The 72,089-nt window shown below is 38.6% G+C and overlaps 3 protein-coding genes across 4 annotated transcripts; 1 reads left to right on the plus strand and 2 right to left on the minus strand.

Annotated features, from left to right (window-relative positions):
- Positions 1-468: 468 nt before the first annotated feature.
- LOC114257245 (putative disease resistance RPP13-like protein 3) lies at positions 469-1,734 on the minus strand. Its single transcript, XM_028197009.2, has one exon. The coding sequence runs from the start codon at positions 1,732-1,734 to the stop codon at positions 469-471; it is 1,266 nt and encodes a 421-aa protein (XP_028052810.2).
- An 18,580-nt stretch (positions 1,735-20,314) lies between these two features.
- LOC145790985 (uncharacterized) lies at positions 20,315-24,839 on the plus strand. Its single transcript, XM_082870436.1, has 8 exons — positions 20,315-21,605; positions 21,695-21,835; positions 22,474-23,323; positions 23,537-23,623; positions 23,722-24,025; positions 24,121-24,205; positions 24,294-24,383; positions 24,507-24,839. Exons 1-8 carry the CDS (start codon positions 20,613-20,615, stop codon positions 24,837-24,839), a joined length of 2,883 nt encoding a protein of 960 aa, XP_082726562.1. The 5' UTR covers positions 20,315-20,612.
- A 1,269-nt stretch (positions 24,840-26,108) lies between these two features.
- LOC145790986 (uncharacterized) lies at positions 26,109-30,005 on the minus strand. 2 transcript variants are annotated; one of them, XR_014330498.1, is made up of 2 exons: positions 29,716-30,005; positions 26,109-27,200 (listed from the first exon to the last, which is right to left on the minus strand). XR_014330498.1 is itself a non-coding variant. In XM_082870437.1 (2 exons), the coding sequence occupies exons 1-2, from the start codon at positions 28,529-28,531 to the stop codon at positions 26,617-26,619; spliced, it is 1,368 nt and encodes a 455-aa protein (XP_082726563.1). In that variant the 5' UTR covers positions 28,532-29,128; the 3' UTR covers positions 26,109-26,616. The 2 variants fall into 2 exon arrangements, 1 of the variants encoding a protein (XP_082726563.1); XM_082870437.1 differs by lacking the exon at positions 29,716-30,005 and adding an exon at positions 27,748-29,128.
- Between the last annotated feature and the right edge of the window lie 42,084 nt (positions 30,006-72,089).

Genomic DNA, 72,089 nt, shown 5'->3' on the forward strand with positions numbered 1-72,089 from the left:
TGCTCTTACCTTGGCTCTTTTTAATGCTAACCACGGTATGTCTGGACCGGAATAACCAATACTCCGGTCCAAATCGGGATAACTTTGTGAGTGACGACCAAACTTACCATAAGCTCTTTGGGACCGGAGTAACTTTACACCTCTCTTGAGCCGGAGTAACTTTACACCTCTCTTGAGCCGGAGTAACTTTACACCTCTCTTGGGCCGGAGTAACTTTAAACCTCTCTTGGGCCGGAGTAACTTCATGGCCTTTTTACTCAGCCCTTCGCAATGTGGCCCATAACTGCCCATTACCCAGCTTGGCCTAATTTATAAGTATAAATTACCCTCTCAGTTGCGAAGATTGATTAAATCCCTTAATGGATTGAATTCCATCCGGTCATCAACCACAATGGAGTCTAGAGTTTGAAGGTTTATTAGGTTTTCCACTCGGAAAGGCCACTTGAAGCGTCCAATTAAATGTCTCAACTATTTTGCATTGCATATCTCATCTGGTAACATAATAATTGGCCTATCACATCCGGAAAATTCCAGGGTTTGTAGGGTTTGCGAGTTACCTACGGATGGTGGAATCTTATTTATTTTGGAGCCACTTATCCTCAAGTACCTCAAGTGAATGAACTTCTCTATTGCATCAAGTAACCTTATATGCTCTGTTTCTTGGGAAAGATTGAATATCTCAAGATCTAACACTCTCAACAATCTCAACTTTTTGTACAGAAATTGTAACTCTCCTATTTCGGTGAATTCAAATCCCGAGTTGAAGAACAAAAGGGTTCGTAAATGCAAATTTGATGACTGATCAAAGGAATCAAACCTTCTTAATCCACAACTATGAAAAGCTAGTCTTCGATGTTTGCAGGGAGATGGTGCGGAATAAGCATTTCCATCATAGATATGAAAGAAATTTAACTCCTTCGACTTTTCAATTGCAAAATCTCGAAGAAGATCATGCATTCGGCATCTTACAATTCTCATCCAGTTTCTTTTAGCTACTTGAATCAAATTTCTGTCAATCAGCTCATTTAGATATTCTGCACCTGTCTCCTCTAACGTTTCTCTTTCTGCTTCTTGTATGAAACCTTCTGCCACCCATAACCGTATAAGTCTCACTGCATCAATTTTAAAATCTTCAGGAAACAACCCCAAATAAAGAAAGCACGACTTCAAGTGATGAGGCAAATCGTTGAAACTTAAAGCCAATATTTGTATGACATGAGTCAAGTCATGGCTTTCAAAGTCGTCACTGCTTACATGTCGCCAAAAGCGGCCCTGCAATTGGGGCCACTCATCAGGATGTTTTCTTGACAATAGCCCACCCAAAACGGCTATGGCTAGCGGTAAGCCACGGCATTTTCTGACCATATCTCTTGCCAATTTTTCCATGCTTGGAGGGCAATGACTTGTTTTATCGTTGACCCCATCATAGTCCGGAAACACTTTCTTACAAAACAATTCCCAACTTTCTTCTTCTTGTAGAAATGGAAGCTCATGGACAAATTTTCTCTCACCAGAACTCTCGGCAACAACTTTCTTATGAGTGGTGATAATTACTCTACTTCTTTTCTTGTTGTCTGGGAGGGCTCTCCTCAAGCTTGCCCAAGCATCTGTATCCCATACATCGTCAATCACCACCAGGTGTCGACTTTCTTTCAGCAACTCACGTAAATGCCACTCCAAATCTGCTGGTTCCATCTTTTCCAATATCTCCAATTCATCTTTGGTGGTTGGCATCTTGAAAGATTTTATTGTTCTTCGAAGAAGATTCTGGATGTTGTAATCCTTGGATACAGAAACCCAACCATTACACTTAAATTCATCTCCAACACTGCCAGAGTTGTAAGTTTTCGAGCTAAGGACGTCTTACCCAAACCGCCCATGCCCACAATCGAAATCACACATTGATGGGGCCTTTCTTGGAGAAGTTTAGATGTCAGTAATTCAACATCCTTCGTGAAGCCCACAACATGTTGGTCGTCTTCATAAGGTGTTGTCCTTCGTAGTTGCTTGAATATCTCATTCATGCTACTTGATCCCTCCCCAGCAGCTTAGATATTTCTGATCTTGAAAATTTCATGATTTCGATCGATTTCATCGAGTCTATTCTTCCATTCTTGAATCTCCTTACCTGTCCCATACTTGTTTGCTTGTTTGTAGATGCAAAAGTACTTTCTGAGGCAAGCTTTGAACCCTGTCCTTTTGGGAATCCCTCATTCTTCAACTTTGAGAATAAACTTGTCAATAATATCCTCGGCTTGGTAAGTAGCATCTCTAATATCGGATACCCATTTGCGTATCCTACTGTCTTGATCTTGTTTTTCTTCTGCATCTTTCAAGAAACACAACATGTATTCCAATTTGGTTCTCAGATAGTTGACTTCATCTCTCACTCCTTGCAAAAAAATTACTTGATCAATGAGAAGACCACCAAGTCTCCACACTACGGAAGAGACAACAACATCAACCATCCTTGGCGGTTATGTTCTTTTGTACACTCTGTATACATATTGAATTTGGGTGGTTTGATCTCAAGAAGGTGGAAAATGTAAGGGCTTAATTACTTCGAACAACAAAGAACTTTGATTGAAAAAGAAAAGTGAATTAGGGGATGTTTGGGATGTCCTAAATAAGTGTATTTTTTTGTCTTTTTAGACTAAAAAATTGAGGTTAAAAATATGAATATTTCGTTTAACTTTTTGACTTTTTATGAAAAAATGTGTATTAAAAAATTGTATAAATTAATGGCTTCGTTTGGGAAGTTTTTATTTTAGTAGGCTATTTTAGTTTTTGGCTATTTTAGTAGGCTAAAATTTTTGTGTTTGGGAAGATGATTGGATTTTTTCATAGTTGGATGTGATGTTTGTGAGAGAAAAAGTGAAATGATTATGGGTTTGATGTGATATTTTATCTTATTAGCTATTTTAGCCTATTTTGTTTTTTTTGTGAATTTTAGCCTAAATTAGGCCTTCAATGTGTAAGAGAAAATTAGTATTGTGAATTGTGCAGCCGTAATTATTGACTTTTAATGAATAGTGATAACTTTTTAATTTTTTGAATAACTTTTTGACTTTTTTAAAACTTTTCAAACTTGACCTTAATTTAAGTTTTAAGCCAATATGGATGGTTTCTTCGAAACAATGGCAAGGGACTTTCCAGGGACTTGTTGAAGGGCATCTTTGCCATTGCCTATGAGATCCAATCCCAGCGTCGGTATCCTTGTTGAAGGGCATCTTTGCCACTGTTATTTTGTTGTACACGGAGGACGCATGTGCGTATGAAACCAAGAAAAGAAAAATAAATATGCAAGGGACGCTTGCGCCTATGAAACCAAGAAAAGAAACAAAAATGCTAGAGATCTCAAAAATTTTACCAAAAGTTTTATTAAATGTCTTGTATGGGTCACACCCATGTGAGACATTTGGTAAAATTTTTGGTGAAATATTTGGGGTGTCTAGCATTACTCATAAAGAAAAATGGCTCACTTTCGTGATGATAAGGTTTTTTTTTTTTTTTTTTTTTTTGTCACTCTAAGTGGGCCATGAAAAAGAAAAAGAACAAATGTGATATAAATTATTAAAATTTAGGATAAATTACAAATATACTTTTTGAAATTTGATTAAAATATAAATCGTTCCTCATATTTTAAAAATTACATTTCACCCTTTAAGGTTTCTAATTTCATAACAAATCGCTCATTCTATTAACAAATTATTAATTTAATTAATAATTTTTAATGATATTAAAAATACGTTTCAATTAATAATTTAAGTAATTTTATTATTGTATAAGTGATTAATTATGAATTTTATTTTTTTAATTAATTTTGTTATATAAAAAATTCTAATAAGGAATATTTGTAATTTTTTAAATTATAAAAATAATCTATGCTTTAAATAAATTTTAAGAATATATTTATAATTTATCTTAAAATTTATATTTATATATATATATATATATATAATACTTTCAAGTTGAAGGGCATCTTTTCCATTGCCGGTAATTAAGATCCAATCCCAATGTTGGTATCCTTGACTGCATAATTCTCCTCGAATTGACAGGATATGTGTTGGGTTTGAAAAAAGAGAAAATATCGGTTGTGGGGATTTACAAGTGTGTATTGTGTGACTAGTGTAAACCCATTCTATGCACAAGATTGATTTAATGATGTATAAATTTTTTAATAATGTATTAAATTTTAATTTAAATCATAAAATTATAATCATAATACATACGGATCATCTTTTCAAATTTCATAAGTAAAGACAATAATACTTCAAAATAAATATTTACAAAATATTATAATCATCCAACTGATATATTTTTCTTGAAATAATAAATTTGATTTCTAATTGATGAAATTAACAATAAATAAGATGTTTCTCAATGAACCGAATATTTAAAACATATATATCCTAAAAAAACTAATAATAAACTGAATGTCATAAATTAAATCTATCTATATTTGATAAATTAAAACTCAATAAATATTGCGCATCATGTCCAAATGCCCTAGAAAGTGCCTGCTAAAAAAAATAAGAAGAAGAAAAAAAAAATGTTATCATTTTTTTACATACAAATGAACTTAAAAAAAAAAAAAAAAAACAAAAAAAAGAGAAGAAAATATATTACCTTATGAGAAGTGTTTATATAAATTTTTCAAAATTTGTTCCCTTTTCTTTATTCTAGCTCAATGGTAATATTGTTTCTATCAAATATTTTTCACTTATTTTTTTCCCTAATTTTTGCATTGCCCAACATATTTTGATTTTCCAATCATCAATATTTTCTACTGGTAAATTCTCTTTATGTAGTACAGTTTGAAATTTATTTATGGCATTTTACATGGCCAAATGATATCTATGACGCAAATTTAGAGGAGGCTGTATATTTATCTGCATAATGAATTCAACACATTTGACATACAATTACATAAAGAATAAGATAAGCAAGTTCAATGGTACCTGAAATACAAAAGATAATGAGTAAAAAAATCTCAATAAGTATCATTGTTTATTGTAGATATATTAAAAAAAAAATTTAAAAATCTACTATACAACATCCATCTATTGAGGAGCTAATGTAACTTTTTGTAAAAAAATTATAACACAATGATTTTAAAATAAGAAAAAGATAACATAACCAAATTATTGTTGTACATGGGAGGGGGGGCACAAAGGAAAAAGAGAATTCTATTTAGATTTACTTTAAGATTTTTTTTTTTAAATTACAAAATAAACACAAAGCAGTATTTTTTGTGGATTTGTATTGAATTTTACGTGATAGATATCTGATTGAGTGAATTGTGGGTGATGGATATCCATGCGTAAATTGTATGAATAAGACTCGTGGATTTTTTTTTTTTTTTAAATAACATGATAGACATTAGATATTTATAATTTGTATATATGTTTTTAATTTACAAATATTCGTGAGTTTTTTTTTTTAAATAATATGATAGACATTGAATATTTGTAATTTATATATAGATATATATTTTGTGGGTTTAGACTTTGTGAATTTTTTTTAGAAAAATAGCGTGACAGACATTGAAAACATATTTGCAGGTTTATATTTTTTTATTAATTTATTTAATTGAGAGTGAGATTTATGTTAATTTATTTAAGTTATGTGATAGACATCTAATTTTCTTGAATTTAGGTGAACTATTTTTGATATGTAAAAAAAAGGATTTATAAAAGTTGAAGAAGAAATAAATCAAATTTGATTAAATTCAAGAACAAATGCAAACCACAAATTAAAAAGAAAGTAAGCCCAAACTATGCAAAATGTAATAATAGAGAAGATAAAAAGATGTGTACATAAACTAAAAAATATTGAGAAAAAAAATATATACACACAAAAGTAATAAACACTGAAAAAATGCATATAAAGTAAGAAATAATATTAGGAGTATAAAAATGGAGAAGATGAAAAGATGTGTGGATGAACTGAAAAATATTTAGGAAAAAGAAAACAAATCGAATATGATTAAGATGTGTAAATAAATTGAAAAATATTGGAAAAAAGAAATATGTACACACAAATAATAAACATTGAAAAAAATGCATATAAAATAAGAAATAGTATTAGGAGCATAAAAATGGAGAATATGAAAAGATGTGTAGATGAATTGAAAAATATTAGGAAAAAAAATATATTTACACAAAGATATAAAGTATGAAATCATATTACACCAACCTTGTAATAATTTTTTACAGATCATCAAACTTAGAAAACGTAATAATGGAGAAGATAATATGATTTTCGCAGATCATCAAACTTGCAAAATATAATAATGAAAAGGATGAGTTAGTCTGAGAAACAATAGGTAGATAAAAGAAAATAAAAATGGATAGATGAAAGAGATTGATTGAATTTGAGTAAAATATAAAATAAACTGAATACAGAAATGTGCGTGTAGGAGTTATAGGAGGTATAGGTCATGGATATGAATGAATATAGATGTAGGAGTTGTGGGTGATGGATATGTAAATATGGATATAAATAAATATTTTATTATTTTATTTTTATTTTATATTTTATTACAAGGAGAGGAAGTGAAAATGCCTGAATAATGGAAATATCATAGAGATCCCATGATCATCTCCAACTGATGTATCGGTGTCGCTGTTGATTGCTAAAAGCAAGCAATCAAGTGACTCTAGAGAGTCTGTCGTTGAATCTCTGGCCTTTCCATCTTGTAACCCATTCGTCAAAATGCCAAAATCACCCATTAGAGTACCCAATGAGCTCATCATCATGTAAGGCCTGTTAATTGGAGGGGAAGAAGAAGAATGGGAGTGAAAATGCCTGAATAGTGAAAATATTATGGAGATCCCATGATCATCTCCAGCTGATGTATCGGTGTTGTTGTTGGTTGCTAAAAGTAAGCAATCAAGTGACTCTAGAGAGTTTGTTGTTGAATCTCTGGCCTTTCCATCTTGTAACTCATTCGTCGAAATGCCAAAATCACCTATTAGAGTACCCTATGAATTCATCATCATGTAAGGCCTGTTAATTAGAGGGTAAGAAGTGTCGGACAATCTTCACTGTATTTAAAAGATTTAATTCTATTGTGTACACAATAACAATTAGAATTTAAAGAAATAAAGAAAATGAGAGAATTTATTTGATTACAAAAATCAAACTCGAAATAAAAATAAATAAATAAAAACAAATTTTATTTTGTTACAAAAACAAAATTTAAATCTGATTTTAATAAATAAAAATAACACTGAAAATAAATTAAATAACTTACTTGATTTAATTTGTTCGAATTATTTTCTGATCAAGTCCAGTGTTTGACACTGTGTCCTTAAGATAGATTCGTCCTCTCCACGGTGCTTTCAGAATTTGGACGTCTATCTCCCAGGATGAAATGATCTTACCACAAACAATAGCAGCACTACAAATTGTTTGCCTTACGAACACACTAAGTGTTTACACTCTTTCTTTCAGAAATAAAATGCAGCAAGATGAAGAATATAATTAGCAGAGGTGAAATACGAAATTTCTGAATTAATAACATCAAATGAGGGTGGTCCTATTTATAGATGTAAAGGTGGCTCTTGGTTTTAAATTGAACAGGTATGATACCTGTTGGTTTTGAATTCAAACAGATTTGAATCTGTTAACAATTCAAACAGATAGCAAAAATGAGAAGGGCCCTGTTTGGGTGTGCACTAATTCCAAACTAGTTTATTTCTGTTTGAAAACGGGAAGGGCCCTGTTTGGATATACAGAAAATCCAAATCAGTTTAATTTGAATTCTGGATTTTATTTTACCAAAAAATAAAATTAAATTCAAATGTTTTTGGCCCAAAAAGATTAGAAGCCCAACCCAATCACACACCACGCACCTGCGCCCAAGCCCAGGCCCAGCCTGCCCGACCGGACGGTCGGACGGCGGCGGCGCGCGCGCGTGTGGTGATTTTTGGGTCCAATGGGTCTAGCCCATTTTGCCCATAACCTCTCCCTCTAAAACACTTGGGTACCCCTTGGGGCACACCCCAAGTATCTCACCCAAGCCTTATAAACCCTTTCAAAACTTCCCACCAAATCAATGTGGAACAAGCCAATTTACAACCTTAAGGAATTTCCACCAAAACTCCATTTCCATGGAGCACACTTTGGCTTCAATTTCCCATTCACTCGGTAATGGTTTTGAGCAACAAAATATACCACGTGAATCACAACGCGGCATAGAACGCGTTACCACTTTGACCCAAGTAAAACGACGCTCGGGGCCCACCTAAAAAATAGACCAAACTTGAGAAAAAAATTTTGGTTTTACCCAGAATTTTTCTACCATTTCCAACAATCCCCCACATGAATGGAATTTGATGACAACGGAAATGCAACAATATGCAGACTTTAACGAAAGAGTATAAGTCGAAAATATCTTGCATCAGGATAGGTAGTTTTCGGCCTTGAACCTTCCCTAGTGATAACCTATCGGACTTACTGGCTAACCAATGGACGCGATGCCTTGAATTGTTCAGCCGTTTGTGTAAGCCAAGACAATAGATTTCACACAAAATATCTTTTAACACATCGTGGTTCTCACTGTTGTGTTCATTTTGGCCTTGAACGCACCTGGTTTTCATAAGTGTTTCTAGAGAATTTAGCCTGTTCATTCTTATAGAACCGGCCCCAATTCAACACTCATATAGGTGATTCTTATTGTGAGTATCTCCTTATACTCAACTTGATTTTATGCCTTAACCAAGATATAAGTAATCATTAAAAGCAAAGCTTATCCTTATACCCCTGCAGACAACATATGTTGCAGATATCACTCTTACCATAAGAATGGGTAGGGAATTTTTAATCCCTTGGTGATTTCTGGTGAGCCATACATAATTTAGTTGTCCCTTTAAACTTAGTTCTTGGGATCTCCAGTCATATAAGTAGGGTTACCATTATGACGACTCTTATGTAATAGGCTTTAATCCCATCCCCTTTGATGAACTATACACTAGCTCTTTTGTCAAACCTTTTGTTAACGGATCCGCAATATTCTCTTTAGATTTTATATAATCTATTGAGATTATTCAGTTTGACAACAATTGCCTTACGGTATTATGTCGACGACGAATATGTCATGACTTACCATTATACATATGATTCTGTGCCCTGCCTATTGCAGATTGACTATCACAATGAATGCAAATAGCTGGCACAGGTTTTGGCCACATTGGAATGTCTTCTAAGAAGTGACGAAGCCATTCTGCTTCTTCACCTGTTTTGTCCAAAGTAATGAACTCGGATTCCATTGTGGATCGTGCGATGCAAGTTTGTTTCGTGGATTTCCAAGAAACATCAGCGTCTCCTAGAGTAAAGACATATCCACTAGTGGATTTTGAATCTTTAGTATCCGATATCCAATTGGCATCACAATAACCTTCGAGTACTGCTGGATATCGAGTAAAGTTCAAACCATGATCACGAGTAAATTTTAGAAATCTAAGAACCCGAATGATCGCTTTCCAATGGTCTTCTCCAGGGTTACTAGTGTACCTACTTAATTTACTGATAGCATAAGCTATATCAGGACAAGTACAATTCATTAGGTACATTAGGCTTCCAATGATTTGGGAGTATTTTAACTGAGACACTGCATCACCTTTATTTTTCGATAAATAAAGACTGATGTCTACAGGTGTTCTAGCTAAATTCAAATCATCCTTGATAAATTTATCAAAAATTTTCTCAATATAATGAGATTGAGATAATGCATAACCGTCAGATGTTTTAGTAATTTTCATTTCTAATATAACATCTGCGACCCCCATATCTTTCATATCAAATCTTTTGTTAAGTATTTGCTTAGTTGATTTGATCATGTTTTGACTGCTTCCAATGATAAGCATGTCATCCACATCAAGACAAACTATGACATATCCTTGGTCAGTGTTTTTAACATAGACGCATTTGTCACATTCGTTTATCTTAAACCCATTAGTAAGCATTGCATGATCAAATTTTTCATGCCATTGTTTAGGTGCTTGTTTTAATCCATAAAGGGATTTTACAAGTCGACACACTTTCTTTTCTTGTCCTGATACTACAAACCCTTCAGGTTGCTTCATATAGATCTCTTCATTTAGATCACCGTTTAAGAAAGCTGTCTTAACATCCATTTGATGTATTTCTAATTTAAACAACGCTGCTATAGAAATAAGCATGCGAATGGATGTCATTCTTGTCACAAGAGAATATGTGTCAAAATAGTCCAGACCTTCCTTTTGTCTGTAACCTTTAACAAGAAGTCTTGCTTTATACTTGTCAATTGAACCATCTGCTTTCATTTTTCTCTTGAATATCCATTTATATCCAAGAGGTTTAGAACCTGGTGGAAGATCCACCAATTCCCAAGTATGATTTTACATAATAGATTCAATTTCATTATTAACAACCTCTTTCCACAAAGGTACTTCAGGACCTGTCATTGCTGCCTTAAAGCTTTGAGGTTCATTTTCTAACAAGTATGTCAGAAAATCTGGACCAAAGGATTTTGATGTTCTCGCTCTCTTACCTCGTCTTGGTTCATCATTAGTTAAATCCTGTTGGTCGAGACTATTACTAGGCTCTTGTGTTTGATTGCCATTAGTCTCTTGACTTTGTGTACAATCATAAGTTCTTTTCTGTGAACTTAATTCCTGTCATTTCTTATAAGGAAAGACATGTTAAAAAACACAGCATTCCTTGACTCTATAATAGTGTTCACATTTATATCAGGTATTTCTGATTTATAAGTCAAAAAACCGATATGCACTACTGTAGACACCCCATTTTTGACCGCCCTTAAGACTTGGGCACCACTGATGGTTTGCTCGGTGTTGAGAGATGTGCAGGGCAAAGATTCAATTTCTTTGGCAAGGAGAGAGGCAAATCCTTCAAAACACTTTGTTTAGGGATTTGAAGTTGAAGAAAAGAGGAAAGGAGAGGAGAAAACTGGTCTGGGAAAAGTTCGGCATGAATCCGGGTAGAAGCAAGTCGAGCAGCCCTCGCTGAATCGGGCTTATCTATCTTTACACTTGGAGTTTAGCTATGGAGCCACCACCGTCGGAAAGCTTACTTCTGGGGCTTCATTTTGCACTCAAGAATCTCCTAGAGCCAAGTCCGGGTGGGGGAGATATGATCAGTTGAAGTCGGGCATCATCCCGGTTGGATCGAATCTGCGCGGCTTCACGGAAAAGGGCATAACTTTTTGCACAGAAGGAATTTTAATGCAAGGTTTGCGCCATTGGAAAGCTAACTTCCGGGGCTTCAATCTGGACATCCACCGGCACTTTTTTGACCTCACCGGCCACCCATCGGCACTCTGTTTGTGCCGGCCGGCAATTTATTGTGCCGATCGGCCATTTATTGTGCCGACCGGCACTTTTTTGTGCTGACCGGCAATTTTTGCTAGCCGACGACCTTCCGAAGCATTCTGCAGATTGAGTGGATTCCAGCTGTGCCAGCTGGAATGCACAGAATTGATCCCCCACGTGCATGTGTGCTTGTTTTGCACCCTTTGCACACCTTTGGCCCCTTTTCTTGCACCCTTTGCTCAAGGCTTCTTGAGGAAGCCTTGACCCCTTTTCTTGGCTTCCTCAAGAAGCCTACCAGCTGTCCAAGCTTCTCCAATAAGCCTTGAACCCCTTTGACCCTTTGAAGCTTGTCTTAGAAGCTTAGCATTGCTTATATAAGCACCTCTCCTCCTCCTTTGTTTAGGTTAGAGACTTGAGGCAAAAAAACCAGAGATATACCATATATATCTGATATACATACATACAAACCTCCATCTCTCTCTATATCTCTCCCATTCAACCATCAAACACCCTTGTTCTTGGGCCATTTCTTCATCAACTCATAGCATAAGGCATCCAACGCCTATTCCAACAGCTTGAGGCTGTTCTCCAGAGCTTAGGAGCACCTAAACTTGGTCCAAGAGGTGCTGGTTCATTGGTCTACAAGGGTGAGTCCTCATCTTCCCTTTTCTAGCCTTTTTTTGCTTCATATCTAAGCCATAGTTGCTTGCACTTTTGGGCTCCGACCTAAACTTCAAATCATCATATTTTGAGGTCCTCTTCATGTTTGATTGAGGACCTCTTGCTGTTTGAGGATAGTAGCTAGCACTTCCTTCTTTATCTCTCATTTAGGCCCTAATCTTGCATGTTATTTTTGGCCTATGTGTAATCTGGTTTTGAGCCTGATGTAAACTGAAGATAGGCTTATTTTGAGCCCTTCTTCAACATTGAAGAAGGGCTCAACACTGTTTGGGACTTCCATGTTGTACTTCCCTTTATATCCTCTTTTTGGTCCCATTTTTGTATGTCTTGGCAGCCCCTGATGTTGCTGTTTTTGGGCTGAGGTCCGAACTCAAAACAGCCATATTTTGACCCCCTTGTCATGTTTTATTAAGGGTCTTTGGCTGTTTGATGAATATTTTGTGTACTTCATGTTATAGCCCTCTTGTGGCCTTAATCTTGCATAAATTGTTTGCCATGCTTGTATCTGTTTTTGAGCCTTGCCATGAACTGTAAATGTGCATATTTTAGGCCCCTATTCAATGTTGTTGAAGGACCCTAACATGTTTGGGGACAGCAGCTGTGAGTTGCTTCATAATCGCATGTTTAGGGCCGTTTTTGTATGCCATTTTAGCCCCATCTTTGCTTGCTGATTGGCCATGTCATAAACTGTAAAAATGCTTGTCTCAGAGCTGTCTTGCTTCTGTCTTCATGCTCCATGTCCATATTATGCATGCTTTGTATAGCTGTAAGCCATTTCGGGTGCCTAATTTCGCATTTCGGGAGGAATTCCATGCATCGGGCGTACTTTCGCCTCATTTCGGGGCTATTTTGCCCCTCATTTTGCTGCTGAAATCCCATTGGCATGTTTTCATATCATTTCCATGCCATTGCATTGCATATGCCATTGCCTCGGTTTGCGTGCCCGTGTGCACGCATTTCGAGGCACTCCATTTTCATTCATCGGCCTCTTATGTGAGTGTGGCTGAGGCTCTCTCATGTTAGTATAAGTCCATGTCGCATTCTATATGCCGTTTTAGCCATTGCATTGCATATGCCATTGCCTCGGTTTGCGTGCCCGTGTGCACGCGTTTCGAGGCACTTCATTTTCATATTATGGCCACTGTTTTGGGCCTAACTAGAGCTGCCTAATTCATGTTTAAGACCATCCCTTGCTTATTTGCATGCTCACCTTGCATGTTTGCTTGTATCGGCATGTTGCATCCTTAGCTCGTATGCCTAGGTTGCATTGCATTGGCATGCATGCCTTGCCTCTTGATCATGTGATAGAGGTTGGGCTTTAGTTTGTTTGATTGGTTTGCATTTCATTTGACATGAAAGTTGCATACTTGATTCCTTGGGCCATCATGCATGGAAATGCGCGATTGGTGGTCCGAGAATCGAGGCACATGCCCCTTTGAGTCGTTACCATGATAAGGGACATGAATGGTGCATATATGCCTTGAATTGTGCTGCCATGCTTTGCTTTGCACTCTGTTGCTGTCAATTGCAGGTTCTGCAGACATTCCTTGCCGACCGGCAGTATATATTGCCGACCGGCAGTAAACAAGCAGCCGATGGATTCATCTTGTGCCGGTGGCTACACCGCACTGCCGGTGGCAATTCTACTCAGCCGGTGGCACTCCCCAGTGTCCAGGGATGCAACCCTGAGGTTTTGACAGCCTCCAGAGGAGCAGAGGAAAGAAAACAGAGGCAGCTTGCGCATGGCGGCGCATTTCCCGAGGCATTTACTGCTTTTCTTAGTCTATTTTAATTTGTTAATTAAATTAGGCAATTTGTAATATTTAATTAGCTTGCGTAGTTAATTAATTTGTAATATTTATTCGGTCCCTCCGAGTGAGGGCAAACTTGTAATAAGTGTGGGTGCGTGTGTGTATGCCTTCCAACCCCCACTTCTTTCTCCCTTTTATTTACCTGCTTATGATGGTAGATTAGGGCACATTTATTTTAGCATACCTTATGCTATGCATGCATGCATTCATGCATTTGTTGACATGCACCAGGCTCGGTACATCATACAAACTACATTGTACTTTTCAATTCCAAATTGAATACATGTTACTTGTAGCATTTCATATGCCATGCTTAGGTTAGCCGAGCCTGCCTAGATTGCATTTTTGCATGTGATGCATTAGCCATTTTTTAACATGAACTAGGACATGCATGTTTGCTAACTAGTTTACTGTTTTGGCACGGAGTACGATGTAAGTATTTATGCTTTAGCATCTCGCATGTGTGTGAATGTTAACATGACAGTATGATTACCATGAGGCTAGCTGCTTATGTGACATAACTGCTTGAATGCCTGTGGATGGAGGTCGAATTGCTTAAATTGGGATAACACATTAAAACTGTGAATTTTAAAGCCCACTAGATAGTGGCAAAACCATCTTTTCTAAAAGCCCACTTGAGGGTGGCAAAACCTGCATTTTAGCCTGCTTGCGAGTAGCAAACCATTTTCAAAACAAACATGAAATGTTTTTATTCCAACTTGGGCGATTTAGTCTATACTTGTTTGCTGCGCGCATAACATAGTAATTCTAGACTAACAATTGGTTTAAGAACACATAAAGTTTTCAAAAACGGATATCACGGTTAGTAGAGGCCGGTCTTCGGACCGGGCGAAAGGGGGTGCTCATAGCTGACCTTCCCCGATCGTACCCAAGCTCCCGAGCCGAGATAACTCCGGTGATGACGGACATGTGGCCTTCGGCACCGAGTCAGGGTTTCCTAAATTTCCCCATTTTAAAAATATTTAGGTGGCGACTCTGTATCTGGCAAAGCAGTCCATGTTTGGCACTACTTTTTCAAAAAAATCTGTTTTCTCAAACAATTTGCCAGATTTGGACTCTTTGGTTCAGATTAAGAACCGTGACACAAATCGAGTCCGAACTGTAGCGCGAGGCCCCCACGCGGGCGCGTCTACAACTACTATTCTGAGCATAACCAATAAACACACAGTCTACTATTTTTGGTTCAATCTTAGTCTTTTTAAGAACAGGAACTTCAACTTTTGCCAAACACCCCCACACTTTTAAGTATTTATAGGAAGGTGGTCGACCTTTCCACAATTCATAAGGAATGCTATTAGTTTTCTTGTGGGGTATTCTATTAAGAACATAATTTGCAGACAATATTGCTTCCCCCCACAAGTTCTGTGGTAAGCTTGAACTTAGTAACATGGCATTCATAATTTCTTTTAGGGTTCTATTCTTCCTTTCAGCAATTCCATTTTGCTGTGGAGAATAAGGGGCTGTAGTTTGGTGAATAATGCCATGTTGTGCACAAAATTCATTTAATGGTGCATCATATTCACCACCCCGATCACTTCTAATATAAATCAATGAATTTTAAAATAAATTCAAGAAAAAACCAAAATAATTATGACTACTCAAGTCAGAATTAATGTTTTGACAAAATCATATCCTCATAAAAAAATTTTCCTAAGAATCAAACAATTCAAAAACCCATTTGATTGTATACATTCTTGCAACTCAATATCAAATAAATGTCACTGTCATAAAAATATTTGTGACAGAAGAAAATTAAATTATCTCAACTAATGCAAGAGATACACCCCCATATTAATAAAATGGTTCATGGTTTAACAAATTCTACTATGCAAGTAAAATAATTATTAATGACATCTCATGTCACATAATTCAATAATCAACATAAAAGATTTCTTAAATTACTTCCCAATTAAACGGACCGATATAATTACATACATCTTCATGTTTAAATTTCTCTGGTGTTTAAACACCCATTCAAAATTGATTAGAAATATTCAAATTAACCTGCTTATGTCCAAAATCGACATAACAATTTATCATTCCAAATCACTTGAAATTATTGTTAAGAAATAACTTGAGTTGATATCATACATTCATATCAAACGCATCAACTAAAAATAATGAATTAACAAAATAAATTAATCATGCACGATCCCATCACTTGCATCATGAAATAAAAAGATTCTCAACTCATAAATAAAATCCAACGCATTTAAATTTTAAATTTCAAAATGACAAAACATACCTACATTTAATAAGTTTGATTTGTACATAAATAAACAAATTAAATATGCATTAAAATGTTCTTGTGAATATATATATATATATATATATTCCGATTCAAGTACAGAAACAATTCAAGACTATGAATCCACATTATAATAAAAATAAAATTAGTTTGTAAAACTAATATTTTACTCTAGAAACAAATTCTTCCATGTATACTCACGATGAATTATGATAAAGTCAAAATAATTAACACATTTTCACAAATGGTTAAAAAATAAGTGGTCTACCAAACGAAACCATAAGTCACTTACAAAATTAACAGATCGTGACCGAGTCACAAAGTTACATGATTGATTAACAAAATTAATTTTCTAGTTACTAAAACCAGAAAATAAATTACAATACAAAATAATTTTATTTTCCTTGTTACTAAAACTAGTAAAATAAAATACCGAAATAATATCTGATTACAAAAATTAGAAAACCAAACCACAAATTAATTTTCTAGTTACTTAAACCAGAAATAAATTATAACACAAAATCATTTTATTTTTCTTGTTACTAAAACTAGAAAATACTGTAATTTTATTTTCCTTGTTACTGAAACTAGAAAATAAAATATCACAAAACTATCTAATTACAAAAATCAGAACAAACACAAAATAATTTTCTAGTTACTAAAACCAGAAAATAAAATAAAACACAAAATAATTTTATTTTCTTTGTTACTAAAACTAGAAAATAATATAATTTTATTTTCCTTGTTACTTAAACTAGAAAAATAAAATACCAAAATAATTTTCTGTAACACCAAATAATATTCTGCAATTGTTAATGACACCAGTATATTACTACTAGTTGTCAAAGAAAAGAGACAGTATATTACTACTATCTGTCATATAGAATAAATCACTATTTGTTTTTCCAACCAGAATATTAGTTTGAAAACACAGAAAATTAAATACAATGAAGATACCAAAAATTAATTCTGTCTTAAGATTGTAGGACAATCTTCACTGTATTTAAAAGATTTAATTCTATTGTGTACACAATAACAATTAGAATTTAAAGAAATAAAGAAAATGAGAGAATTTATTTGATTACAAAAATCAAACTCGAAATAAAAATAAATAAATAAAAACAAATTTTATTTTGTTACAAAAACAAAATTTAAATATGATTTTAATAAATAAAAACAACACTGAAAATAAATTAAATAACTTATTTGATTTAATTTGTTTGAATTATTTTCTAATCAAGTCCAGTGTTTGACACTGTGTCCTTAAGACAGATTCGTCCTCTCCACGGTGCTTTCAGAATTTGGACGTCTATCTCCCAGGATGAAATGATCTTACCACAAACAATAGCAGCACTACAAATTGTTTGCCTTACGAACACACTAAGTGTTTACACTCTTTCTTTCAGAAATAAAATGCAGCAAGATAAAGAATATAATTAGCAGAGGTGAAATATGAAATTTCTGAATTAATAACATCAAATGAGGGTGGTCCTATTTATAGATGTAAAGGTGGCTCTTGGTTTTAAATTGAACAGGTATGATACTTGTTGGTTTTGAATTCAAACAGATTTGAATCTGTTAACAATTGAAACAGATAGCAAAAATGGGAAGGGCCCTGTTTGGATGTATAGAAAATCCAAATCAGTTTAATTTAAATTCTGGATTTTATTTTACCAAAAAATAAAATTAAATTCAAATGTTTTTGGCCCAACCCAATCACACACCAGTGCCCAAGCCCAAGCCCAGCCCGCCCGGACGGACGGACGGCGGTGCGCGCGCGTGGTGATTTTTGGGTCCAATGGGTCTAGCCCATAACCTCTCATTCTAAAACACTTGGGTACCCCTTGGAGCACACCCCAAGTATCTCACCCAAGCCTTATAAACCCTTTCAAAACTTCCCACCAAATAATGTGGGACAAGCCAATTTACAACCTTAAGGAATTTTCACCAAAACTCCATTTCCATGGAGCACACTTTGGCTTCAATTTCCCATTCACTCGGTAATGGTTTTGAGCAACCAAATATACCACGTGAATCACAACGCGGCATAGAACGCGTTACCACTTTGACCCAAGTAAAACGATGCTCGGGGTCCACCTAAAAAATAGACCAAACTTGAGAAAAAAATTTTGGTTTTACCCAGAATTTTTCTACCATTTCCAACAAGAAGAAGAACAGAATTGTCCAATAGCTTCATGGCGCTGTGAAAAATTCGAGCTTTTTGTTTTGTTTTATTAAACCAAAACAAAGATTTGGATATATATGTTTTTTTTATAATAGATATAGATTAATAAATCATATATACATATATCTAAATTTATTATTTTAATTATGTAAATCAATTATTTAATCTTTATCTTTAGAGGATTTTTTTTTAAGGTCCCTAATAATAACAATTTAGAGGCTAAAGGACACACAAAAAGATAGTGATGCCTCACGTCCCTGAAACAACTTGGCGCGCGTTTTTAATTATTTTGTGGACCAAAATACCCTCGCCAAAATCAACACAGAACCAAACTCATTCCGACGTCTCAGTTACATTCCAAACATCCAGCATCTTCACGAACAGGAGACCAGTAGAATTAGGGTTTCAACATCATCTGCACCATCGACATTACAGCTTCGTTATCCTCTCCAAAAATCATTCCCATTCCTTCCTCACAAATTTCTCTGACCTACGTTAAAGCTTCGTTTTCACGGCTCATCATCATCTCAGTCCATCTTCGTCACGTCGCATCTTCATCGCGGACCATATCAGCTCATCATTTAAGTTTCATCCTAACTCTGGTCAGTTTTTCTACAATACAACTAGATTTTCTCTGGAAACACAGTTAATAGCATTTTATAATAACCTTTCATAAATTAGGGTTTCAATTTCGTAATAAAAAGCTACCTGCATTTGAAAAAATTTATTTCTGTGTATTTTGAACTTATTCTTCAACATGTTTGTTTGATTTTATCTGTAAATTTCTCTGGCATTTGAATTTCTCTGATTTTTGATTAATGTAATTTTCTTCTTTCAATTTTCTCTGGCAAGTTTATTTTCACAACAATTTTTTGTGTTTTTATCTTATTCTTGAACATGTTTCTGTAATTCTGTCTATAAATTTTCCTGCTCCGTAAATTTCTCTGTAATATGTATTTTTAATTGCAATGTCTATCTTAATCTAGAATGTCTATTGCTTTCTTGCCTCTGTCTTAAGTTTCTCTGGTATTTATAATTTTCTCTGACCACATCACATCACTTTCCTCCCTTGTGTCTTTGTCATTTTAAATTTTCTCTGGAATTTTAATATTGTGGACTGGAATGAATGTTTCTTCTTGGAATTTTCTCTGCCATATGTACTTTGAGAAAAAGTTATTTCTCTGAATTTTGATCTTATTCTTGAATATGTTACTGTCATTTTGTATCTGAATTTCTCTGCTTTGTAAATTTCTCTGGAATATGTATCCTTCTCTGCAATGTCAATTACACTCTTGCCTCTGTCTTAAGTTTCTCTGGTATTTATAATTTTCTCTGGAATGAATGTTTCTTCTTGGAATTTTCTCTGCCATATGTACTTTGAGAAAAAGTTATTTCTCTGAATTTTGATCTTATTCTTGAATATGTTACTGTCATTTTGTATCTGAATTTCTCTGCTTTGTAAATTTCTCTGGAATATGTATCCTTGTCTGCAATGTCAATTACACTCTTGCCTCTGTCTTAAGTTTCTCTGGTATTTACAATTTTCTCTGACCACATCGCACCACTTTCCTCCCTTGTGTCTTTGTCATTTTAAATTTTCTCTGGAATTTTAATATTGTGGACTGGAATGAATGTTTCTTCTTGGAATTTTCTCTGCCATATGTACTTTGAGAAAAAGTTATTTCTCTGAATTTTAATCTTATTCTTGAATATGTTTTGTCATTTTGTCTCTGAATTTCTCTGCTTTGTAAATTTCTCTGGAATATGTATCCTTCTCTGCAATGTCAATTACACTCTTGCCCCTGTCTAAGTTTCTCTGGTATTTATAATTTTCTCTGACCACATCGCACCACTTTCCTCCATTGAGTGTCTCTATCATGGTTAATTTTCTCTGCTTGTGTATGTAAATTTTTCTTGCATTTTAATATTATGAATTGAAATTTTCTCTGGAATGGAAATTTCCTCAAGAATGTGTAATTTTTTCCAGAATGTGCATTTTTCTCTGGTATGTTTATTTTGTTCAATTCTTGATTTCAATATGGTATACTTCTCAGTGCCATGTTTACATTACTTTGTTTATTTTATCTTTGCTAATTGTGGAATGCAAATTTTCTTTCACTTGCCATGTTTACTTTTTTCTATCATTCATTTTCTCTGGTATGTTTACTTCTATCTGTAATTTAAACAATTATTGAAAATTTCTCTCCCATGTTTATGATGCTGTGTTGATTTTCTCTGACATGTCAAATTTTCTGTAATTTTCCCTTATCTGTAATTTTCTCTGGCATCTCCAATTTTCTCCCTTATCTGTAATTTTCTCTGACATTTCCATTTTTCTCTGGGATTTAATGTTGACATCTCTATGCTTTAATCATTGTCTAGAAATGGCAAAACGTAAAGGCAGCGAAACACCGGAAACACCAAGCAAAAAACAGAAACTGTCTCAGTCTTCTTATGGACTAGGATCAAAAACCAGCAGCAAAACACTAGAAACACCAAGGAAGCAAGAACAACTCTCTCAGTCCTCTTATCATCTAAGATCAAAAACCAGCACTAAAACACCACAAACTCCTTCCCAAAACACACAAGTCCAAGCTGATGAAGCAACTAGCATCCAGATGAGTACCCCAACTTCAAAAGACTCAAGCTCAAGGGGGAAAAAACCTATTAAACTCCACAGAAAGAGAGCTCACTACAGCATTCAATTCCGATCCAACCTCTCATCTGTCGTCTCCTTCTTTCAAACACTTAAATTCAGTTCAAAACATCTTCTAGAGCTTCAAAAGACCCCATTCTGGTATTTGATTCAAGCTCTAACCACTGGAAGGATGGATCCAAAGAAATCTAGGAAATCCGATGATGATGTAGTTGCCATAATCCAATGTTACAATGAAAAAACAAAAGCATTCACAGTTGGGAAGAAGAACCTGACCTTTACAACAAATGACATGACCTTGATTTTTGGTTTGGAAGGAGGTAAAGGAGCCATGTCATTAAGATACTCTAAAAAGCCAAAATCTGCATTCCTCAGGAGAAGATTCCAAAAGGACACAAGGCTCACTGGTCCTGTTCTTAAAAATGCCTTGGTCAAAGTAATGAAAGGCAAGCAACCAACTGACTTCAAAGATGTAGCAATCATTGTTACATTGTACTTGTGTCTCACCCTATTTTTTGCAACAAGTGGGAATTCAATAGGTTGGGTTTTTATAAAGTATGTGGAACCTCTTGAATCAATGAAACAGTATGATTGGCCGGAAGCAATCACATCAACATTGATTGATTCTATCATGGCATTGCATAGAACTCCAGAAAAAGTTACGGGGTGTGTCATTGCATTGCTGGTAAGTATAATATCCATTCAAATTTGCAGTTATCATACTTACAAATTTGTGCGTTTACAAAATTTTATTTACTTTCATTTTCATCACAGTATTGGCTATGTGAACATGCAACTATCATTGACTCAGAAGACAGTAACACAACAGACTTCCCAAGATGTGCCAAGTGGAACCTTCAAACCTTGACGAAACAGCTGCAGAAGACACCAGTCCACTCTCTTGCACCTCGACAGGTTAGATTCCTATTGCTACCGAAATCTCAGTGAAATTTCAAAAATTTCTCTGACTACTGCTTTGTTTCCCTCCTTGTGCATTGATTGATTAAGATTAATTTTCTCTGAAATATCAATTTCTGTTTTCTTCTTTGTTAACCACTGGTCTATTTCTGCCATTGTAATCAATTTTCTCTCCCATCCAAATTTCTCTGACCACAATTGTAACACATTAACTTATATGCCCTGATTCATTTTCTCTAATATCTGAATTATGTTCTTTGTCACATAATTTTCTCTGGCCCATCAAATTTTATCTCCTTGTGTGTAATTTTCTCTGCCCATAACTTGTGTGCCTTGCATCTTTGATTAACACTGTTTATTTCTACCCTTCTAATGAATTTTCACTGGAATTCAAATTTCTCTGACACAAATATAGTAAAACATTAACTTATAAACACTGTTTATTTCACTGTTTCATAATTTTCTCTGCCCCATACAATTAACTCCATGCCTCTAATTTTCTCTTGCCCAATACAATTTTCTCTGAAGTTTGTTTCCAATTAGTATCATTTAGATGAATTTTATTTTCCTTATTTGAATTTTTTCTCTGAGTGAATTTTGTAACATTTCTCTAATAAAAGAGTCTCTTGTTACAGATTGATAACAAGCAGCTAGTCAAAAACCCATCTGAGGAGTTTTGTCTTGGCAAAAAGACGAAGAAAGAATTAAAAAAGGCAATTGTCATATTCAAGGAGAAATTACAAGATCCATCTGAAGATGGAGGGAATGAACAAAAAGAAGAAGAAACCACCAAAGAAACCAGCAATGGACAAGAACATCAAGCAAGCAGCACAGAAGAAGAAACCACCAAAGAAAGTGAAGAAATAGAACCAGAAGACAAAGAACAAAATGAACAGAAAGAAAATGATGAAGAAAGTGATGAAGAAGAAAATAATGAGCAGATGGACCAACAACATGATGAAGAAAGTGATGAAGAAGAAAATGAACAGAAAGAAAGTGAACAAGAAGATGAAGATGAAGATGAACAAGAAGAAGAGAACAAGGATGAAAGTGATGAAGAAGAAAATAATGAGCAGATGGACCAACAACATGATGGCATTTGTGGCTCAACAATGCATCAGCCTGAAGAATTTGAGGAATCAAAGGATGCCCAAATTGCTGATCTACGTCAAAGACTGAAGGCACTGTCTCAATCTAAAAAAGAAGAAGACAGAAATTGGATGGAATTACTTGCTGAAAAGGATATTTCAATAAGAATCCTGACATCACATAACTCAGAACTTCAAGAAAAAGAAAGCACAATCCGAATGAAACTAAGGATGTTGGAGGTTGAAAAAGCAGACGATGCAAAAACAATTCAACAGTTGAGGTGTTCAAATTTGGAGCTTGAAACTGAAAATGCCAAATTGCATGAACAAGTTCAAGAACTATCTGTCCAACTAGCAACACAACCATACCGAACACCAACACAACTTCAACCACAAGGTCAGTGAAAATCTTGAGCCACAAAAAGTTATGTCCTTGTGCCATCATAACTCAGAGAAATTTCTATTTATTATAATTTTCTCTGTCATTGGTAATTTTCTCTGGAAGTTATATCTCTCTCAACACATTAGTTATATTTCTACTGCTCATTTCATTTCTCTGTATATTTTCTTATTCCATTTTTGGGGCTTGTTTGATTTTCACTGTGTATAGTTGGAATGCAACTGGAACAACAACCAACAACCCAACAAGAGCAAATCCCACACAAACAACAACCGAAACAAAAGAAGAAACTCTATGGTAACTACAAAATATTGAATTAAATAAATTTACATATTGAAATATCATCTGTTGCTTCAGAGAAATTTCACTTTTCCTAATATTTTCACTGCCTACAGTCAAAAAAGATCCAACCTCAATGATAAAAAATTTAAAGGCAAAAGAAAGGAAGGAAAAGCAGCATGATCCAGAATTCCAATATCCGAAAGTTGCGAAAGTGACTAGAGCTTCAAAACAAGCTGCAAAACAAGTTGAGCAAAGCACAAAGGACAAAGAAGTGCTTGATGCTGATGCATACGTCTTGCCTCAACCTATAAACATCACAAAATCTTGGGTCTTTCCACAAACTCTTCCCATTTCAAGATTGATAAAAGATCATATAAAAGACATCTTGCAGCACATATCAAATGTGTCTGGGCTTGAGTAAGTACAACAAACAAAATAGAACATAACAAACAACAAATTACAAACTTATGTTGCATTAACAACAATTCAATCCCTTCTTTGTCATCTTGTAGAGCTTTAATTTGGACAAGTGAGTTGAATATCATTACCTTTGAAGACATTGGAAACCTCATAAAGCAAAAAGAAATTGCCAACAATGTAAGTCTTTCCCTTTCATCAACGTTTCTCTGCAATGTTCCATCAGCCTTTATAAAACAATATTACAATTATAAATCATATTTTTCAGGTCATTGATGGCTATGGAGAGATCCTTTTGGCTGACCAAATCAGAGAGAAACAACAACCAACCTCATTTTTTTTCACATCCATGTGCTTAGTATGTTACTACTATTTTATTTGATTTTCTCTGGAATTTACTTTCTACTTTCTCTTCTTAATATACTTCTTGAAGTCAGTTGTGTCACTAACAAAACCATTTTTTGATTTTCTCTGAGCACAGAATTTCATCAACATGACAGAAAATCAAAGTTTTCGAATGTCCTTATTTGACAAGCATATTGAAACAGCATGGAGGAACTATAGGTTCCTCCATTTCCCAATAAATACTGGAGGTAATGAGAAGTCCACACATGGAAATCACTGGACCTTGCTTGTCCTGGACAAACAAGACAATTTATGGAGGTTCTACAACTCATTGAGGCCAAGGAGGGATGATGCAGAAGACAAATATGTCAAAGATGCAAAACAATTGGTAACGAGTGCAAATTTCTCTGATCCATCATCATCTTTATGTGATGATAATTTTCATAGAATCCCATTGACTTGTCCGTAAATTTCTCTCTTATATAAAAATTATTTTTTTGCTGCAAGATTACGTGGAGAATTTTCTGAAAGCTTGTCTTGAAAGAGACGCTCAATCACAACCCTCTTTCAAATTAATTAACTCACAAAACACAAGTTATGACTTTGAGTATGTCAACAATGCTCCACAACAAGAAAGCGATTCGTAAGTTTCATACATCTATAAATAAGATAATTTCAGTTGCATGTTTCTTAAAACTAACCATACCTATAATTTGTATGCAGTCTAGATTGTGGCCTCTTCGTCTGCTATATAATGAAACAATATAGCAAGCATGAACCTATCAAATCCAAATTATCCACACAAGAGATAAGGTTGATGAGGGCAGAACTCATAGAGAGATTTGTGACCGAAGTTGGCAGGTCATGGACTGAACCAATTGAAATACCCCCAGAAGAACCACAAATGTAATAGTGAAACTAGTGAAAGGAAGACAATGTACATATCCACACAGAGAAAATTGTCTCACATATATGTATATATCCTTTCTTGTTCATACATTGAAGGAATGATGATCCTTGACGTATATGTATATATCCTTTCTTGACTAATCTAAATTTCATTTTTTTTTTATTTCGACTAATGTAAATTTCAACAATTGTCTGCCAGAGAAAATTGTCTGCAGAAATTTCTCTGGTATAAACTACCAGAAATTCATAGAGAAATTTAACTTGTATCGTCCCAAGGGGATGCCTATATGATCATGTAATCTGTAAAACTTTGTGTTGGTACAAAACAATCATCAAACTCAACAAAACACAAAGCACACAGTAATTTTATCTGCCACTGGAAAATTTCATTGCATGAATTTCAAATTTCAGACCACAATGCCCATATAGTTTTCTCTGTTGGTGAAAAATTTCTCTGGATGAAAATTTCTCTGGCTTTGACACAAATTTCTGAGTTCAAGTGAGTCCAGAGAAATTCTTTCCTGGTCCAGAGAAATTCTCAACTCAGAGAAATTTTTTGAATGCTGTCTGCTGTGCACATTTCTTGAAATGACTGATATGAAGCTACCAGAAATTTACAGATAAATTTAACTCATATCTCACCAAAGAAGGTGCCTATATGATCATTCAATCTCTAATGCACTGTGTTAGTACAAAACAATTATCAAATTGAAAAAACACAATCCACACAGTACTTTAGTCATATTGAAAAATTTCTCTGGATGAATTTGATTGCTATTATTATATACACTGTCAAAAAAATAAATTTCACAAAACAAAATACACAAAGTAATCATCAAATGTATTATTCCATCAATAAAATGTATAATCCTCAACTATTTAACAAAGGTTCCTTGCATGTCCTCTTATTATGGTGACCAATACTCTCACAACGACTACACTTAATCACCCTTTTAAACTCTCCAGTAGAAGCAATTCTGTTCTTCTTCGGCCTCCCAGCAGGTCTCTTGCTCAATGGAGGTAAAATCATAGCATCTTCAATGCTACACACAGGTTTTTCAACAGTTGGAACTGGGCCAATCGAAAAGGAGTATGCTTGACGATACATATCAGCATGAAAAAATGGTTCAACAAATGAATTCAAATTCTTTCCACTCCTAAAAATTGCAGCAACAGCATGTTGACATGGATACCCATTTATTTCCCATTTTCGACATGAACAAGTTCTCAACCCAAGATCAACCATAACCGAAGGAAAACAATGCACTTCAAAGACATTATCAGATGATAAACTCACATTCCATGTCCTCCCGTCCAAAAAAGACTTCTCCAACACACTATCCATACGAGGACACAATTTTATTCCATTTACTAGAGAGCAGCCTCCTATCAGACCTCATATTCATGATTTGCAACCGTATCATGTCCACCAAATTTGTTATTGGCAAGTGCCGAGCTTCTCGTATCCATGAATTGAATGACTCAGCAACATTTGAATACATCTCACCATAACGTTTCCCTGCAAAATATGCATCACTCCAATTTTCATATGGTAAACTTCTCAAGAAAACACTCACAATGTCTCCTCCCTCACTTTTTAACTCATTTAACTTGAAATGAAATGATGCCTTTGTTGGAGCATATGCACATTCTGAAAACTTGGACACAATCGTCTCCCTAACCAAATTTGTGTTTCCACATGACAACTTATCCCTCAAATTTCTCTTTAGATGTTCCAGACGAAATCCATGAAAGCAGTTAGGGAAAAACCTAGCAATTCCCTCCACAATTCCACAATGTCGATCTGATATGAAACTTATCACCCTTTCTGATCCTAATACTCCATATAAATGTTCAAGAAACCAACACCAATTGTCTTTATTCTCAGCATCAACAACAGCAAAAGCTACAGGAAAAAAACCTACAAAACAAATAGGAACAAGCATATTAGGTACACACATGCAGAGAAAAATAGAACAATAAACATCCAGAGAAAATTCACACATTGGCAACATCCAGAGAAAATTGAATAAGTGACCAGCTACAGAGAAAATTCACACAATCATAATATACAGAGAAAATTCACTTAGTGACCACCTACAAAACAACAGAGAAAAATAGAACAATAAAACAACAAGAGAAGTTTGACACTGCCAACATCCAGAGAAAATTCACACATTGGCAACATCCAGAGAAAATTGACTTAGTGACCAGCTACAGAGAAAATTCACACAATCATAATATACAGAGAAAATTCACTTAGTGACCACCTACAGATACAATTCACACAATGACAACATCCAGAGAAAATTCATACACTGACAAAAATCCATTGAAAATTCTCACAGTGGCCACAACAATAGAAAATCCACACAGTGGCCAAAACCAGAGAAAATTCACATTCACTCAATTCCTACATGTATAGAAAATTCACATACTTAGATAAAAATAGATATATTTACAATTACCTTCATTCCCATCTTTCCCCGTTGCAGCAAGCATAACTCCTTTGTATCGTCCTTTCAAAAATGTTCCATCAAGAAAAAGCAATGACCGACAATATTTGAAACCAGCAATGCATGCATGAAAAGCCACAAACACTCTTTTGAAACGCTTGTTATCTTCAAAATCTAACTCAAAACGACTCCCTGGATTGTTCTTCAATGCCTCATCAAAATACCACCGTAATTGATCAAATGACAAACAAGAATCCCCATATGTACTACATTTTGCTTTCTCAACACTCAACCAACCACAGTTATAACTAATTGGGACCCCATACTTGTCTTTCATTCCTTTCACAACATCCACTGGACGAGTTAAAGGTTTTGCACTTACCTCTTCAAGTATCAGCCCAGAAACCAAGCTGGAAGTCATCCTCGAATGTTTACTCGTACGAACCGCCACACCACACGTATGTTCATTGTTCAAAGTCCTTATGTAGAAGAACCCATTTGTTTTTTCAACAGAAGCATGTACACACCACATACATCCCCTTGATTCCTTATATGCACATTCTGCCGTAACCCTCAGCTTGTCATTTTTAACATACGTAAACTGAAAACCAACCTCAATAGCATACTTGCATAAAAAAGTACGGAACTCAACCACAACCCTCAAACTTTTGTCCAACACTCGTAATATTATTCCGCCAACTAGCCGACAATAACACCTTTTCTTGGTGAGAACAAAACTTAGAGAGTGAATTCCTTTCAACATCCACCAGCCTATCACACTCACCATCCACAACATCTACCCAATTAGACCCCACTTCATCCTCTTCATCAGAAGTACTACATCTACTAACTGAAACATCAACTATATCAACACCGCGTGCACAAACAACCCTCAACATATTCAGAAAATCAATATTATTTCGAACCATACAATTCGGATGGCCCAAAATAGAATATGAAATACACATAGTCTCAGGTTTCAAATTCTCCCATGTTTTACACAAAATGCCAACCAATTCCTCAAAATTCAATTCGCATGAAACATTAATGACAATAGTATCATTCCCATATTTGCACAGCAACAACACTGCACTGTCCATTAAAACTGAAACAAAAAACAACAAAAAAAATCACACAAACACTTCACAATAACAACATAAATGTCCAGAGAAATTTCTAAAAATTATAATTTTCTCTGAACTTAAAATAAAACTCCAAAGACATCTACAAACTGATATTCACCTTCAAGATGATAAAAAACAAAATCACAGAAACTTAATGAATCACAGAGAAATTTACTGCTAACAATTAAACACAATTATAGAAAAAAAATCACATAGAATACAAGTCCAGAAAAATACTTTTCTCTGAACTACAAACTGAAAGTGAGTAACAAACTTACAATTTTCTCTCAACTACAAATACAAGTATAGAGAAATTTATGAACTTACATTCACTTTCTCATATTCTATCGCCATTACAAACTTCTAATAATATGTCCATATGCACTTATAATTTCCTCTGGACTACACAAACAATAGTGCAGAAAATGAAATTTCTCTGGTTTGAAAAAATATAGAACACAACTATAATTCATCAGCATGTTGATAAAAAACAGAGCACCAAAAATGAACTCTAAACATCAAAATCACCTACACTGTCAACACTATCTGAAATTGATCAAAAAAACAAAGAATGAAAAATTAATTCCAAAAATAAAAATCAACTCTATCAAGCTGGCCTCTCTCTAAACAAAAATAAAAATACATTTGGAATCTAAATCGAAAACAAACCTAATTCAACTCAACTCAAAAACCTACGCGATCAACACACTGTCAACACTCTTTCAAATTGATTAAAAAACAAATAATAAAAAATTAATTCCAAAAATAAAAATCAACTCTATCAAGCTGGCCTCTCTCTACACAAAAATTCAAAACAAATATCAAAATGCATGTGCTATCTCCATCGAAAACAAACCTGATTCAACTCCACTGAAAATCTACGCGATCAATACACTATCACACCACTGAAATCTCCGACGAAATCTCCAACAAAATCTACACGATCGTAGCAATCTTTCTCGTCAACTCCACTGAAATCTCCGACGAAAACTCCGACAAAATCTCCCCTTCAAATTCGGTTTCCAAAATGTATCAGTTAACTCAACCATATAATATTCAAACAAATTTATGTTATAAAGGAAGGGTAATTTAGGTACTTTATAACCTAAAATAAATTTGAGGGACCTTAGCCATCAAAACATATTATAAAGGACCTCTCCTCATATCAAAAGTAGAGGAGGTATCTATGGGAAGAAATTTTAAAATTCAAATATTTCTATGGGTGGATATGGATGAATATAGATGTGAGAGTTGTGGGTGATGGATATAGATGAATATGGATACAAAATGAATATTTTATTATTTTATTTTAATTTTATATTTTATTATAGGGATAGGGAGTGAAAATGCCTGAATAGTAGGAAGAGAAGTAAAGGGAGGTGCCACGTATTTTTTTTTATTTTTCTAACATTATGAGAATTTAGGAATAGATTTTTGGAGCCTTTTGAGAAAACACTACATTTGGTTATATATATAGTATAGATAGATGTAGAGATTTTAAATAATTTATTAAATATTTTATTAAATCTCTTATATGGGTGTGTAATTTATATGTATGTGAGTTTGCATGGGTCTCACATTTATGTGAGAAGTTTGATAAAATATTTGATAGATTATTTGAGATAGCTAATATTTTCCTTGTGTATTGGATCATTAGAAAATATGAGGAGACATGATAATTTGTGATTGATAAAGAATACTTTTGAATCAATTAATAATTTTTTAAGAAGAAAATCTAAAAGAGAGAAGTTTACGGTAACAAAAGTTAATGAATAATTATTTTTTAAATGATATACAAGTCTAATTTTTAGATTTATTTTTTAAATTTAATTATGTGTAAGTGAGATAATTAGTTAATAATTAAAAAAATATAATCAAAAAATAAATAAAACATAAAAACAATTAATTGATTAATCATTAAAATTAAAAAATATATTTAATTTTTAAATTCAAATAAGCTTGCCTGTTTTTATTTTTCAGAAACACTTTTTTAGAAAATTCTACTTTTTTATTTTTCGTATTTTTTTGTTTTTACTAAATTTTTTTAATATTTTAAGTAATTTTTTTACTTTTTAGACATACCTAATATAAATGCACCTAAAAAGTAAAAAAATTGTAAAAAAAATCTTTTAAAAATTCACTAAATATCAAAAATATAAAAAAATATAAGAATTCAATACATTTTATATATTTCTATGTATTTATTAATTTTTTAAAATATTTTTTCACAATTTTTTTTACTTTTTAGATACATCTAACTAAAATGCATCTAAAAAAGTAAAAAAAAATGTTTAAAATTTAAAAAATATCCACAAAAAACAAAAAAATATGAAAACTAAAAAACTCAATTTTTAAAAAATTTAATTCAAAAAATTCAAATCACGAACTATTATTTTGTTGTATGCAAAGGACGTATGCGCATATGACACCAAGGAAAAAAAAAAAAATGCCAACGACCCATGCGCGTATGAAACCAAGAAAAAGTTTATTGGTATGTTTGGTTTGTGTTTGAGAGATGTGTTTTAGAGATAAAAAATACGAAAAGTTGTTTGGTTTGGTTTTTTTCAAAAAATATTTTAGAAAATTATTTTGAGAAAGAGTTTTGGAAAAAGTAATTGATTTGATGTGTGTAAGAGAGATTTGTTTGGAAAACTTTTTCGGTTTACAAGTTTTGAGAAATTTTTTTGGGAAAATTTGTTTGGTTTGATTACTTTTAAAAACTTATTTGTAGAGAAAATTTCCTAAAATTTTTTTAGAAATACAAACTAAACGAACCCTATATATTTTTAAATATATATATATATATATATAATACTTTCAAGTTGAAGGGCATCTTTCGGATAATTATGATCCAATCCCAATGTTAGTATCCTTGATGCATAAGTCTTCTCGAATTGACAGGATATGTGTTGGGCGTGAAGAAAGAGAAGATACTGGTTGTTGGGATTCACAATTGTGTACTGCATCTTTAGAAAATATGAGCGACGTGATAATTTGTGATCGGTAAAAAATATTTTTAGATTAATCAATAATTTTTCAAGAAGAAAATCTAAAAGAGAGAAATTTATGGTAGCAAAAGTTAATACATAATTATTTTTAAAAATTAATATATAAGATTTATTTTTTAAATTTAATTACGTGTAAGTAAGATAATTAATTAATAATTAAAAAAATATGATTGAAAAACAAATAACACATAAAAATAATTAAATTAAAAAAATAAATTTAATTTTTAAATTCAAATACTGTTATTTTATTGTTTGCAAAGGACGTATGTGCGCATGAAACCAAGAAAAAGCTTCATGATAAGGTTTTTTGTCACTTCAAGTGGCCCATGAAAAAGGCAAAGAACAAATGTGATATAAATTAATAAAATTTATATATATATATATATTTTTAAATATATATTATATATATATAATACTTTAAAGTCTTAATTTTGTTAATTTTATATTTAAAAAAAAATTGAATTACTTTGATTCAATTTCAAATTGACGGTCTAAAGTTAAAAAAATAATAATGATATATACTTTGATCTTTAAAATTATTAATTTTGTCAATTTCATCTTGAAATATTAATGACAAAAATAAAATATAATTTTATAATATTGAGAGACATAATTAATATTGAAAATTTAGATCTTAAAATGACACAAAAGGCATAATTTAGAAAGTACACTTGAAATTTATAATTGTTTTTGATAACTTTAAGTGACCGTTTGAAATTAGACCTATTTTATTTATATTAAAAAATTCAGAGACAAAATTGAAAAAGTTAAAATTTAAAGAATTAAAGTAACATAAAATTCATGCTTTAAGAATGATAAATATATGAGGAAATATCATTTTAAAAATTTATTTAACCCCTATTCTTTTAATATTATCAATTTTACAAATAAACAATTTGATTTTTGATCAATTTTATCCATGCTGTTAGCTACTATTTATAATCAAACAGAAGTGCTGACATGACACTAAATATTCGTTTGAAATTTTATTTTATCCCAAACTATTTTTAAATTATCAATTACACCCCCGAATTTCATTTTATTCAAGGGTCTAATTGATATTGTGGGGATAGTTTGGAGAGTAAAATAAAATTTCAAAATGAAGTTTGGTTGTCACATCAGTGACATCCGTTTGATCATTGACGACAATTGACGGTGGAGTAAAATTGATGTAAAATCAAATAATTTAGATATGAAATTGATATTATTAAAAGAACAGAGTTGAATTGATTATTGAGTAATAGTTTACTGGATAAAATGATATTTTCTCTAAATATATTTATCTTATATTTTTTTTATTAGTGTGACACATAAATGTGTATTTAAAATGGAATTTAATAGGAATAATTCATGCAAGGAAAAGGAATTATAAAATTTATTAATTTATTGCATCTCAAAAATGTTGGGGGTACACCCATAAGAAAGAAAAGTTAAAAGAAAGGAAAAAAAATTTGTGGCTACAAAAGTTTATGGACAATTATTGTATGCAAAGGACACAAGGGCCTATAAAGTCAGGAAATGATTCTCAATATTTATAGTGCGTCAATTAACAAATTTAAAATAAGAGATTAAATTGAAATAATTTATATATATTAAACACTAAATTCACACAATTTAAATATTGAAAATTAAATTATAATATTTTTAACACAATTTAATTATTGAAAGTAAAAGACCTTGGAGTGTGGCCTAATAGCCCTATTTTAGGATGTGGTGAGTGAGAAGTTAAAGGTCCGAGCTTATAGAGTAGTGGCGACTCTTCCAATGTAATCTAATTATACTAATATTTGACCCAAAAAAAATATTAAAAATTACAATGATACAAAACTCATATTTTATGAGCTAAAAATATAATTAAATAATTATTATCTTTGTAGGTGTTTTGTTTTAAATAAATGATCTACATTAAAATGTTCACACTAAGATTTGCTCAAAATATAAATGGCCCCATGTGGTTTTGAAATTTTTAATCATGTAACAAATGACCCTCATGAAATTGTTAAGTTAATTAACAATTTTATTGTATTGAAGGAAACTTAAGAAATTTTATTTTTTCTAATGAAATCTAATCTAAATTTCATAAATAAGTAGGGAGATTTCAACTGGTAATCTTTTAATGAGATGTTGAAATTCTGACCAATCAAACTAATCCGATTGATTAACTTCAAGATGATTAACTAAAGAAAGTATAAATAGTTCCCTTCAAGGTTCTACATTCTCCATAACCAGCAAGGCTTCATTTTGTAGGTCCTATGGGACTCCCACAACGATGATCTGAGTTTTTCATTTCATAGGCCTTGAAAAGAAAAATACATATGTGAAAAATTAACTTGATTGGAAATTGATAGACACACTAATTAATTATGTTTCATTTTATAAAATTGATGATAAATATAATTTTAAACTAAAACTGTTTAGTATATAAAATTAAATATGATAAATTAATATGTTTATTGATATCTAATTAAACTAATCTTTTTCATATATCTTCTTTCTTTTGAGGTTTACGAAATAAACAGTTCAAATTACTGTTGTAGTATAACAATTCCAGTTCTGACTCGTTATCTAAGGTATTTCGGATTCGGGTTTAATACTTTCGGATTGTTGTTCATATCTTGTTTCCCTTGTCTTCTCTCTATTTTTGGTTATCGGGTTGTAATTGTGCATTTGGAATAGGTTGGTTGCTTCCTTTTCAAAACCTCTTTTGCCTAGAATTTAGTCTCTCCACTCGAGCAGGCATTCTCACGCTCGAGCAGGCTTCACAAATTTTGCTCCTCTGCTCAAGCGACAATTCTCACGCTCAAGCGAGAATCTATAACTCTCAGCATTTTTTTGCAGGTCTGCAGATGCTGCGAGAATGCATTGGACGCTCGAGCATCCAATTTCACGCTCAAGCCGGAGTCTGCGTTTGACACTCGAGCAGGGCTTTCGACGCTCGAGTGGACTGTGTGAATATCAGTCCGAGAAGATGAAGTTTTGAGTCACTTTTTCATATATCTCTCTCTCTCTAAAACTCTCCAAAAAGCTTATTCTTGAACTTCTCTCTCTACATTTCACCTTCTCTCTTCATCTAGATCCATCATTCTTTTCACCCTAGTGCATTTGAGAAAAAGGTAGAGCTCGTCAAAATCTACATTTTGATCCGAATAGAAGTGGCTTTCGGCATTCTTGGAGTTTCTCTCTTGTTGGGTTCATCTTTTTCTTTTGAGGTAAGGATTCTTTATACACTTTCATATGATATTTAACTTATATATTGTCTCGTGTAACAATGGAGTGATTTGGGGATGTTTTAACAAATCTAGGGTTTGGACTTAAAATACAAAGATGGGTTTGAGGTATAGGTTAAATTAATGTTTGTGAGGCTTGAAAATGGTGTTGTACCATGTCTAATTTGATGATTTTGGCACTTTGGGAAAATGGGTAAATTGCCTTAATTGGGTCAAACTATTATTTTGTATAAAAATTGGAATTGGCATTGAAAATGTGAAATAAAGAGAGAGTTGACCTAAATGGTGGAATTGGTTATGTCTAATTTTATTATTTTAGAAATTTTTTGAATAAATTATCTGTTGAGATTGAATATCTATTTAGAGATAATTGTATTGGGCTATCGGTGGAGGATAGCTTTGGATTGTTATAGAAATTGCATGTGGACTAGGTAAATTGAAACACATCTTTTGATGGTTGTCATTGAATATGATCGTGATTATATACATTGTATATGTATGTTTGTTTGGAAGTGGAAAGGGGATGTGTTTCATGTTCGATTATCCTTTTAAATACATTGCATATGTATGTGTGTTTGTTTGGGAGGAGAAAGGGGTTGGATTTCACTATAATTAAGTTGGCCGGAGTGTCCTGGGTGAAAGCCCCAAAATTATACATGGGTGCCTAGCCCGAGGACGAAATTTTCGTAAAATGGCAATTGTAGTGCTTGTATAGCCTACGTTTACATGGGTCCCGTTTGACGGCTGCCCGCGAACGAAATATCTGTGAAATGGAAATTTGAAGTGTTTTATGCATATGTGTGGTATGATTTGAAATTCGTTGAGTTGTAATCTCAGTTTGATTGTTAAGGAATAATGATCTTGAACAATGACCGGAATAATAATTGCAAGTGAATGGATTAAGGTTTTAAATTGATATTTGATGAATATTTGTATAATCATGAAAGGTTTGACTCAAACATTGTTTATGTACTTGTACTTATATCTTTGTTAAGTTTCATATATCGTGTTAGATAATTTCTACTAGGTCGTGGCTCACCCTATTTAGGAATAACATTTTCAAGTAATGAAGGCATGTCTCCTCCAAGACAATAGCATTGGATGGATCTTGAGAAACAAGGGTTTCATGTTTTGTTTATTTTGTATAGCCTAGGGCTAAATTTGTATTGAGCGAAGCTCATTTTGTTGTAACCAAGTCAAGGCTTGGAAAGGTGTAAGTCAATAGGGCATTTAATTTTGTCAAACTCTCTTGTATATGTTTAACTTCAGAAAATGAAAGGAATATTCACTTTAATTTATGCTATCGTTTAACATATGTTTGTAAATGTATTTATACTTATATTTTGGGGGCGTTACAACTTGGTATCAGAGCATACCGGGTTTGAATACTTTGGGTATATATGAAGTGGTTAGTACCACAATGAGTTTGTCTCGCTTGTTAGAGACTTAAGTGTAGGCAGTATGTGCTTATATGACAATATGTTTATGTGATTATTTAGGTATGGGATTGAATTTCTTGAATGTTGATTGGGTCTCCGGGTTTCTAGGAGTCCTATTAGAAAGGCATTTGATCACTACTATTTCTGATTGGAACTCTAGCAGTGCCGCGGGACGGTCATTATTCGAAAATGAAATTCGTATGTGTTTACGTGATTATGTGCTTATGTGGAGTGAATTACAGTTGTCCAATGTATTAGGATGCGAGTGAGTTAACGTTGGCACGTTTGTGAATGTGTTTACCTCTTGTGTTACCTTTATTAGGATGTCAGGACATGGTCGTGGAGGTAGGCGCGGTAGGCCTAGGAGGCACGAGGTGCCTATACCAGATGAGATTTCGGCGCAGGATAAAGGAATTAGTTAGGCTAATGTGGCCAAGCCAGGGGGCCAATAGGCTATAGGCACTTTAGCTCGTGAAATGGCCAGAGCATTGAGGGAATCAATAGACATTCTCAGAGCTGAGAATCAACTCAAGGCCTAAGTAGCTGAGGTAGGGCTTCTTTTCTGAAGAAGGAGTTTTTTCGATCAAATTCACATGAGTTTTTGGGTGATCTGAAGGAGCCACTGAAGGTAGATGAGTGGCTGGAATAAATGGTGAAGACGTTTGAGATGCGGGGCATCGAAGATGGGGGCTTGAGAGTGACCTTGGCGTCCTTCCAGCTGAAGGGAGACGTGGGTCAATGGTGGAAGTATGCGTGGGGACGCATTAGAGGAACTTGGAAGGCTTTCGTCGACGCCTTCCAGGACAAGTACTTGCCTCCCACTGTTAAGGAGAAGTTAAGGGATCAGTTTTCTCGCCTCAACCAGTTGAATACACTTGTGGCCGACTTTGAGGCCGCTTTCACTAGCCTCTCTAGGTTTACATCTGAGTTGGTGGCGACTGAGGAGCATCGTTGTATGGAGTTCGAGAAGAGGTTGAGCACCTGACTCATGTTTCGAGTGGCTGGGTCTATGATTAGGGACTATGGGCACCTTGTAGATGCGGCAGCCCATCTTGAGAACATTATGCAGGCAGAAGAAGAGAGGATGAGGGGCTCTAGGAGGAGTCAGAGCAGTCAGGGAAATGGTAAGTGGTAGAGGGGTTCTAACCCTCAACAATTCCAGGGAGTTCAGCCGAGGTCTACCTTTCCAGTGCTTAGCTCGAGTTCGGGAAGAGGTGGTCAGGGAGTTGTGACTTTCTTCAAATGTGGCCAGTTGGGTCACAAGTCTCCAGCTTGCCCACAGAGAGGAGGAGGGCAACGAATAGCTTCGTCTTCGGCTTGTTCCCAAAGACAGAGTCAAGGCAGAGGTCAGCCGTCCACTTGTTATCAGCGTGGCAAGGAGAGGCACCTGAAGAGATCTTGCCCACAGTTTGGTGGCACATCTAGTGCGTCTAGTTCGAGACAAACACAGAGTCACTAGCCAGCACAGTCGGCACAGGCCTCGAGGGCCAATCAGGGAGCTTCTTTGGCTCAGTCAATCCAACAGGCCTATGCTCCAAGGGGTAAGCAAGTAGATCAGAAGCCAACAGGGCGTGTGTATGATGTTACCACGCCAGGTTTTGTACCGGCTCCATCTGTTTTGAGAGGTACCTTCTTGTTTGGAATTCAGTTGCTAATGTATTGATTAATACGGGTGTATCCCATTCTTTTATCTCGTCTGCATTTGCATCAGTTCTGGGGTTGGAGTTGGCACAGCTAGCATCCCCTATTTGTGTAGAATCCCTTATTGGTGGTGAGGTCCTTCTGAAACAGGGGTGTCAGGGTTGTGATATAGAGGTCGCCGGTTGTCGACTTTCATTTGCATTTGTTTTGCTTGATATGACTAGCTTTGATGTTATTCTGGGTATGGACTAGTTATCGTCATACCAAGCCGTTATAGACTGTTATCGTCAGAGGGTTACTGTATGTACCTTGAGCGAGGATTGCTTTTATTTCTTGGAGAATCGGATGGATAGAGTCTTATCAGCGGTGTATGATCTGTGTGGGCAGAGTGAACTTCGCTGTCAGCTTGCTAACCTTCAGAATAGTGAGTGTGATAAAGTTCGGGTTGAGTTGCCAATGGTGGTTTGTGAATACCCCCGATGTCTTTCCCCAGGATTTTACTAGTTTACCACCTCACCGAGAGATCGAGTTCTCTATTGATTTAGTGCCTGGCACGGCACTGATTTCTATGACACTGTATCGGTTCGCACCTGCTAAGTTGAGTGAGTTAAATGTTCAACTCTAGGAATTGTTAGATAAGGGTTTCATACATCCTAGTACTTCGCCTTAGAGAGCACCGACTCTCTTTGTTAAAAAGAAAGATGGAGCCTTGCGACTTTGTATCGATTACAGAAAGTTAAACTGGGTTACTATTAAGAATAAGTACCCAATGCCTTGTATAGATGACCTGTTTGATCAATTGAAGGGATCTTATTGTTTTTCCAAGATAGACCTGAGGTCGTGTTACCACCAGCTGAGGGTAAGGGAGGATGATATCCCAAATATGGCATTCCGTGCACGGTATGGCCACTATGAGTTTCTTGTGATGCCTTTTGGGCTAACCAATGCTCTAGCGGTGTTTATGGATTTGATGAACCGAGTCTTCTGAGAGTTCCTACATCGTTTTGTGGTCGTCTTCGTCGACGACATCTTGATTTACTCACCCTCTGAAGGGGAGCATGAAAAACACTTGCGAGTGGTACTTGAATTGCTTAGAGCCCATAAGCTGTATGTTAAGTTCGGAAAATATGAGTTCTGGCTAAGGGAAGTTAAGTTCTTAGGCCATGTGGTGTCCGGGGAAGGGGTAACGGTAGATTCATCCAAGATAGAGGCAGTGTAAGATTGGGCACAACCTAAGAATGCCTTTGACATTTGTAATTTTCTGGGGTTGGCCGGGTATTACCGGAGATTTGTGAAAGATTTCTCTAGACTAGCTTCACCATTAACTAGATTAACGAGGAAGGAAGTTAAATTTGTATGGAATGAGACTTGTGAGAAGTCATTTCAAGAGCTTAAGGTTAGACTTACCACTGCTCCAGTTTTGATTATTTCGGAGAGGGGTTTGGGCTATTTGATGTATTGTGATGCGTCATGGGATGGTTTGGGTTGCGTTTTGATGCAAGAGGGGGAGGTAGTAACCTATGGCTTGCAGCAGTTGAAAACACACGAGAGGAATTACCCTACTCACGGCTTAGAGTTAGCAGCGGTGATATTTGCCTTGAAGATTTGGAGGCATTATCTATATGATGAAAAATTTGAAGTGTTCTCCGATCATAAGAGTTTGAAGTACTTATTTACCTAGAAAGACTTGAATTTGAGGCAAAGGAGGTGGATGGAGTTTATAGAAGACTACGATTTTGAGTTACATTACCATCTCGGGAAGGCCAACGTTATGGCCGATGGTTTGAGTAGAAAGTCTATTAGCAATGTAGCCTGTATCACCATCCGAGAGTAGGAAATGTTGGGTACGCTCGGGGAGTTTGATTTGCGCCTTGGCGAATCCATTGAATCTGCGGCCTTGTTTTCTGTGGCTACACAACCTACACTTGTGAATTGAGTGTTAGAAGCGCAGACGAGTGATCTTGAGATAGAAGCCCTTAGGGAGAAGATTTCTAGTGGGAAGGTAGAGAAAGGCTTAAACGTGTATCCCGACCAGAGCGTGAGATATCGTGATCGTTTGTTTGTACCGGAGTCTTACTGAGAGGAGGTACTCCGAGAGTTTCACCATTCATGCCTTGCGGTGCATTCGGGAGGCACAAAGATGTATCATGATCTGAGTTGCCCATTTTAGTTGAGAGGTATGAAGAAGGATGTAGCCGTATTTGTATCAAAATACCTTACTTGTCAGCAAGTGAAGGCCGAGCACCAGGGGCCAGTGGGTTTGTTGCAACCCTTACCTATAGCCGAGTGGAAGTGGGAGCATGTCACGATGGATTTTGTTGTAGGCCTTCTGAGGATCAACGGGGTAGTGATGCCATTTGGGTAGTAGTTAACCGATTAACCAAGTCTGCGCACTTCATACCTATTCTCGTGAGTGATTCGGTTGCACAGGGTCCCCGTGACGATTGTTTCGACTAGGGATCCGCATTTTACAGCTTGATTGTGGTAGAGTTTGCAGAGTGCCTTGGGCACTAGATTGACCTTTAGTACTGCGTATCATCCTTAGACTGACGGGCAATCTGAACGTACTATTCAAATCCTTGAGGATATGCTTCGAGGTTGTGTGCTTGATTTTAAGGGGTCGTAGGAGAGGCACCTGCCCTTAGTGGAGTTTGCCTAAAATAACAGTTTCCAGTTGAGTATTGGTATGGCACCATTTGAGGCCTTGTATGGCCGACCGTATAGATCCCCAGTGTGTTGGGCCGAGGTGGGTGATGCACCTTTGTTGGACCCAGAGTTGGTTTGGGAAACAACGAAGAAAGTGGCCCTTATACGTAAAAGATTGATGACGACCCAGAGTCGCCAAAAAAGCTACGCAGACCGTAGGAGGAGACCCTTGTCTTTTGAGGTAGGAGATCATGTGTTCCTAAAAGTATTACCTAGGCGAGGTTTGATGAGATTTGGGAAGAGTGGCAAGTTGTCCCCTTAGTTTATTGGTCCTTTTGAGATCCTTGAGCAGATAGGAGAGGTTCCTTGTCGGTTGGCGTTGTCGCTACAACTTTTCGGAGTGCATGACGTGTTTCATATTAGTATGCTTCGAAAGTATGAGCCAGATCCATCACATGTATTGGATTGGACCGACCTAGAGGTAGATGAGGATGTCTCATATGAGGAGAGACCAGTGAGGGTCTTGGATAGACGGGATCAAGTTTTGCGAGGCAAGACGATTCCCTTAGTTAATGTTTTGTGGAAACATCACGGAGTTGAGGAAGCAACTTGGGAACGTGAACTGGAAATCCGCAGAAAATATTTGGACTTATTTGCTGATGTTTGATTTTGTATTGAAATTTTGATTATGATGATGAAAAGTATGAACATTGTATATGTTATGAGCATTTTGGAAACATGGATTCTATATATATAAACATTGCATATGTCATGAGAATGTGAAATATTGAGTGTTGTATCACTTTGGAAGCATTGTATATGCTAGATAAATTTCAAAAATGTGGGATAGGTTTAACATTGTAAATGTTTTGGGAAATGGTAAATTTCATTTTAATTTGGGACTTGCGAATCGAGTTAATGAGGATGGATGACCGAAGAATGGGTCATAATGTTGAATTTACAAGAATGTCACTGTTGGGAATGATTTAACTATGTTTTAAACTTGACTTGTAATTTCGGGGACGAAATTTCCTAAGGGGGGGAGGTTATAGCGATTTCGGTTCTAACCCATTATCTAAGGTATTCCGAATTCGGGTTTAATGCTTTTGTATTGTTGTTCATATCTTGTTTTCCTTGTCTCCCCTCTATTTTTGGTTATCGGGTTGTAATTGTGCATTTGGAACAGGTTGGTTGCTTCCTTTTCAAAACCTGTGTTACCCAGATTTTAGTCTCTCCACTCGAGCGGCAATTTTCACGCTCGAGCGGGAATCTACAACTCTCAGCATTTTTTTGCAGGTTTGCAGACACTGGGAGAATGCATTGGACGCTCGAGTGTCCAGTTTCACGCTCGAGCGGGAGTCTGTGTCTGATGCTCGAGTGGGGCTTTCTACGCTCGAGTGGACTACGTGATTATCAGTCCGAGAAGATAAAGTTTTGAGTCACTTTTTCATATCTAGCTCTCTCTAAAACTCTCCAAAAAGCTTATTCTTGAGCTTTTCTCTCTACATTTCACCTTCTCTCTTAGATTTCATCTAGATCCATCCTCATTTTCACCCTAGTACCTTTGAGAAAAAGGTAGAGCTCGTCAAGATCTACATTTTGATCCGAATAGAAGTGAGTTTCAGCATTCTTGGAGTTTCTCTCTTGTTGGGTTCACCTTCTTCTTTTGAGGTAGAGATTCTTTTTACACTTTCATATGATATTTAACTTAGATATTGTCTCTTGTGTAACAATGGAGTGATTTGGGGATATTTTAACAAACCTAGGGTTTGGGCTTAAAATAAAAATATGGGTTTTGGGTGTAGGTGAAATTAATGTTTGTGAGGCATGAAAATGGTGTTGTACCACGTCTAATTTGATGATTTTGGCACTTGGCCTATATTTAGGAAAAAGGGTAAATTGCCTTAATTGGGTCAAACTATTATTTTGTATAAAAATTGGAATTGGCATTGAGAATGTGAAATAAAGAGAGAGTTGACCTAAATGGTGGAATTGGTTATGTATAAATTTACTATTTTAGAAGTTTTGAATAAATTATCTGTTGAGATTGAATATCTGTTTAGAGATAATTGTATTGAGCTATCGGTAGAGAATAGTTTTGGATTGTTGCAGAAATTGCATGTGGACTAGGTAAATTGAAACACATCTTTTGATGGTTGTCATTGAATATGATCATGATTATATACATTGTATATGTATGTTTGTTTGGAAGTAGAAAGGGGATGTGTTTCTTGTTCGATTATCCTTTTAAATACATTGCATATGTATGTGTATTTGTTTGGGAGGAGAAAGGGGTTGAACTTTACTATAATTAAGTTGGCCGGAGTGCCCTAGGTGAAAGTTCCGAAATTATACATGGGTGCCTAGCCCGAGGACGAAATATCCGTAAAATGGCAATTATAGTGCTTGTATAGCCTACGTTTACATGGCTCCCATTTGACGGCTGCCCGCGAACGAAATATTTGTGAAATGGAAATTTGAAGTGTTTTATGCATATGTGTGGTATGATTTGAAATTCGTTGAGTTGTAATCCCAGTTTGATTGTTAAGGAATAATGTTCTTGAACAATGACCAGAATAATAATTGCAAGTGAATGGATTAAGGTTTTAAATTGATATTTTATGAATATTTGTATAATCATGAAAGGTTTGACTTAAACATTGTTTATGTACTTGTACTTATATCTTTGTTAAGTTTCATGTATCGTGTTATATATTTTCAACTGGGTCGTGGCTCACCCTATTTGGGAATAACATTTTCAAGTAATGAAGGCATGCCTCCTCCAAGACAATAGCATTGGATGGATCTTGAGAAACAAGGGTTTCATGTTTTGTTTATTTTGTATAGCCTAGGGCTAAATTTGTATTGAGCGAAGCTCATTTCGTTGAAACTAAGTCAAGGCTTGGAAAGGTGTAAGCCAATAGGGCATTTAATTTTGTCAAACTCTCTTGTATCTTTAACTTCAGAAAATGAAAGGAATATTGACTTTGATTTATGCTATCGTTTAACATATGTTTGTAGATGTATTTATGCTTGTATTTTGGGGGCGTTACATGTAGTGCCTTACGAAACACACAAAATAAAAACCTTAAGCCTTGTTTGTTTGGCGAATTAGGTTGGATGGAATCATGAGTACAGTGGGATTAAGTGAGGAGATTATTAGTGTGATGATATTAGGTTGGATATGTAAGATAAAGCAGAGGACAAGCAATATATGAGCATTTTAACCATCAATTTGTGAGGAGATTAACAATCTGAACCCTTCTATGAAAATGTTAGTCCCACCATGAGAAGTGATTCATACTCTTATGAGATTGCTAAATCCATTTCTTTTTGTTTTACACAAATATGGGTTCCATGCACAAGTTGATAATCCAATCCTCTTTCTAAAATCCCAATCAAACATGACCCCAGAGTTATGGAGGAGATAGTGTAGGGAACTGCTAACATATTGAATTTGGAGAAATTGAAATTCACTAGAAGTTTGTAAAAAAAAAAAAAAAAAAAAATCAAATCAAATCAATGGTATACTTTATTAATTTAATAATTAAAAATATATATATATATATTTTTGTATGACTTTGTAAATACTTTAGAAAGAGATCACTGGATTATAAATTTTTCTTTGAATTTTCAAATAGCAATAAAATGACAAGCGATGCTAGCCAGTAATGGTGGTCATTCACCAGGTCGGGCTAGCTTGACACTATCTAATAAGGGATTTTCTGTTTACTCAATTCTGTTTAGTCCAAACATCAGGCCTATATAATTATCCCAAGCCCATTCTTAAATAAATTATAATTCCCAAGCCTGTCCATTGGGCCATATACATAAGTTATTAAAAAAAAAAAACTAAATAATTTTTCATAAATAAATAAAGGCCTATAAAGCCACTAGCTATTATAAAGATTCAATACTGTGGGGATATATTTTCTGAGTACCAACACGTGGCAAGGTGACGCCGATGTGTCAGCCGAGGTGCCACGTGTCCTGGTCATGACGCCGAGGTTATCTCAGCAGGGCCGAGGTTATCTCCGAAGATTTCGGAATCCGAGATAAGAGGATAAAAGATAAGGGACAAGAGTCTTAGAATAAAGAGGAGATTTAACCAAGATAAGGATAAAGCTCTTAGAGAGTTTATCTTTATCTCTTGAGGAGTCCAAAGTAAGTACTGAATTGGAGTCCATAGAAGTGAGGCTTCTAGTGGGACTAGGATTAAGTAAACTATAAAAAAGAGGCACCCCCGTGGGTCTAAGGTATGCAATTTACGCTTTAAGTAGTGAGTTTAGCACTTTATTATCTTTGAGAGATATACTGACTTGATCGTCGGAGTGCCCCCGGGTGGAAGAGCCACCGTCGAAGCCTTTTCTTTCTGTTACAGGTTACAGAAGCCATCTATTCTGCCAGTGCTCTCTAGCTGATTACTAAATGGGCAGTGTGATCAGAAAATTACTCACACAATTTGGCGCCGTCTGTGGGAAAAAGGAAGAATAGATGGCCAGTAACGCACAGAAGGAAAAGATTGGGGACGACGCTCCTACTGGGAGTGGCAGACCAATCGACCTTGCTATTGAAGGAGATAACCACAATGTAGAAACCCGTGACCAGGGCCGTGGAGAGAACGACGTCGGCCAGGAGGGCAACACTTCGAAGAAGACAAACCAAAGCAAGTACTATAATGAAGATAACCTCCAGGTATGGAGGGACAGGTGCCTGCGGAGGGATGAAGAAGTAAAAGAATTAGCAAACAAGTTGGCAGACCTGCAGTCGGTCGTCAACTTCATGATGCAAAACAATGTCATGCAGCCACCGTACCCGCTGCACGACACGCCGATTCCAGTAACTAATACCCAAAAGGGAGGAAGGAAAACAATCCCCGAAGCCCCTCAGCATACCAGAAGCGCAAGGCACTCTCACCGACCTTCCAGGGAAGTCGGACGAGAGGAGCCGAGACGAGAGGAGTCCCGAAGGACGTACCACACGAAGGACCCAGAGCCCAAAGAACATCGGCATGTTCAAGGGCAGGTGCTCTGCTTTGACATAACCCATGGAGAAAGGTCAAAACGGGCTCACCACGAGGCTGAAAGTAGTGTGCCGAAAAGATTGAAGTCCAAAGATAGCCGAGCTCCAGGAAGGAGTAAAGAAGACTTGAGAGATTACCTCAAGAGGAAGCAACAGAATGCTGAAGCCGAGGTAACTTCCCCGGTTAAGCCGAAGACACCATTCTCGGTGGAGCTGTACAAATTTGAAGCACCAAAGAGATTTAGTATGCCAAGGTTCCAAATATATGATGGTAAATCAGATCCCAACTTTCATGTTGGACTATACCTGAATTCAATGGCATTATATAGTGGGAACGAGCCGTTGCTCTGCAAAGTATTCCTCTCATCCTTCAGGGAAATTGTATCAGATTGGTTCCATAAACTACCGAAGGGAAGCGTAAAGACTTGGGAAGGCCTGGCCGAGATATTTGTGGCCAGGTTTGTGACAAATAAACTACAGCCCTTGAGGGTCGACGCACTGATGGCTTTAAAAATCACCAAGGATGAAGGCCTTAGGGCCTATGCAAAAAGGTACTACGAGGTGTTCAATCGAATAACTGAATGCAACCAAGAGGTGGCGATCGTGTCTTTCAAGAACGGCCTGAAAGATGACTGCCCACTACGGAAGTTTTTGGCAAAGACATTGCCAAAAAGCATGGAGGAACTCATGGCGAGAATCGAGAAGTACACCAGAGTCGAAGAGGATACGTCGGGAAACAAAGAGACAAAGCAGGAGAAAGGAAATGGCTCGCCGAAGCGAAGTCGAGGTAACAATGGACCGATCAAACAAGAAACGGAATTAAGGGCTAAACATGCAGTAACGACTGTATTCCGAGTCCCAATCCACAAAGTCCTGGATCAAATACGAAACCAACCCTATTTCAGAGGACTGACAAGAACACCAGGGGAATTTATGGAAAGAAACGTCGGTAGGCGTTGTGCTTACCACAATGAAGAAGGGCACCCAACTCAGGGTTGCAAAGCCCTAAAAGCACACCTAGAAGACATGGTGAGGCAAGGCTATCTGAGGGACCTTGTCGATGAGGCCAGGACAAGGGAAGAACAAGCAAGATTGCCTCAAGAACCAGCAGCTCCGCCTCCCCTAGCATAGCAACCACAGGCAGGAGGACCACGAGTGGTTAATGTAATTCACTCAAAAGTGAATGAAAACGACATACGAGGGGAGACCCAGAAGGTAAAACACCTACAGCACGTAAACCAGGTCGGACATAAAAGACCTCAGCCTGAAGAATGCCAGGGACTAACGATAGCCTTTACTGAAGCCGACTTAGAGATGGTCCAGCATCCACATAATGATGCCTTGGTAGTATCCCTCCAGGTTGGGGAGTGCCAAGTGAAACACATCCTGATTGATCAAGGCAGCTTTTGCGACATCATGTATGTTGGATGTTACAAGGAGCTGGGCCTTCATCCTGATGACTTGGAGCAATCCAATGGCCCGATTGTCGGCTTCAATGGAACACCGACATGGCCACTGGGTGTAACAAGCTTGAAAGTACAAGCCGGCACTAAGAAGGTCAGGACAGAATTCATGGTGATTGACACGCCTTCGCCATACAACATCATCTTGGGAAGGCCATGGTTGCATGCAATGGGGGCAGTTCCCTCAACATTGCATCAACTACTGCGATTCCTAACAGAGCATGGGATAGAGAAAGTTAGAGGCGATCAGCTACAGGCGAAGAGTTGCTCCATGGCAGCAATGAAATCTACCTGCAGCGTGCGAGAGCCAGAGAAGGTAGAAATTGAAGATGAGGACTTGGAAGTCCTAGAAGACGTTGGCAAAGAACCAGCCGAGAAGAGCGAAGAGGTGCTAAAGAAAATCCTCGTCCAGGATGGGGATGAAGAATGCTTTTTTCTTCTCGGCTCGGGCTTAGCCGAAGAAGAGAAAAAAGAGTTAGAGACTTTTTTAAGAGCAAATATTGAGGTGTTCGCTTGGACACCTTACGAAATGCCTGGCATTGACCCCGAGGTCACTTGCCACAAACTGAATGTTGATAGGTCGGCCAACTTGTAATTCAGCGAGCCAGAAGATCGACGTTGATACATGTCGAAGCAGTAGAAGAAGAAGTAGACAAACTTCTGGAGGCCAGGGCCATTAGAGAAGTACACTACCCAACATGGCTATCCAATACAGTGGTGGTAAAGAAGAAGAACGGTAAATAGAGCGTTTGTGTAGACTTTACCAGCCTCAACAAAGCCTGTCCCAAAGACAGCTTTCCCCTGCCCAAAATTGACCAGCTAGTAGATGCCACTTCAGGGCATGGAAGAATGAGTTTTCTAGAGACCTACAGGGGGTACCACCAGATCGCCATGTACCCCCCAGACGAAGAAAAAACTGCATTTATCACCCCAAAAGGCCTGTACTGTTACAGGGTAATGCCTTTCGGGTTGAAAAACGTAGGAGCAACTTACCAAAGGCTGGTAACCAAAATGTTCAAACACCTGATTGGCCGAACAGTAGAAGTCTACATCGATGACATGGTTGTGAAGACCAAGGAACCTAAGGGTCATCTTGCTGACCTAAAAGAGGTCTTTGATATACTCAAAACATACCGGCTCTGACTCAACGCATCGAAGTGCGCGTTTAGAGTTGGATCAGGTAAGTTTCTGGGGTACCTGGTAACAAGAAAGGGCATTGAGGCCAGCCCAGATCAAATCAAGGCCATCCTAGAGTTGAAGAGCCTGACATCGGCAAAACAGGTGCAGATGCTAACTGGAAGGGCCGCAGCCCTAAACAAGTTCATCAGCAAAAGCTCAGACAAATGTAAACCCTTCTTCAACCTGGTGAAGAAGGCCACAGACTTCCTATGGACTGAGGAATGTGAGGCCGCTTTGTCCAACCTAAAGAAATATCTGACCACGGCTCCAGTCCTCTCAACACTTGAACCTAGCGAAGAACTGTTTTTGTATTTAGCAGTTTCAGAACACGCAGTTAGTGCAGTACTAATCCGAGAGGAAAAATAGGAGCAAAAGGCTGTTTATTATGTAAGCAAAACCTTGGCCGATGCAGAAACAAGGTACCTACCACTAGAGAAATTAATGTTGTCCTTAATAATGGCTTCAAAGAAGCTGAACCATTACTTTCAAGCGCACAAGATTATAGTGCTAACAGAACACCCACTGAAGTCCTTGTTACAACAAGGAGACTTAACATGAAGGATAGCAAGATGGGTAGTGGCCTTGGGCCAGTACGACCTGGAGTTCAGGCCGAGAACAGCAATTAAGGGCCATGTTTTGGCCGACTTCGTGGCCGAGTTCACGCCAGAATCCATCAAACATCGAGCTCCATTGAGCCAAGATGAACGATGTCCAAGCAAACAAGGAGAAGCCCAGTCAAAGGCAAAAGAACAAGGAAAGGAAAAACTCAAACCCTGCAGCATTTACATCAGCGACTCCTTTCGCCTGTTTGTCGATGGGAGCTCAAACCGGCAAGGAGCAGGGGCAGTAGTAGTGTTAATATCTCCTGATGGAGAGATATTGGAACAGTCTATTCGATTAGGGTTCAAGGCCTTGAACAATGAGGCAGAATACGAAGCATTGATTGCAGGACTAAAGCTGGCAGTGGCAGCAGAAGCAGATGAGGTAATAATTTTTTGTGATTCACAACTTATAGTAAATCAGACAACAGGAGAGTTCGCAACCCGAGATGAGAGAATGTCGGCATACGCAAAGGAAGTCATCAAGCTGGCATCCTTATTCGCAACTGCTGACTTCTTCAAGTTAGCCGAGATGATAACAGCCACGTCGACGCATTGGCCAACTTGGCAAGCTCATTGCAAACTGGAAAAACAAGGACAATAATGATTGACTATCTGTCAAGCCCGAGCATAGAACAACCGATCACAGAAAAAGAAGCAATATGTGTGGACTTGAGACCAAGCTGGATGGATGCAATTATTGCATTCCTAAAAGAGGGAAAGCTGCCAGAAGACCATAAGGAAGCACACAAGGTCAGATTGAAGTCAGCAAGATTCAATCTGACAGCGGATGGACATCTTTACAGAAGGTCCTTCGCTGGCCCCCTTTTAAGGTGCGTACACCATTTGCAGGTGGAAGATTTTCTATATGAAATTCATGAAGGGATTTGTGGAAGCCACGCTGGGGGCAGATCACTAGCTCACAGGGCCATTACCCAGGGGTATTGGTGGCCTTACATGCAAAAAGATGTAGAAGCCTACGTGAAAAAGTGTGAGCAATGCCAAAGATTCGCACCTTTGATACACCAGCCAGCTACTGACCTGAACCCTGTATCCAGTCCATGGCCATTTGCCCAATGGGGCATGGATCTCATTGGGCAGTTGCCCCAAGCAACTGGGCAAAGGAAGTACTTGCTGGTAGCAACAGATTACTTCACGAAGTGGATAGAAGCAGAACCTCTAGCCAAAATCCGAGATGTGGACGTCAAGAACTTCATATGGAGAAACATCATCACCAGATTTGGCATTCCAAGAGCAATAGTTGCCGACAACGGAACGTAGTTTGACAGCAAACTCATCAAGAACTTCTGTGCAAAATTCAAGATAAAGAATTACTTTTCAACACCAAGTTTTCTCCAAAGCAATGGGCAAGCAGAAGCATCCAACAAAGTAATTTTGGATGGGATAAAGAAGAGACTGCAGGCAGCAAAAGGAAAGTGGGTAGACGAGTTGCCCAATGTACTCTGGGCATATCGGACTATGCCGAGAAGATCAACAGGGGAAACCCCCTTTGCCATGGCCTATGGCACAGAAGCAGTCATCCCACTAGAGATCAGCATCCCAGGGATTAGAACCCAGGGAGTAGAGAATGGGACTAATGACATACTTCTAGCCCGAGATCTGGATCTCCTAGAAGAAAGAAGGGAGAAAGCTGTAATTCAGCTCGCAGCGTACCAGCAGCAGCTTGCTAAAGCTTACAATAAGAAGGTCAATCCAAGGGATTTTCAGGTCGGCGACCTGGTCCTTAGAAAAGTTGTTGGCAACAAGAAGGACCCCAGAGAGGGCAAGCTTGGCCCAAACTGGAAAGGACCCTACAGAATCACTTCGGTATTGGGCAATGGAGCATACCGGCTTGAAGACAATGAGGGCAAAGCATTGCCAAGACCCTGGAACACTTGTAATTTGAAATTTTTCTATCATTAGATGTTCCTTGTTGTTTTTTACCAACGTCATCAATAAAATTTTAGCAGAGTTCTCCAAAGACTTGTGAATTGATGAAAGATGCATAATGCTGTTTCTGAATAATGAGAACCTAAGTGGAACTCAGGTTCACATTGGGGGTAGAGAGAAGACAAAAATGCTTAACGCTTGTTGAAATTTGTAGCAATTTACAAGTTGAAGTTAAGCCGATATAAATGTTTATCTTCACTTGTTGAAATTTGTAGCAATTTACAAGTTGAAGTTAAGCCGATATAATTGTTTATCTTCAGTTGTTGAAATTTGTAGCAATTTACAAGTTGAAGTTAAGCCGAGATAATTGTTTATCTTCAGTTGTTGAAATTTGTAGCAATTTACAAGTTGAAGTTAAGCCGAGATAATTGTTTATTTTCACTTGTTGAAATTTGTAGCAATTTACAAGTTGAAGTTAAACCGAAATAATGCTTAACGCTTGTTGAAATTTGTAGCAATTTACAAGTTGAAGTTAAACCGAGATAATTGTTTATCTTCACTTGTTCAAATTTGTAGCAATTTACAAGTTGAAGTTAAACCGAAGTAATGCTTAACGCTTGTTGAAATTTGTAGCAATTTACAAGTTGAAGTTAAGCGGAGATAATTGTTTATCTTCACTTGTTGAAATTTGTAGCAATTTACAAGTTGAAGTTGAGATTAAACCAGTATATGTTTATCCTTGTTAAAATTTATAAGCAATTTACGGGACAAGAACTTGCCGAGGTAAATCGTCAGGTGACATAACCGAGGTGTGTCACCCCGAGAAGATTGCATAAAGAAGGAAGAGTACATAAGACATGCAAAATGTTCTAAGTATAGAATGATGCACAAAGCAATAAAGAAAAGACAAGAAAAGAAAAATTGTATTCATTCACCAAGAAAAGGGCACATCGGCCATACAAAAAGCATACATTGTTCCAAAAGATAAAGAAATAACAAAATACAAGTAAGCAAAAGAAAAACATGAAGCTAAGACTCCTCTCCATCAGTTGGTTGAATTTGAAGATCAAATGTTGGTTGAGAAGACATCCCAGCAGCCTTATCCGCCGCTATCTCGGCATCAATTTCTTGTAGAGTTTCTTCAACACTCTTGTCCGCAGAGGAGATGTCAGCTAGTGCATTCTCGGGAACAGATTCTATGGGAACCTCATCACCTAGGACTTGCTCATTCTGGGGAGGGGACTTGGCCCCATCGGCATCCTTGGATTTTCTCACCAAGGCCTGATCCTCATCCTCATCATTTTCCTCAGATTCGGATTCGCTGGCATCTTGATTTGGAGGTTGAAATTGAGGGAATGACAGAGGAATGACATCAGGTTTTCTTAATGGCGAGTCCTCTGGGACGTTAAGTTTCTTCAGAAGGGACATCCAACCAAGGGTAAAACCCTTGTTGCATGCCTCCTTCACTTGTTGTTCGTAAGCATCTGTGACGTCAGCCATGCCTTGGGCATATGCCTTTTCATCAGCATCTTTTATTTCAGCCTCTTTGGTGGCCAAGGCTTCTTGAAGCTCCTTCTCGGCTTGGGCCATATTCTCCCCAGCCTCTTTTCTTTGGGACTCAGCAACTTTTCTGATAGCCTCAATAGCCTCAGCCTTCTCTTCGGCATTATTCTGAGCTTTAATTGCAGCCTCGGCTTGATCCTCCAGCTTCTTCATTTTTGATTCAAGGCCCTTATTGATCTTTTGGAGAGAAGAGAACTCCTTCTTCATGTCGGCTAGCTTTTACCGATTTTCAAAGGATTGAACAGAAAATGAGTGGGCATGCTGGATTGCCTGAAAGAACACAAGGCAAAAATTAGCACAAAATTTTCTAAATACAAAACAGAAAGAAGAAAATTACGAAGAAGAAGACACTTACTTGAACGGAGCATTGAAGCATCAACACATAATTCTCGTACTCGCTCAACTCGGTGTTGCAGTCAAGGTTACCGGGAAGGAGCAGAGCTGTGCTTAGGGCTACGGCGACATTGATGTCGTCGGCACTGTCAGTAGCCAAGAGTGGCTTGTCCTCTAGAGTAATTTTTGGGGACCAGGGGGCATCGCTCTTCTTGGATCCCGAAGTTGTAGCGGAAGAAGACCTCGGCTTTTTAGATTTTGGGGACACTGATGGCTGGGTTTCCGAGCGCCTTTTCCCAGCAGAGGGTTGAGGTTTGTCACTCTTTGCCAACCTTGAGATAGGCAGGGTATCTTCAGACTCAACCTGAGTTATCTTAGGCTTTGGTTGAGCCTTCTTAATTCTTTTTGGCTTAGGTGGAGGAAGGGTTTGTGCTGGCTGCTCATCAATAGATGATGGAATACTGGCCAAAAGATCTTTTGCAACTGGCTTAGGGCAACCCATCTCGGTAGTAAGGACAAGTCGTCGCCAACGTTTTCGCTCTGATATTGGGACTAGGTATGGAGCTGAAGTGGATGGTTGGTCAGTTGGATCAGATGTTGATCCTTGATCTATTCGTGATGTAGATGCAGTCAATGGAGTTGTAGCAGAGGGTGGAGAAAGGCTTTTCTTCTTCCTTTTGGAAACGTCGGGCAAAGTCCACTTGAATGATGGAATAAAATTGAGAAGCACAAGCGCTTTTCTCTTATGGACTGGCAAGTCCAGAAGTTTCTTCAAATCCTTGCTGGGGACAAAGGATTGGCGAAAATTTTTCGGTAGCTGACGAACAGCTGCAAGAAGAATAGACGTCAGAAACAGACAAAATATTTAAGACTTCGAAAGAATACAGGCAAAGCTGAATATTGGGCTCTTACCCTTGCCCTCTAAAACTGATCGGGGAAGAGGGTAGAGATGGATGTCCTCATCTGAAGCAAACTCCCAATTTACCGAGGTAATAAGATAGTCATCTTCAGCCCCCTTGTTGGAGTCTGGGAGGTCGGCTACGATTTTGAATTCTGTAGACCTCGGCTTAAGGTAATAAATGTAGCCTTTTTCTTTCAAATTAAGGGCGCACATAATATAGCAGTACTGGATATCGGCTAGGGTGATCTTGGCATTTTCTTGTTTAGCTAAGGCTATGACACAAAAGATCACTCGATAGGAATTGATTGCCAGTTGCATGGGGTTCAACTTATAATAGTGAAGAATCTCGCGAAAAAGGATGTTGAGTGGGAGCCGGAGTCCGCACTCAGTAAAAGCTACAATGGGAAAAGGCATGGAGTTTTCTGTAGGCATGATGGAGTCATCATCCCCAGCCAGCCTCAGATGGACATTGGCAGGGATAGAGAACTCTTGCCTAAAGTACTCAAGTTTGGTCGGGGTATCTACCCTATGTCTCCACATACCCATGATATCGGCCTGAATTAGAAGGGTTGGAATTCAGAAAGAAGATATTTCTTGTTGATGGGACCTCGGCAAAAACCTAGGTTTGGGCTGGTACAGAAATTTGTAAGGAATGTTTCAGTTTTGCCCTAAATTGTGGGTTCTACAAACAAATCCCAAACCTAAAACTATGGAAATGAAGATCAAAGGCACAGATCTGGAAAACACAAAAAACAGAAAGCAATAATGGAATTTCAGAATCAAGCACAGAGATGGTTTATCAAGAGCATAAAGAATACAAGAAATACATGGCCAAGATTAGTGACAAAGATACAGGGAAGTAGTGAAACAATGCGTGTGTTCAAGATATGGGCAAAGGCAAAATCATGGGAAGGACACATTCAGGTGTATGAATCGCAAATTAAAAGTTTCAACAGATGCAGTAAAGGCAACAAGTAATGAAGAATATCAACAAAATTGAAAACGAAAGGAACAGTAGCTTACCAGAAAAGAGTGAAGCCGGTATGAAGATTGCCGAAATCCGATGATGGTTGCAGGAGTAACAGAATAGCGAAAGCTTCACCAAAAAGACGAAATGAAGACAACTGTAGAGCTTGGAGCTTAAGCAATGGCGGATTCGAAAGAAAGAGTTTAGAGAGAGAAAAAGCAAGAGAAATCAGATGCAAAAGTGGAACAATGAAGAAAGGGGGAAAGGTTTTGTCAAAAATAAAAACGGCGGCAAAAAATAATCAATACGCCTAGAAGAACGCATACGTCAGACGGCGCACGTGAGAAAGAGACGACTTATGGGCGCGTCACAGGTATGAACCAGTAAGAAAGAAACGCATGGTTAAAAACGGTTGAATTATGGTGTATGACAGCTCATACGCGCGGAAGGATTCTTGAAGTTCTTGTTCTTCAATAAAAGGATATCGGCCAAAATAATGATCTCGGCTGAGATACTGAAAACCAACGTACTGGAAAAACGGAATGATATAGGTTCCATCACCTCAGAATGCTGAGGTAATAGAACCTAGGAGGCAGTTGTGGGGATATATTTTCTGAGTACCAACATGTGGCAAGGTGACGCCGACGTGTCAGCCGAGGTGCCATGTGTCCTGGTCATGATGCCGAGGTTATCTCGGCAAGGCCGAGATTATCTCCGAAGATATTGGAATCTGAGATAAGAGGATAAAAGATAAATGACAAGAGTTCTAGAATAAAAAGGAGATTTAGCCAAGATAAGGATAAAGCTCTTAGAGAGTTTATCTTTATCTCTTGAGGAGTCCAAAGTAAGTACTGAATTGGAGTCCATAGAAGTGAGGCTTCTAGTGGGACTAGGATTAAGTAAACTATAAAAGAGAGGCACCCCCGTGGGTCTAAGGTATGCAATTTATGCTTTAAGTAGTGAGTTTAGCACTTGATTATCTTTGAGAGATATACTGACTTGATCGTCAGAGTGCCCCCGGGTGGAAGAGCCACCGCCGGAGCCTTTTCTTTCTGTTACAGGTTACAGAAGCCATCTATTCTGCCATTGCTCTCTAGCTGATTACTAAACGGGTAGTGTGATAAGAAAATTACTCACACAAATACCATATTAATTAAAAATTACAAAGTTTTTTAAACTAAACACTCCATAGTAGTAGTGTAGTCAGAAGAGTTCAACAATAACATTTGCAGAAGGAAAATGATATACAAATCCACTTTATAGACTCATATTTTTTTGAAATACAAAAACAAGAAATGAAGTTCATAAAGTTAAAGAGTTTTGCATTGTAGAAGGATCTGCGAAGTGGAAGAACAAAATGTATTACGTGACAGTCAGTGTAATATATATATATATATTCATAAAGTGAATCTGTTGAAATTCCAACAAAATGGTATATATAGTTTTAATATATTAAATAAATTAATAGGTGTGGGTTGGGTGGGGTTGGGCAAGGCCTGTAACGCCCTCAAAATAATACATATAAACCAATCATTCATCACATCCATAGACATAGGAGAAATAGACATGTATTCATTTATCAGAGTATTCATTATAAAAAAGTATTACATGTTGACAACAAAAGTAAATGCCCTACGAGCTCAGAACTTTCCAAGTCAACACTTGGTTTCAACAAAAGAGAGTTCGAATTCTTAACATATTAAGCCCTTGGCTTGAATTACATGTAATACAAAAGATAACTACAAAAATAAGCCTTCAGCTTCTAAACCTCCCAAGCTACATCCTTGAAGGCGGCATATCACCTGTACCTGAAAATGATGTCCCATATAGGGTGAACCAAGCCCAATAAAGATACACTAAACCAAACATGAGAAATAACCAAAACATTTGCATTTGGTAAATGTTTAACTCATATTATTAACCAATGTACATCTCTTCCATAACCAATCCATATTCACAATCATATTTCAATCCTTTTCCGTTTCATTATCCAAATCAATTCATAGATACAGTTTATTGTTTATCCGAATAGTTTCAAATGAGATTACAACTCATACTTATCAACACTTCAATCATAATCAATTTAAAATGAGACTACAACTCATACCATTAACACTTCAATACTTCAATTTAAAATGAGACTACAACTCATATTATTAATACTTCAATACTTCAATTTATCTACGTCATGCAAACGTAATCAAGATTTCGGGACTTTCACCCTGGACACTCCGGCCAACTTAGTTATCCATGGAGTCCATCCCCTATCTCCTCCCAAACAGGTTTGAGAGTACATCCCCTATCTCCTCCCAAACCATGGAGTTCATCTTCTATCTCCTCCCAAACAAGATACATATGCAATGCATTTAAACACTTTATCATATACAATGATCATTTATTACACATATTCAATGTGTTATTCCAACTGTCATATTCAATGACATATTCCAGGTGATTAGTTTCAGTTTCCCTTATCAACATGCAGTGTCTACAACAATCAAGACTATCCTCTACCGATAGCCCAAAACAATTATTTCTAAACAGATAATAAATTATCAAATAGATAAATTACAAACAATTTCAAAGGTGAGTGATTAATCAATCCAACTACACCATACCATCTCCTAATTTCCCAATTTCATGGTTTTCAACTCAATTTCATATTTCCATATTTCCCCAAATTAATTAATCACATTTAATTAGGGCATTTTCCCCATTTTCTCAAGTTTAGCCCTTAGGCTCAATTTCCTCAATTTTTCACCAATAAACCCATTTTCCAAGGTCTCATCTATGTACATGGAGCTTAACAATTGAAAACCCCCTTTTTATAATTTCAACACAAACCCTAATTTTCCCAAAACTTCCAAACAACATCATCTATACAAAATACATAACATTTATGTCAAAACTCATGGAAAGGAGTAGGTTATCCCTATCTCAATTTTCGGAGCTCAAAGGAGAAGATGAGCCAAGCAAGTGGTGAACTCTAAAGATGACGAAATCAACCTCTATTTGGATGGAAATCAAGGTCTTGAGAAGCTCCAACACTTTAACGAAGACACAAGGGTTGCGTCTCACTACATCAAGATCAAAATGTAGAGAGAGAGGGTATTCTAGAGTGAGAAGCTCTCAAATAGGGTTTTGGAAAGTTTTAGAGAGAGAAAGAGAAGAAAAAATGGCTCAAAAGGGTGTTTTCTCAGACTGAAATACACACAGTCCGCTCGAGCGTGGGACGCCCCGCTGTAGACACCCCATTTTTGACCGTTCTGAAGACTTGGACGTCACCGTTTGAACACTCGGTGATTACTCGTGTTTGTGTTCGTTTGGAGTTCCCGGAGCCCTCAGCTCGCTCGCCTTGCCTCAGGATCTCCGAACTCGACCGTTTAGTGTCTGGTTTCACACCGAACACTTGTGTTTTGCCTTGGAGAGGCAGGGTAGGGCTTGTAGACCATCCCCACCCACCACCAGCAGTGGCTAGAGGCCACCGGCTGGTTTTTGCTGCCACCGGCAATGTATATTGCCGGCCGGCACTATTTGTTGCCGGTCAGCACTATTTAGTGCCGGTCGGCACTCTTTTTTGCCAAGATGGCATTTTTGGCCGGCCGACTACTGTGCATCTGCTTTTGCAGATATTTTAAGACAGCTGTCTTGCTTTTGGCTCCCCTCCATACGCGTGTATGGAGGGATCTCTCTCTTGGAAGCTTGTCTTGTAAGCTTTACAAGACAATAAGCTTCTAAAAAAAGAGAAGTTTGGTCTCTTGGCTTGGGAGGTTAGAGACTTGATATATTTTGAGAGCTTAGACAGCCATTGTTAGGGTTTGAGTTCTAGGGTTAGGGTTAGATATACATCCTATCTCTCTTTCCCTCTCTTTTGTGCTCTTGTGTGTGTTTTAGTCCATACTATTGCACACAAGCACCTAGTGTTTCACCTTCCTCTTGGAACTGAGGTTTTAAAGGACTGATTTGGAAGTTTTGGTGTTGGATTCAAGCCAAGGAGGGCCATTGGAGCATCATTGTTGAAGAAGGCTTCAAGGGTAAGAATCTCACCCCTTTATTCCCCATTTTTGCACCTTATTTCTACCTGTCTTAAATTCGTTTTTGAGCTTGGTGTATAATACAAAAAAGTTCTATTTTTAGACCCTCTTGATTGTTTATTAAGGGTGTTTTGTGATTTGAGGGTGTTTGACCCCTCTTAGGCCTTGAAAGGCCTTATTTTGTGCTATTTTGTGCTAGTTTCGGGACTTTGGTGTTTGGGCCTCTTCACCACTGAAATCTTGAGGGATTTCAGTGTTGGAGATGCTGCCTTGAAGTCTCTAAAATGAGAGGGCCACCCCCTCCCCTTGTTGTCCTTGAAAAGGGCATGTTTTGGCCTCTTGAGAGAGCATCATGTTTGAGTGTGTGTTGAGCATGTATAGACTGTTTTTCATGCTTATATTTCCATGATATAACATGATTTTAAATTGGTTTTGGTACTCCATGCATGCTTAGCATAGTTGCCATGTAATGCCTTGTGATCCCTTAACATGCCTTAGGTTGTGTGCCTTTGTTTCTAGCATGTTTTAGGCTTATATTTGTGAAGGTTTTGTGCTCACTTTGCCATGATTTAGCTCTGTCCATAGTCGTTTGGGTTGATCTTGGCATGCATAGTATAGCTCCTTTGCATTTGAGTTTGTATGCTTCAAGTATGTGAATGTGTAGAATGTGTTTCTTGCATCATTTTGGTGGTTTGGAACCACCCAACATGTTATTTCAGTCCTTTTAGCATGCCTAAATGTTTGCATTTTGTGGTCCTTTTGTTGCTTCAAGAGTTGGTGCTCCATGCTTCATATTTGTGCCATAATGTACACCTCTAGGATTAGGTTGCTTAGATGCCATTTAAGTGATTCTTGAGGTTTGTTTTTGTATGATTTGGGACTGTTTTGCCTCAATTTGGTCATTTGCTTCATGAGTCTTATGATCATGCTTTAGGTCCTTGGGCCTCGTTGCATGTATAGCTTGCATGAGTAGGTTAATTTGGCATCACTTCCTACATATTTTCAAGGCTTGTAATGCATGCTAATTTGTCCATGATTGTCCATTTCAAGTGTGCTTGAGGGTTGTCTAATTTGTGCCTAAGTGTTGGGCCTTAACATGTGCATGTGTGTATATGTGTTTTGGTCTCTTCTTTTGGTCATTTTAGCCACTGTTTTGGGCCTATTTAGAGCTGCCCAAATCATGTTTAGGACCACCTTTGCATCCATTAGCATTGCCCCATGATTGCTTGTATGCTTGCATAAGTTTGTTGCCATGCCATGTTGCATCCTTAGCTTGCATGCCTAGGTTGCATTGCATCTTGCATGCATGCCTTGTTCCTTGACTTGATGATAGGAATTGGGCCTTAGTTTGTTTGATTGGTTTGCATTTCATTTGACATGAAAGTTGCATACTTGATTCCTTGGGCCACCATGCATGGAAATGCGTGATTGGTGGTCCGAGAATCGAGGCACATGTCCTTTTGAGTCACAAACATGATAAGGGGCATGAGTGGTGCATACATGCTTTGAATTGTGCTGCCATGCTTTGCCTTGCCCTCTGTTGCTGTGAGTTGCAGGTTCTGCAGGCTTTATTTGCCGACCGGCAGTGTAAAGTGCCGACCGGCAATAATTTATCTGCCGATAGCTTCATTTTGTGCCGGTGGCCACCACCACACAGCCGGTGGCAATTCCATGCAGCCGGTGATGTCTTCCAGCATCCAAGGAAGCAGTCCTGAGGTTTTGGAAACCTCCAGAGGGGTGAAGGAAGGAAAACAGAGGCAGCTCACGCATGGCGGCGCATTTCCCGAGGCGATTTACTGTTTTCTTAGTTTAATTAAATTTGCTTAGTTGATTAGGCAATTTGTAATATTTAATTAGCTTGCGTAGTTAATTAATCTGTAATATTTATTTGGTCCCTCCGAGTGAGGGCAAATCTGTAATAAGTGTGTGTGAGTGGAGTGTATGTCTTCTAATCCCCACTTCTTTCTTCCCTTTTATTTACCTGCTTATGATGGTAGATTAGGGCATCTTTAAAATTAGCATACCTTATGCTATGCATGCGTGCATCCATACATTTGTATTACATACATTAGGCTCGGTACATCACGCTAACTGCATCTGTACTTCAATTCACAAATTAAATATGTGGTAATTGATCGCATTTCATATGCCATGTTTAGGGTTAGCCGAGCCTGCCTAGATTGCATTTTTGCATGTGATGCATTAGCCATTTTCAACATGAACTAGGACATGCATGTTTGCTAACTAGTTTACTGTTTTGGCACGGAGTACGATGTAAGTATTTATGCTTTAGCATCCCGCATGTGTGTGAGTGTTGCCATGACAGTATGCCTGCCATGCGGCTAAGTGCTTATATGAGATAAACTGTTTTGAATGCATGTGGGTGGAGGTTGGATTGTTTGAGTTGGAAAAACTCGTTGAAATCCGTATTTTAGCCTACTTGCGAGTAGCAAATTCCAAAGCACTTTTTCAAAAACAAACGGATATGCAATGTTTATTTTCAAATTAGGCAATCTAGTCTATACTTGTTTGCTGTGTGCATAACATAGTAATTCTAGGCTAATAAATGGAATAAGAACATATAATGTTTTCAAAATCGGATATCATGGTTAGTAGAGGCCGGTCTTCGGACCAGGCGAAAGGGGGTGCTCATAGCTGACCTTCCCCGATCGTACCCAAGCTCCCGAGCCGTGATAACTCCGGTGATGACGGACATGTGGCCTTCGGCACCGAGTCAGGGTTTCCTAAATTCCCCAAAAAATAAAATATTTAGGTGGCGACTCTGTATCTGACAAGGCAGTCCATGTTTGGCACTACTTTTTTCAAAAATCTGTTTCTTAAAACGATTTGCCAGATTTGGACTCTTTGGTTCAGATTAAGAACCGCGACAACAAAAATCGGGAGTCCGAACTGTAGTAGCATAAGGCCCCCCCCTTCGCGGGCGCGTCTACAGTTTCTGGCGACTCTGCTGGGGATTTTAGAGAGCTTGACTCGAACTCGTGATATCCTGTTTTGATCTCATTTATGTGTTTCTTTGCATTGCATGTGCATTGGTGCGCCTAGGAACACAGTGTTTGCCATCTGCCATTCCTGAGCGGTTTGCCGGAGGCTTGTCTTGTCAAGGCATGACCATAAGGCTGACCGGCTATGGGCTCTGACAGTATGGGAACACAAACCCCGGTTTTTACCGAGGCACCCTTTTCGACCATTCGACCTAGTGCATATTCGGATCCGTAGTGACCATTCCAAGTTAGGACAGGTTGCTTACCCGATGTTAGGTTGTTTGAGAACCGCTGCGTGCGTAGTGAAACCCTAGCTCCTGACAAAATAGGACAGGGAAACCCTACCCCAACATAGGGGTGATTGAGCTCTCTTTACTTGCTATGTGCTTTTAGAATGTATTTCTACAGGAAAAGTACATGTCAGTGTGCAAGTTTGAGTATCAGACCTGAGGACACCAGTATCAGTATCAGTTATGAGAATCAGTTATCAGCGGGTATCAGGGTTCAGTTTTCGGGAATAGTGATTTCTGGGAACAGTGATCAGCAGTAGGGTATAGTTGTTTGGCTACACCCGTGTTTGATCAGTTTGGGCTGAAATGCTGTCTGTTTTTCCTTTCAGTTCAGAGAGTCGCAGAGTTGATACAGAATAGCCAGTGTCTCCCCTTGCCGAGGCAGGATTTATGGCGGTACAAAATTCAGAAGAAATTGTGGTTATGACGGCTGCATTGGAGCAGGGGACCGCTCCGCAGAGTGAGGCCAGCATCAATATGTCACATCCACCCAGGTCGCCCGTTGTGCACCCGGTTTGGGCTCCCCAGTTATACTAGGCTCGTGAGCCCACCACCTTTGAATTGATAGGGATGATAGGTGACCTCCAGAGGTCTGTGGCCGATCTGGCCTATGGAATGTCGGCTTCACCGCCAGCGGCGCCATATGTCGGGAATTTCATACCACAGGAGCCTCCGTTGCTGGGGTGGATTGTGATAGAGCTCGGCCAGCCAGAGGTGGCTTCTGGCTACAGCCGCGACATGTCAGCAACAACTGGGCTTCACTCTGAAGTAGCAACCCAAACCCTTGACCAGGCTGAGGCCGGAGGAAGAGACAAAATGAAGGCAGATGCCGATCCTATTGAACAACTGCTGTGGGCAGTCGAGGCTCTGAAAGTCAGAGGGATGAACAAGCAACAAACATCTGCGATCGTGACCAAAGCTGTGGATGATGCTTTCCCCACTCCAACCAAAGGCAGTTCAAGCCAAGCAGAAAATCGGGATGGGCACCGTCATGCCCAGACAATTCCTGTCGTTCCCAACCCTGCACCGGGAAAGGGTCAAAAAGCCAAGGTAGTGCCAGCCGACCCTTTCGCTAGCGCATCTGGCAAGAATCCTCAAACTTCAAAGTACCTGCCCCGAGGGCGCAGGGTCTTTCACGACCTCTACATGCCTTTGTCTAGGGCATTACTAATATTGGCGAAGAATGGGCACCTTAAACCTTTGGAGCCTCGGCCACTCCCGAAAAATCTCCCTGCAACGCATGATGCTACCTTGTACTGCGCGTACCACCAACAGTCCGGCCACAGTACCGATGGTTGTTCCCGCCTTCGTCATGAAGTGCAAGATTTGATCGACAACAAGGTTATCCTCCCACCCACCTCAGCCAAGTCCGTTACCACCCAGTTGTTGGATTTCGAGGGCTCAGATACTGCGAGTATGTAAAGTGAACCGCCTGCGGGCGACATTTGGTATATTTTGGATGTAGCGTCTGGCACGCATTTTTGAGCATCGGTGAAACCGAGTTTTGTAAATCCTGGCTTGAGTATCGAGTCAGTCTTTTGTTTTGAGTCTGTCTCTTTGTCTTGAGTCAGTCTTTTTGCTTAAGGGTCTGTCTTGTTGTATCGAGTCAGTCTCCTTTGTATATAATACCAGGTGATTCTGGGGTTGTTGCCTCGAACACCGTTTTGTCTTGTAATTATCTGTTTTTGTTTTGAGTCTGTCTCTGCCAAGGGGCCAGTTGCACCAACAAATCCGAATGAAACAGCTGTTGCTGTCTCAACTTCATGCTTGCTTTCAGCATAAGTGCCAGAGAATTTGATTGGGCTGACAGTACATCTCGCCTGCTCTCCTGCGCGCCAAACTCATTGCATTAACCTAAGTTTTTCAAAAAAAAACAAACCTTTTGAACACTGCGGTGATAAAAACGAAGAGGAAGGAATTCCTCGGGTTTTGCAAAATTTTGATCATTTTGAGAGAAAGAGAGGCGTGCTAAGCCTTTTAATGAGTGAAATCATGCTTGTCGGCGTGAGTACTGAGGAGGATCCTGGCTGGATCCAGATTGGTTCCACACTATCTTCGGCGCGAGCAATTTGTCGCTTTCTTAAAAACTTTCAAAAACAAATGTTTTACGCGGCCCTGCGAAGACCTGTGTGGAATCGCTCTTGAGATTGCGCAGCCTAGGATCGCTCTCAGCCTCAAGATTCAACCCGCCCGCTTCGAACCTTGAACCCATTCAGAACATTCAAATGGCCGACTGTCAGAAAAGGCCCGCATGGCCAGATCAGAAGCAGCCCTCGAGCAGGAGGCATCAAAGCCGAATCAAAACGAGTAGATCTCACCAGAAGAAGCTCGTGGAGCAACCGTGATGGATTCTTCTGCAAATCAGTGCAATAGCCGTTCTCCTAGACACAGAGAGGCTTCAACTTCGAAAACCATTTGGCATGGACTTGTTACACTTTTACCCTTTGAGAGGCTCGCTGGGCCGAAAACCTGGAAGGGTGACCCAGGCAAAAATTAGAGCAAGAGAAAAATACAAAAAAGCAAAAAATACAAAAAAAAGAAAAGAAATGAAAAAAGAAAAAAAATGAAAAAAAAAGAAAAATGAAAAAAAAATGAAAAAGAAAATGAAAAGAAGCTCGCAAGGTCGAAAACCCGCATCGGGCGCCTTGGCAAAAATTAGAGCCTGAAAAGTGAAGGTTAAAATACCCGAGTGTACCTTAACCGGAACTACGTGAGGCTTGATTCCCATGTTTGGGATACGTAGGCAACTTCATTATGAAGTCCTGCCCCCAACGCTTTCATAGCGTCTCAGTCCATGCAAGGGTTTCGATTTCATCCCAAAGTCTAGTCGCCAACACCCTTCAAGGTGATTGTGTCCATATATGTGTTGTGACCGTCTTCGTCATCGCTGTGTCCAAGAGCTCGACCACCGCCAATGAAGATTGTTTGCAGACTGCTGCGGCACCACCCAAACAAGGGGCAACTTTCCGTTGCCACGAGACGTCGTTCAAACAAGGGGCAACTTTCCGTTGCCTCCCACCCCCCTTCAAACCAGGGGCAATTTTCCATTGCCTCCGATCCGAGGTTGCGCATCTCAAAGGGTAAGTTCCAAGCCCGTTGAGCATTGACTGTTTGAAAAATAGTTTTTTTTGAAAATTTTTACTGAGGTTGACTATTTTCTCGAAAACTATTTCATTTTCCAAAATTGGACCATTGTCTTGGACCCAAAAGGAAAATTTTCAGTGCTTGCAGCCTGACTTGCATGATTTTCAAATTAAAAATCGAACGAGTACGTTAATCCAACTCTCATTTTGATCAAAACTATTTTAGTAGAAAACAAAAACAAAAATGGTTAAAATGATGAACTAGGGGCACAGTTGAGCCAGGCGTTCTGTCTTTCTCCCGTCATCGACGTACTTGCCAGAAGAGCGCTCTACCCGCCAGAAGAAATAGCCGTGAGCTAACGGCATTGGGCATGAACCCGCAACTTCCTATTCATCCATCAATCACCCCGGGGAGGGATGAAAAATGAGAGAATGAAGAATAGAGAGGTGTAAGTTGAGAGAAAAGTGAGGAAAAGGGTTTTGAGAGAAAATCCGAGCTAGAGAGCCGAGTGATGTGAGAATCACAAATCAGAAGGAGGTGGGAAACAATACCCAGATCGAACTGGCTCCTCGTGGTCCGAGGTCCTCCATCATCGCTAACGCGTCTGTATGTCGTGTCTTTTGTTTTGTATATCTCAACCTTTGTTTTAGGTCTTCTCCGAGCGTGTCTCGTTGTGTTTAGGTCGTGTACCTTTTTATTTGAGTCCTCCCCGCTATGTTCAGTTGTAGGCTCGATATCCCGGTTTGAAAAACCCTCATTCGATTTCAGAAACCATTTACACTCGGAATGCTGTGCCATTCTCTACATTTGAACGTGTTTCGACTCCAACCGGTTCCATCTTTGAGCTCCGTCTTGTCAGATTGGGCTGTTTGTTCGGAGTGTGCTATGTGCAGAATGAACTGAATGCTGTGTTATGGGCTGTATGCAGATTAATCCCCAACAGAGTAAGGGCTGTGTGTCTAGAATCAGGCAGTGGGCTGCTTGGGTTATTTTGCTGTTGGCTGTTTAATTATCTGATTATTATAGTGCAAGTGTTCAATTTTCAGATAACCAATCAATTTCATTTACATTGAGGTGTAACATGATGGAATGCGATGCAATGCATGAGATATGTAAATGTAACACTTTTAAGCAAAAATCTGTTCATTTCATAATCTTTTTCAAGTACAAAATTTTGAGGAAAACAAAATCTGCCTGCGGCAGTACAAGGTAATCTAACTACCAAGGAAAAGAGGAAAAGTACAGGAAAGAAGAAAAATAACAAAAATTCGCATCTGTGTCGAGCACTCCAAGGGCCGTCAGTCTGTCCTGGTCCTCTTCCTGGACAAGGGTCCAGGAGCATCATCAGCATCGTCGTCAGAGCCCGAGCTAGAACCGCCTCCGGTCTCCTCCTCCGATGACTCGGACTCCGCCTCTGCCTCTGCCTCTGACTCCTCGTCGTCATCATCATCCGGGACTGGAGCTCGCGAGCTGCTCCCGACATGAGCACGCCCCGCCTTGGAGCGGGGGAATACTCGGCCCTCCTCATCTCTCCCCCGGGCAGGGACAGAAGGTCCAGCTGGAGCACCTCCTGCCATGGGAATCTGGAAAGGAGGCTGAAAAAGTACATAAAAGGGAAATGCATCAGTATACTGTAGACAGTTTATCAGTGCAGAATGCAGTGTATGAGTACAGTGTATGAATGCCGTGAGCAGTCTATCAGTGCAGAATGCAGTATATGAGTACAGTATGAGAATGCCGTGAGCAGTCTATCAGTGCAGAGTACAGTGCGGAATGCAGTGTATGCAGTGTATCAGATGCTGTGAGATCAGTGTATCAGGTGTTGTGTCGTGCATCAGATTATGTGAAGCAGTGTATGAATAGTTGAGGCCAGTGTCAGAAGAACATACCGGTATGCTGTAGAGGGCTAGGAGGTCAAATGTCCGCTGAAGCATCCCCATCATCGAGGCATTCATCGCCAACGACTGACGGGTGTACTCAGAAGAAGCCTGCAAAAGTATTAGATGCATTAATATTCTGTGGAATATCAAATAAACTAAAATGACATGACTATACAAAGTGTAGTAATACATACCGGAGGTAAGTCGGGGACATCGACGAACTCGTGATCAGCTGGCGGAGGGGCGAAGGGGATCTGATAGGTCGCCCCACCCTGCCCCTGGAAAGTCAGTACAGCAGGCAGGGCGGGCCAGCCAGTCCCCCGTCCTCCCTGAGCTCTGCCCCTGCCACGGACTCGGGCCTTCCTCGCAGCCCCTACTCCAACTCCCGCTGCAGCCCCAGCCGCCGATGCCACAGGCCTGGCCCCCTCCCCTCGACGGCCACCGCTCAGGGGTCGCATCAGGTACGTCTGCACGTACTCCCGATAGTCGCCGGTGCCTCTGAAGCCGGCCTCCTCCCAGCCAATGGTGTATTCATCCATCTGCTCGCTGGTGAGCCTCTCGGTCTCCCTCATATCCGCAGGAGGGTGAACCAGGACTATCTGCTCAGGTAACCCCAGGGTCTGGCGTAGGAAACGCTCCCCCAGGTACCAAGCCCAACAGACCGGGCCCTCCAGCAAGATCCAGAAACGTGAGGTCTCATCGGCACCGGAAAACCGATCTCGAGTCACAGCTGGCAACGGAGCCCACGGCCGCCAAGTGATCTGAAAGTGACAGACAGTTTGTTATCTACTGTTATTGAAATATGCAGTGGGAAAGCGAAGCTTAAATGAACTGCAAGTAAAACAAACCTCGGTCGAGGTAATGGTGTCGAAGTATCGGCGGAAAAAGCCGAAAGTCTCTCGCGGCCGCCGGGTGCATCTCCCGTCAAAGCGCCGTGAGAAGGGGATGACCAGGGGAGTCTCTGTGACTGGTACGGGGGCAAGCCTAGGAAAGTAGGCGTAAACCCACAGCTGCAAGGTAAATACCAGTGCATTTATCAGAAAAAGCAGAATATACAGAATAAAGCAGAAATGGCAAAGCCGTGTGTTGTGCAGTGTATTGTGTGCAGTGTACAGTGTGAGAAGTGTACAGTCAGTGTGAAGCAGAATGTATGTGTGTGCCGTGTGTAAAGTATATAACAAGTATAGAGCAGACTACCGTGTGTGCAGTGTACAGAGTACAGAAAATATCGGACAGAAATGAAAAGCGGAGAAGAAATGTACCTCCCAAGGCCGCCAGTAGCCTACGAGCAACTGGCCGCTGCCGCGCGAAGCCGAGCTCATATATCCATAAAGGGTGGCCAGAGCAGCGCCACACCAATCATAATGCAGGATGTCCCGGACGTCCACCAGTGCGCTGAGAAGACAGAGAGGCACGGTGTTCGCCCGATCGGCGAAGATGGTAGTCCCGAACAGGAACATGAGGAAGCCGCGAGCATACCTCTCCACGTCCTCCTGGGTCATCTGCGCCTCCTCCTCCAACACGGGCTGAACCCGAAACTGTACCTCGAACCAGGAGTACCGCACGAAGCCTGGACGAGCAAGAGGTGGGGGCCTCCCCCAGTAGATGGACCTGAGCGGCGGTCCACTCATCCATGTCGATGTCAGAAGGGATCGGATCCCCCCTACCCTGATGCCAGTGAGCATCGAGAAATCATAAGGGGTCATCGTCATGTCCCCTGCAGCAGAAAAGTGAAAAGAATCGGTGATGTCCCACTACCTCTCCGCCAGAGCGGCAAGGAGAGGTCTGCATGTGGAGAGCCTGGAGAGTCCTCGGCAGAAGGCGCCGAAACCCGCTCGATCCACTATGCGTCGGACCGCGTCAGGGAGCTCATCGTACCACTCCCGAGCGCCAGTATTCCCATACCCGCGAATGGTATGGGAACCCTCCTGTAAACAGAAAATAACAATTGCAAGACAACATTCAAAATGCAGTTTTGAAAAAGCAGATAAAGCATGTGTGCAAGTTTGTCAGATTCAGACAAATACCGGGTGCCGGTGTGCTTACGGTGAAATACGTGTGATGTGTCAGCGTGTTTGGGTGTTTCAGAACAGATATAGCATGTGTGCAAATTTAACAGATTCAGACAAATACTGGGTGCCAGTGTGTATGCAGTGAAATACAGTGAGTGCAGTGTGTTTGAGTGATTCAGGGCTAGTGCAGTGTGTGTGCATGTGTCAGTCTCAAGCAGATATCAGTTGTATGTATGTTTACAGTCAACTACAGTCTACAGTATATCAGATTCAAGCAGTTAAAGAGTACAACTAACTATGACAGTTTTGTATCCTACATTGCAGAAAGTAAAGCAAAAGAAAGAGAGTTACCTCGGAAGTGCCGAAGGAAAGGTGGGAGGTAGGCTCGCGCAGTAGTAGCTCAGGCGCTACGTGCCTCTCGAAGCTCCGGAACTGACGCAGGCCGTCGGGGGGCAGAACATGGATGGCCGGTCGGTAGGTCGCCGGGTCGAACGGGCGCTCGCTCAACGGTAGGAGCTCGACCCCGGGATCCATCTCGTGATCCGGGGGAGTCCCGCCACGTGGAATGTCGTCCGCCATATCGAAAATGATGAGAAGATGGCTGGAGGAAGGAAAATCGGGCTGGAATACGAAGAGTCAACCGGAAAGTCGACTCCCGAGAAGGTCGAAAATGGCCGGGAAGGCTGGAATGTGAAAAGGCACGGGAATGAAGAGGAAAACGAGGGGAACAAACCCCGAAAAGGCGGGAACACCAAACGAGGCACCGAAACAAAAATGTGATCGGTTGAAAATGTCCGGAACGCGAAGAAAATCGCGAATCCGACGACGAAACGGGCGTAGAACGGAAAGAAACGGGCGAAAAATGAGAGAAAAACACTCTAGAGAGAGAGAGAGTGAGAGTTTTCGGCGGTGGGGAAGTGAGGAAATAGGGTTTGAAGCCCTATTTTAAAACACCCGAAGTGAAAAGTCGAAACTGCCCCGAATCAGCAACTTTTTGCCGGTCGGCAATATTTTGTGCCGGCCGGCAGTATTTTGTGCCGATGGATTTATTTTTCAGCCGGTGGACAGCCGGTGGCCTCCCCTTCCGGCCGGTGGTGTTCCCACAACCTTGTTTAGGCCATTTGAGAAGTTTTTGGTCTTCATAGCTCAAGAAAGTGCAAGAAAGAGCATCTTCGATGCTCAACCGGCCTCCGTTTTGACCTCAGACTGCGGCTTCCGTGCGTGGCACTCCAATTCATACAAGGTGTATCCTTTTCGTATCCTTTTGACTTTTACAAGATCCAAAAGTTGCCCCATATGTATCGCATATCAATCGCACTGTTTTGTGCATTTCAAATCGTCGCACTGTTTTGTGCATTTCAAATCGCCGCACTGTTTTGTGCATTTCATATCAAGCGCACTGTTTTGTGCATTTCAAATCGTCGCACTGTTTTGTGCATTTCAAACCATCGCACTGTTTTGTGCAATTCGAATCATCGCACTGTTTTGTGCATTTCAAACCGTCACGCTGTTTTGTGCATTGCATTCCGTTGCGCGGTTTTGCGCATCTCATTACATTACCTGCGTAGACCGCATGTTTGTAATCATTTCTTTACTTGCGTAGACCGCATATTAATTTCATTACCTGCGTAGACCGCATGTATTACTCGCGTAGACCGCATAATTGTTCAATTTCACTACTTGCGTAGACCGCATGTATTGCTTGCGTAGACCGCATAATTGATCAATTTCTTTCCTTGCGTAGACCGCATATTTATTGTTCAATTTATTTACCTGCGTAGACCGCATGTATTGCTTGCGTAGACCGCATAATTGTTCAATTTCTTTCCTCGCGTAGACCGCATATTTATTGTTCAATTTCTTTACCTGCGTAGACCGCATAATTGTTCAATTTCTTTACTTGCGTAGACCGCATATTTATTGTTCAATTTCTTTACCTACGTAGACCGCATGTATTGTTTGCGTAGACCGCATAATTGTCCAATTTCTTTCCTTGCGTAGACCGCATATTTATTGTTCAATTTCTTTACCTGTGTAGACCGCATGTTTTGATTGCGTAGACCGCATATTTAATTTCATTACCTGCGTAGACCGCATGTTTTGATTGCGTAGACCGCATATTTAATTTCATTACCTGCGTAGACCGCATGTCTTGATTGCGTAGACCGCATATTAATTTCATTACCTGCGTAGACCGCATGTTTTGATTGCGTAGACCGCATATTAATTTCATTACCTGCGTAGACCGCATGTTTTGATTGCGTAGACCGCATACATATTAATTTCATTACCTGCGTAGACCGCATGTTTTGATTGCGTAGACCGCATATTTATTAATTTCATTACCTGCGTAGACCGCATCTTTATTAATTTCATTACCTGCGTAGACCGCATGCTTTGATTGCGTAGACCGCATATTAATTTCATTACCTGCGTAGACCGCATGTTTTGATTGCGTAGACCGCATATTAATTTCATTACCTGCGTAGACCGCATGTATTACTCGCGTAGACCGCATAATTGTTCAATTTCACTACTTGCGTAGACCGCATGTTTTGCTTGCGTAGACCGCATTATTGTTTTCATCACCTGCGTAGACCGCATGCTTATGATCAATTTCGTTACCGGCGTAGACCGCATGTTCCACTTACATGTTTGTATTTTCACAGCATTGTTATGCTCCCCACTTGCTTTGCACTGTCACGCATTTCGAGTATACTACTATGCATGTTGCTAACGACACTATACCTGTTAAGTTTGTTTTCTTTTCAGGCACGATATTGGATGTACGGTTCATTTGAGGCTGGTGCAACCAGACGAGCCGCACAGGTATTGTATCTCCCGAGTGAGACGTATTGAGAATTGCATAATTCTCTTGCATCCTTTCTGCATTGTAGTGTAGTTCGGTGTATGTTGGCTTAAAACTGTCGCATGTATGCTTCGTTACAGCTTTCTTTGCGTGATCATAAGTTATGTCCGGCTCTGTGCATTGTCTTGCATTTTGCCCCTGCCTTCGGGCGCATATCTTGATTGTCTCGCATGTTTGTCTA

This window comes from Camellia sinensis, chromosome 5, assembly GCF_055761805.1.
Source record: "Camellia sinensis isolate YWXY chromosome 5, ASM5576180v1, whole genome shotgun sequence".
Classification (NCBI taxonomy): Eukaryota; Viridiplantae; Streptophyta; class Magnoliopsida; order Ericales; family Theaceae; genus Camellia; species Camellia sinensis.

Excerpts from the sequence above, each read along its gene's own strand:
- LOC114257245 (XM_028197009.2), bottom strand. The coding sequence starts at position 1,734 with ATGCCAACCACCAAAGATGAATTGGAGATATTGGAAAAGATGGAACCA.
- LOC145790985 (XM_082870436.1), top strand. The coding sequence starts at position 20,613 with ATGTTGACATCTCTATGCTTTAATCATTGTCTAGAAATGGCAAAACGT. Across the intron at positions 21,606-21,694 it reads GGTGTGTCATTGCATTGCTG|TATTGGCTATGTGAACATGC; the intron begins GTAAGTATAATA and ends TTTTCATCACAG. Across the intron at positions 24,026-24,120 it reads TCAAATGTGTCTGGGCTTGA|AGCTTTAATTTGGACAAGTG; the intron begins GTAAGTACAACA and ends GTCATCTTGTAG.
- LOC145790986 (XM_082870437.1), bottom strand. The coding sequence starts at position 28,531 with ATGTTGTGGATGGTGAGTGTGATAGGCTGGTGGATGTTGAAAGGAATT. Across the intron at positions 27,201-27,747 it reads GGGGAAAGATGGGAATGAAG|GTTTTTTTCCTGTAGCTTTT; the intron begins GTAATTGTAAAT and ends TTTGTTTTGTAG.